General features: G+C 44.9%; 1 protein-coding gene, 1 long non-coding RNA gene and 1 pseudogene across 2 annotated transcripts; 2 read left to right on the top strand and 1 right to left on the bottom strand.

Annotated features, from left to right (window-relative positions):
- Positions 1–31,310: 31,310 nt before the first annotated feature.
- LOC123058435 (uncharacterized) lies at positions 31,311–33,346 on the bottom strand. The gene is made up of 3 exons (XR_006427199.1): positions 32,247–33,346; positions 31,971–32,055; positions 31,311–31,844 (listed from the first exon to the last, which is right to left on the bottom strand). It is a non-coding gene; the product is annotated as an uncharacterized lncRNA (long non-coding RNA).
- A 731-nt stretch (positions 33,347–34,077) lies between these two features.
- Positions 34,078–36,294, top strand: LOC123061687 (probable auxin efflux carrier component 8). Its single transcript, XM_044484885.1, has 6 exons — positions 34,078–34,678; positions 35,158–35,341; positions 35,431–35,516; positions 35,615–35,772; positions 35,888–35,964; positions 36,048–36,294. Exons 1-6 carry the CDS (start codon positions 34,171–34,173, stop codon positions 36,106–36,108), a joined length of 1,074 nt encoding a protein of 357 aa, XP_044340820.1. The 5' UTR covers positions 34,078–34,170; the 3' UTR covers positions 36,109–36,294.
- A 6,615-nt stretch (positions 36,295–42,909) lies between these two features.
- LOC123061685 (DEAD-box ATP-dependent RNA helicase 1-like) lies at positions 42,910–49,131 on the top strand (annotated as a pseudogene).
- Positions 49,132–72,089: the final 22,958 nt, after the last annotated feature.

Below are 72,089 nucleotides of genomic sequence, written 5' to 3'. Positions count from 1 at the left end.
GATTGTGCAGTGTGCTTTGAGATGCTGTACTACTTGTATTGGTACTGTTTTAAATAAATGATGAATTGAAGCTATTGTATTGCTGTCTTTTCCCATTAAGTAGTGAACAAAAATGGGACCAACCCAGACATGATGCTTGTTGCTTTGTTACAACACATTCAGCATCACCCCCTTTATAAGCCAGTAATTGATGCCACTCTCAGAATTAACTACTGAATCTTATTTCAAAACTGCAACACTTGTTAGGGATTGGCGGGATTACCATTTTTGTGGCCGCATGTTTCATCCTCCTTTATTAGCCAGTAATTGATTCCTTTTTTGCCTCTATTTATACAGGGATATCTATTCAACTTGTTGCTATTGTGACATTTTTCTTCGCTACGCGAAACACTTTGCTTGATTTCAGTGCAACTGCACAAAACGAGATTGGATTTCCTATTCGTGTTGGTAGATTCATACGTGATCTTGTGTGTGTCATGACAGGTTGGTACTTGCCTTCATCCACATGATCGTGCAGTGTGTTTTGAGATGTTGTGCTACTTGTATTGGTACAGTTTTAAATAAATGATGAATTGAAGCTATTGTATTGCTGTCTTTTCCCATTAAGAAGTGAACAAAAATGGGACCAACCCAGACATGATGCTTGTTGCTTTGTTACAACAAATTCAGCATCACCCCCTTTATAAGCTTTGTCGTTCTTTATACATGTTGAAACAAGGCATTGTTAATAATGTCTCAGTCAATATGAATGAATCACACTGGTGGAGAATTGCTACTCTCCTGCTTTGTTTCCCATTAAGATAAAGTAGATCAGTAGATGCTTTTCTTCTGGGAGTACAAGTCATCAACCGTTATTTCTTAGTAATTGTTTCCCTTATACCTATTGTTGCTTACAGGGGTATCAAAATTAAAGCTCGGTTTTATTCCGACTTCGATTTTAGTTGAACTGCACAAAAGGAGCCAATGTGTAAGGCAAACTGCTGCATTACTGGGTCTAGTTGGTCGTTCCACTTTGCAGAAAGAAGCAGTCACTGTTTGCGCTACATTACAGAAGGAATGACCGAGAAGCTTTACAGAATATTATTAGACACCGGTGACATGACTAGTCTGCAGAGACCATTGGCAATTTAACAATACATGGAGTGCCATGAGCAAAAGGTTCTCAAACAAGTATAAAAGCTACGACAGGACTCCACGATCATAGGCATTACATATTTTGAATGGGAAAAGCTTGTCAAAGTTTAATCATTGATGTTAGCAAGAAGACGTTAGTTTAATATATTGGAATTGGAAAACCTTGTCAAAATTTGCTCATGGATGTTAGCCAGAAGACATGCATTTGATATTTTTGAGTGGGACGCCCTTGCTGTGAGCAGCATCGATTGTTTTTTCCTATTCCTGTGTTCATTTTAGAAGTAAATAGTTACTCTGCTGAGATATTCTTGTGTGAAGAGTTTGTTCTGAATATTGTCTATGTAATGCCAGGCCTTGTGTTTGATTGCAAAGTTGAGCTTGGAATGTTGTGGCATGCGGCATCACGAGCTATTCACCGTGCCTCCTGAGAATAATGCTTCGTATTGTTTTGCATGTCGATCTAATGCCAGTGATTTGCTTGTTAAGAAGATCATCCTCTTCTGTTGTTTCCGTGCTTAAGAAGTTCATCGTCTGATGTTTCATTCATAGCCTATACGACAAGATTTTCATTTTTTTTCAAAACTAGTAATGGCGCACCAGTGGATAGTGCGTCATTACTAGTTAAACTAGTAATGGCGCACCACATCCATGGTGCACCACTAGTAAATTATTTTCAATTTATTTATTTATTTTTTCAAAACTAGTAATGGCGCACCAGTGGACAGTGCGCCATTACTAGTTAAAACTAGTAATGGTGCATTGTCAAATGGTGCGCCATTACTAAGTTTTTTTTTTTAAATTCAGAATTTGTTTTCTTTTTTTCAAAACTAGTAATGGCGCATCGTGGGTGTGGTGCGCCATTACTAGTTTAACTAACAGAAGACGTATGCTAGGTGCACCGTGGGTGTGGTGCACCATGGGAACCCCGTTAAATATTTTCAAAATCCCCAAAAACCTAACAGAAAAAAAATTACGGGGCTTTTAAGATCCGGAGGCAAAAAAATTCAAACTTACTAGTGACGCAACGTATGCTAGGTGCGCCACTAGTAACAGAAAAAAATTGGTTTAGAAAAAAAATTGAATTATTTTTCAAAATATGATACGTAATATGACCGGGAAGTTTGAAATATTTTTTTAAAATTTTATCATACTCATGAACATGAACAAAGTCCTAGACATCAGCAAGGTTTAATAGGATTGATATGATAGATATATCAACAAGGGCTTGTGAAGTGAGGTGGTGCTGGGGTTGGATAGAACTACAAAGTTAAGCGTGCTTGGGCTAGAGTAGTGTGAGGATGGGTGACCTTCTGGGAAGTTTGACCATAGAGTGCGATTTGATCGAAGATTAAGAAAAAAATAAAAAAATTGAATTTTTTAAAAAAAAAATTAACAACAACAAAGCCTTTAGTCCCAAACAAGTTGGAGTAGGCTAGAGGTGAAACCCATAAGATCTCGCAACCAACTCATGGCTCTGGCACATGGATAGCAAGCTTCCACGCATCCCTGTCCATAGCTAGCTCTTTGGTGATACTCCAATCCTTCAGGTCTCTCTTAACGGACTCCTCCCATGTCAAATCTGGTCTACCCCGCCCTCTCTTGACATTATGCGCACGCTTTATCCGTCCACTATGCACCGAAGCTTCTGGAGGCCTGCGCTGAATATGCCCAAACCATCTCAGACGATGTTGGACAAGCTTCTCTTCAATTGGTGCTACCCCAACTCTATCTCGTATATCATCATTCCGGACTCGATCCTTCCTCGTGTGGCCACACATCCATCTCAACATATGCATCTCCGCCACACTAACTGTTGAACATGTCGCCTTTTAGTCGGCCAACACTCAGCGCCATACAACATTGCGGGTCGAACATCGTCCTGTAGAACTTGCCTTTTAGCTTTTGTGGCACTCTCTTGTCACAGAGAATGCCAGAGCCATGAGTATGAAATTTTTTTATTACTAATGGCGCACTTCTATGTGGTGCGCCATTACTAAGTCAGATAGTAATGGCGCACCTCTATGCATACTAATGGCGCACTACTGGTGTGCCATTAGTATCTGGTATACTAATGGCGCACCAGTGGTGCGCCATTAGTAAAAAATTCTAGTGGCGTGATACTAATGGCGCACCAGTAGTGCGCCATTAGTAGGCAAAACTGATGCGCCATTAGTAGGCCTTTTCCTAGTAGTGAGGGTATTAACTGGGCAGGTTGTGGCCCGTCTAGCCCAGGGCAGATATCCAGCCCAGATACTATTTTTTTCAAGATGAAAATGGCTAGCCCAGCTATACGTCTTTTTGAGGAATACCTAGGCAAGGTCAACTTGTTATTCTCCACCCCACTGGGCTGCAAATCTTTCCCAGGAGGGATCCATTAGGCTTAACAGGAAAATGGGATTTAAAAAATAATAAATGGGATGTAATTATAAAAACTGGGCAGTAACTATAAAAAAATGCACCAAACACGAAATTAGTTTATAAAATATTATTTATGGATTTGAAAATCTTAAATTTTCATTATTGCGCGCGCAATGTTTCGTAGGATTTTTACGTAATACAAATTTATATTTAATCTGACTAGAAATTTCGGGATACAAATATTTCGGAGCCCATCAAAATGTGGGAAATTTTATTGAATTCTGTCTTCAATGGTTGGTTGAAATTATTAATCATTGTCCTAGCTAGAAAATGGGTTGTACTTTTAACAAACTGTAAATGGGTTGTTGTAAATTCCATTAGAATTCCAAAATGGGTTGTGCATTCTTACAAAACGCAAATGGGCTATAAGTTCTCTGCCACACACTTGTGGGCCTACTAAGTGACGCCTCCCCTAAAAAAATAAGTTGACGCGTATGCAAGGCTTTGCCAACTTATTATAGTCAACACACGGTTCTAGCAGCAGTGGCCGTTGGATGTCTATCCAAGGGATGTCGTGCTTCTTCTTCAATCTCGGATATTCTTAGCTTCGGCCGCCCAAAAAATGATTCCTCCCCCTGACATCTGGGGCGCACCGTTTCGGAGGCTGACCTGTGGGCCTACTAAGTTGGAGCATACCAAGGGCTTTGTCAACTTAGTCAATAATAAACATTTCTAGCTTCAGTGACCGTACGATGTCCATCCAATGGCCGTAGTGCTTCTTCAACCTCTGGTCTTCTTGGTCCAGCCACCCAAAGCAGTGCTGGTTGTGCCGCCTGCTCCTGCCTCCCGTGGCCGGCTGTGCTGCCGCGGAGGCCTCACCGCCCCCATACTACTCCCACCACTGGCCAGGCCATCCCTCCACTCACCCCCACTCCCTGTTATTCTGCGGCGACGGCAGCCTTACACCGCAGCCGAACCAATGAACCCTCGTACTCCTCTCCGCGCGGGCTTCCACTGCTGCGTCTTCCCTGGCTCCGTGTCGTCCCCTTCCTAGGCCTCGCCGTCGTCCAGACCACCGCCCTGGTGCTCTCGGCGCGGCGTGGTCAACGTGGTCAACGACCGACTTTCATCGGAAGAGTACTGTACCTGGAGAGGCTGATAGCTTGGTCCAGGCAGCCGCAAGGAAGTGCCTCCTTATTAGGCGCAAAATAATTATTCCTCCACCTTACAGCAGGGACCCACCAGACGGGCCACCTTATTTTGCGAAAAAACATTTCCCCCTGACTTCTCGGACCCACTGGACAAGCCAGCATATTTCGCAAAAAAAAACGTTCCCCCGCTGTCAGCTCGGACCCACCGGAAGTGCCTCCTTATTACGCACAAAAAAATGAATACTCCCCCTGCTAGCTGGGACCCACCATGGTGGGAGGCTAGCTTGTGGGCCTACTAAGTTGACTGGGATGGGGGCCTTTGTCAACTTTAGTCAATATGAATGATTCTAGCTCCAGTGACCGTACGATGTCCATCCAACGGTCGTAGTGCTTCTTCAACCTCTAGTCTTCTTGCTCCAGCCGCCCAAAGCAGCGCCGGTCGTGCCGCATGCTCCTGCCTCCCGTGGCCGGCTGTGCTGCCGCAGAGGCCTCACCGCCCCCTACTATTCCCACCGCTGGCCAGGCCCTGCGGCGACGGCAGCCTCACACCGCAGCCGAACCAGTGAACCCTCGTACTCCTCTCCGCGCGGGCTTCCACTGTCGCATCTTCCCTGGCTCCCTGTCGTCGCCTTCCTAGGCCTCGCCGTCGTCCACCGCCCTGGTGCTCTCGGCGCGGCATGGTCAACGTGGTCAAGGAACGACTTCCATTGGACGTGGACTATACGTGGAGAGGCTGACAGCTGAGTCCACGGCCGCAGCAAGGAAGTGCCTCCTTATTACATGCAAAATAATTATTCATCCACCTGACAGCGGGGACCCACCAGACGGGCCACCGTATTTCGTGAAAAAAATGTTTCCCCCCTGACTGCTGGGACCCACCAGCTACACCTTCGCATGCAAGGAAGTGCGTCCGGGCAAAAAAAACGATTCGCCCCCTGACTGCTGGGACCCACCAGCTACATCTTCACACGCAAGGAAGTGCCTGACAGTCGGGACCCACCTGGTCGAAGCGTACGTAGCGTTGTCATTCTGGTCGCGAACATGTACGTACATATATACTGGTCGATGTAGAGGCGCGCATGTGTCGTAGTAGAGGCGCGCACGTAGCATGTACACGTACGTACAGCGGTCAGGGTGCAAGAAAGAAAATACGGCCACGTATGTTTACATACGGGCGAGGTCTCGAACGCTTACTCGCGCATACGTACAGCGAGGGCTCGTGTACATGGCTGGGTCGGAACGGAGAAACAGCATCGTCGTCGTGTTCATGGGGAGGCAACAGAATGCGTCATGTTCATGGGGAGGCAACGGAATGCGTCATGTTCATCGGGAGGGCTTGGATGGAATAGGCGATGGAAACGAGGCCTGGCGTACCGCAGAACAGAGGAAACGGCCTTGTGTTCGACCGGCCACGTTCGAAACGGGATCCTGTTGATCGGGAGGGGTCTGGCGTACCGCAAAACGGAGGAAACGGACCTCCTACGGTCGAAACGGGGGTCCTGTTGATCGGGAGGGGTGTGGCGTACCACAAAACGGACGAAACAGACTTGTGTTGGAGCGCTACGGTCGAAACGGCGGTCGTGTTCATCGGGAGGGGTGTGGCATACCGCAAAATGGGACTCCACGGGATACTGTTCATCTCCACTGTCGACCCCCTCCAGCCTCCATGAGATATTGTTCATCCACCGTCGACCTCCTCTAGCCTCCACCTATGACTGTTCATCCACGGGCTCCTGTTCATCCAGCCTCCACTGCGCGCTACTCCACCGACTACTGTTCAACCAGCCCTCTCCACGGGCTCCTGTTCAACCACCCATCCACGAGCTACTGTTCATCCTGCCCTCCATTGTCTACTTTTTATCCTGCCCTCCATGGGGTGGTCCTGTTCATCCAGCCCTCCACGGGGTCCTGTTCATCCAGCCCCAACTGGCTCGATCGATCGGGGTCATGTTCATCCAGAGGCAACACCACGGGGTCCTATTCATCCACCCCCACCGGGAACTGTTCATCCACCCCCCCCCGTAATGCTCACTGTTCATCCAGAGGCAGCATCGATCGGCTTCAGTTAGCAGCAGTAGCGAAGGAATCGCTCGATCGGGTTCAGTTAACAGCCATCGATCGATCGCTCGGGTTCAGTAACGCGTAGCCTGCAGTGCAATCGCTCGGGTTCAGTTAGAGCCCAACGCCTCGCTCGGGTTCAGTTAGAGCCAACGCCTTGCACACACGCGCGTACGTGTACAAGAGAAACGCGCATCGCTCGGCCCCCGACCTCCCACCGTAACCGCGAACTCCCCGAAATTTTCCTCCCCCTCGCTTCTACCACGGTTTTTTCCGTCATGGACGGCCCAAAGAATGTCATGCAGCTGCGTCTCGGGCCCGCCCAGGACGAAAAGCCCATTTTCTGTCAGATGTGTCTTTTTTTGTAGTGTGTGCTGGAGAAATCAGACAGCACCCCACTTATATTGGCTGTACAACCAGTGACACAAAACGTAGGACCGACTCCAGCAGACTGTACCCATACTTCACTGGCCACACCACTAACCGCACCACACAGGACCTGCACTCCAACAAAAGGTATGCCGATTTCAGTTGCCATAGCACCAGCCGTACCATAGAAAAATCCCACTCCAGCAAAAAGTACAGCAAGTCCACCGGCCAAAGACATATCCCAACTGCAGAGATGGTCAATTCCTGCAGATTGGAACCCCATTCCATTTATTCCCAGTTTAAAAGACAATGATTTCAATGTTGTAAGGGACTACGTGCATATATTCCCATAATGGGAAGATTATAGTGAAGATAAACACCATTTTCACATCTTCCTGTCCCACTTACGTGTAAGTGCTATTATTCATGGTGATTATTTTCCTGTTTTCTGCTGATTGAACACATCAATGATTTACATTACATTGTTGTAAGTAGGCGAGGGTCAATCTGGATAGTCATGACGAGCAAAGCTTGCTTGCGCTTTTCAAGGAAGCATTGCAGCAGTATTGGTGTTACCTGAGGAAATCACACTTTGATGGCAAGTCTATAAATGAATTTCTGGTGAAGTCTCCTGTGCTAAATTTAGAAGACATTGAATGGAAAAACCTTGTTATGCACTGGTCTTGTTCCGAGGATGAGGTATTGTCTCTGATATCGCATGACAATTTGAACTTCTACTTTTCCGCATGTGCCTTACGGATCTTTTTGCAGGAAATCTGCTCGAAAAAGAATTCCGGTTTGAAAAGAACGACATGATATCACAAATATGCTGCCCGCTACTTTGCTCTTGTTAGTACCTGTTGTCCTATATCACTGTACTTGCATACATACCTGGTTCATTATGTGACAGCAGTATGCATGATAGCTTTCTTATAAATTGTTCGCTCCAAATTATCTGATCTGTATGAATGGTTACATTAGTGTAGAATATATCCAATGCCAATGAAAATTTTTAGCTCTGCATTGTTCTTGTAAGTACCTGTTGTCCTTTAGCAGTGTACTTATATTGACAGGTAGTTGTTCATGTACCATCACTCTGTAGCTTATTTTCCTTTTCCCTGCATTTTCTACACATAAGATCTATATTTACTCTTACCATAAGGTTGGATAACACCGATGGTACTGAAGAAGTTTAGCTCTGCATTGCTCTTGGCTGTACCTTTTGCTTGTATCGATGTACTTACATTTATAGCTACTTGGTTATGTAGCATCACTCTTCATCTTATCTTAAATATTCTCCATTTTTTCTTATATTGTCACATCTATATTTACTCTTAAAAAATGTACAATAAAGGCAATGCTTATGAAGAAGATTCTGTGGTAAACTTCTTGAATTGCCCCCCCCCCCATCAACATGGACAAGGGCTTTATAGAGCCTGCCTTCACCAATAATGTAAGTTTGTCCTTCTCAAGCCTTCAAACTTTGTTGTGTATATTTGGTTAGGCATGACTGCAACAGCTGTTTATTTTTGGTGTTTGCATTAAATTGCATGTTTAAAGTTTATTATGTAGTTCATAAACAAAAGTGGTTTCGACAGTGTGATCAATGACACCGATGAAGAGCTATATCATCTTCAGAAGTGCCAGGCAAGCAAAACCCCATTGGTCATTCCGATACAATACCACTCTCACGCTCCTGCTCTCTTTTACTGCATTAGGACAACAACAATTCAACTGTTACATGTTGCAGTAGTTGAACCACTTTTCCTCTGCATGACCTGTCATTGCAACAGTAAATAAATGAAACCCACTAGCATGAGTAGGAGTTGTTTGAGCCCTGATGTGCCTACTCATTCATGCTTGTTTGTCATGCCTGCTACTGCTTAAAGTTGATTCAGGTCTGATTCATCGGGGATGAATTGGAATGGTGATGAACATGTCCTACTGTGTGTGAGCTAACTGTGTGAACACGATTTGGTAAAGATAGCGGTGAGAGGTCATGTAGGAGTACATGGTGGGTTGTCTCATTGAAAACGTCCTCAGGAACTGAGTTCTGTGTTTGTGATCCATGAACAACTACTACCACACGTTGGGCCCTGAAATATGACCCCGCTCGACTTATTAACCGCCCATGTCCTCTGTCCAGGAGTTGCAACTAGTTTCTGGTGTTTGTAGGATATGTGTTGGAGGCCGTGCGTAGCGCTGACCCTAGGGGTGGGCTATGATGCGGTAGATACATCGTGGCACGGTGTACTGGGCGCCAGTTTGGTGTCTCGGGAACCCTGCACACATCGTTTGGGGCTGTGAGCGAAACCCCGGCCGGATCTCCTCGCGGATGGAACCTGAATAGGCGATAAACCTGGACTCGAGACTTGTGTGGTTAGTCAGGTCGTGGTCTACACCCACGTCGGCTTTTGCTTGAAGTCTGCCGAGCACATGTCATATGCAGACGCTAAGTGGTGGAAACATGTGTGTAGAAGTACACCCCTGCAGGGTTATAAATGATCTATTCGAATAGCCGTGTTCACGGTAAAGGATTTCTGGGTTGCCTATACAGTTCATAGATAACTTGAAGTGGATACTCTAAAACTCGCAAGATAAGCCTGAGTGCTACGGATGGCCTTCTCGTAGGGAGACGGGAGCGGGTCCATAGTGTTGTATTGTTATGGTGAATATGTGGACTCGTGTGCGCCACCTCAAAAGAGCTACTTGCAGTCATAGTTTAGGATAGCCACCGAGTCAAAGCTGGCTTGCTGCAGTTAAACTCCATCACCCCCTTTGTTGATACCGATGCATATGTAGCTAGTTCTGATGTAAGTCTTGTTGGGTACAATTGTACTCATGTTTGCTCAATTTATGTTTTGCAGAGAGACTTCAGTCTCGCTAGTAGTTCCGCATGGACTTCGACGTTTAGCTTGTTACCTCAGCTACGATCTTGTGCCCTTGGCAAGGTCTTGTAGATAGTCAGGCTTCTCAGCCTTTTTCATTTGTAGTTGTCTGTACTCATACAAGTTAAGCTTCCGCATGTGCTTGTTGCTTGTATGCTCTGTATGTTGGGTCATGAGACCCATGTTTGGAATATCTGGCTCTTCGGAGACTAATGAATAAATACTTTGAGTTGTAGAGTTTTGTTCTGATGCCATGTTGTATTTACACATATCGGGCATATTGTGTGTATGATTGAAATGCTTGGTATGTGTGGGATCCGACAACCTAGTTGTTTATCCTTGGTAGCCTCTCTTATGGGGAAATGTAGTCTAGTGCTTCCACTGAGCCATGGTAGTCTGCTATAGCCCGGTTTACCGGAGTCCTGCTAGCCCAGTTACTACTGCTCCGGAACACCTAGACTGGTCGGCATGTGTCCCACTTTGTTCCTGTGTCTGTCCCTTCGGGGAAATGTCACGCGGTGACTTCCGGAGTCCTGCTAGCCTGCTACAGCCCGGGTTCCTGGAGTCCTGTTAGCCCAGTTGCTACAGCCTGCATTCACACGCTGATGACCGACACGTTCGAGGCTGGGTCATGTATGCATGTCCCCGTAAGTTAGTGCCACTTTGGGTTCATGACTAGTCATGTCGGCCTAGGTTCTTTGTCATATGGATGCTAGCGACACTATCATATACGTGAGCCAAAAGGCGCAAATGGTCCTGGGCCAGGTAAGGTGGCACCCGTGGGAATACCGTGCGTGAGGCCGCAAAGTGATATGATGTGTTACATGCTAGATTGGTGTGACTTTGGATCGGGTCCTGACAACATGACCCGATAGCTTAACGGTGTTCCATTATGGTGGATGCCACGTGTCGGTCACCCTTGACGAAAGCACTTCTATGACGCGCAATTTATCATCAAGGAAGTGGACACTTCCGTGATGATAATTTTGGTAATGTCATGTAACACTTCTACGACAGCACAGGTATGACTATCTTGATTCTGTCATAAAATTATCATGGATGTACATGCATTACAGAAAATATGACCTACTGTGACAAACACGTATCATCACGAAAGTGTATTTTTTTGTAGTATATGGAGAAAAACAAGCTCCAGGATTCGAATGCCCAACTGGGCGAGGAACTGAAAGATGTATAGGCCCAGCCGGCGGACTCCGTAAAGGAGAATAAAAGGCTGCGAGGTGGCATATTCAGTATGTGGTCGAACTTACCTTCGAATAATTCGGAGATAGAAGGGGCTGATAGAGTTATGTCTTCAGGTATGCTGACCAGTCGTCCCGAAGAGGAGATGTCCGGATCTTTGAGCGATCTGCTACAAGAGTTGTCGCAAGTGCACGAGCAAGCTCGACAGGCGATGCGAAGTGTTGCCAAGGCCCTATGGCCATCCGCCTCCCCTCCGAGAAAGATGGAGGAGCTTATACAACTATTCAAGGGAGCGTGACAATGCTTTCGACTATGGAAGATATCGGCCTGTCGGGAAGGTGCACAGGAGGCCTGGGCCATGGTGAAAACACGGTATACCAAGCTTGATCCGAATCATATGGCTCGGGTCGGACCTCTAGGTTCAGATGGAAAAGAAGTTCCTGTTAATTTGGTATATGACCAAGTAGAAGTAGCCGCCAAGTATTCCCAGCAGGATTGTAAGTTAGATCGCATGCTGGATGGCATAGAGAAGGAAATTTTTGAGTCCTAGTGACTATGTACTTTCCTTGACATATGTGACTCTAGCTGAATTGTAAAAACGATTGTCATGGCAGGCCTTTTCGCTTCGACCTCTGGACCCGAAGGTGCGGAGTGTTTCCGAATACATGAGCGGTAAAATAGACTGGGGTATGCGTGGAAACCAGGCGTAGGGGTCATAGTTGCTTGAACAGACAATGTGTATCTGGCTAGTTATGTTATATTACATCATGATTGTAAGGAACATCTTCCAGAGAGAATAGTTCCGTTAGGGGTTCCTTTCCCTGGGTGTGCACGCGTTAAAATGCATGTCCAAACTGTGCTTATTAACATCACAGTATAGGTAATCATCTGGGGATTCATAATGGAAGGAATATAAAGCATCTTTAGTCCGCCGACCGAATATTCTCTTAAGAACGCTAGCTTTCGGCTTCACCCAGTCTGAGGTACACATCCGGATGACCCGGCAGTAACAATCACAGAGGTGCTTCCTTTATGCCCTAGTCGAACTAACAGGAATGTAGGGCATAAGCACAGGAGCCAGGCAACCTAGCTTGGCCAAAACTTAAGTCATATCGATGCATATAATGGTGAAGAAAAGGTACATATGGAAAAAACGCATATGTGATGAAATTGATGCTTGGAAAATAAAAATAAGCTTCTGTCCGGGAAGCCCCCAGGTATAGTGGATGTACATGCTCAAGGATGTGTACATCACAGGTGCACGGTTTAGCCGTGCGAAAGATTTTAAGTTTTAGAAAAAGGAAAAACGAAAGAGAGGAAAAATAAAGGAAACAACAGGGAGAAGGAGACGAACACATAACTCGGCGCTAGGCATAGAATCTTCGGAGTCTGCCGCGTTCCAGGGGTTCGGCTCTAGGCGATTGTCTGATGCAGCACACAGGTGATACGCTCCTCCCGTGAGAACCTCGTCAATTATGAAGGGACCCTCCCACTTGGGCTTGAGTTTTTCCTTTTTCTTCTCTGGCAAGCGTAGGACGAGTTCGCCAACATTATAAGTCTTGGCCCATACTTCTCTGCTTTGGTATCTGCAAGCCTGTTGTTGATAAAATGCGGAACGAGCTTTTGCAACATCGCGCTCCTCCTTTAGGGCATCTAGCATGTCCTTGCGATCAAGCTCGGCCTCTCTCTCTCTTCGTACATGCGCACTCGAGGTGAGTCATGGATAATACCGCAGGGCAACACCGCCTCCGCGCCGTACACCATGAAGAAAGGTGTATATCCAGTTGGGCATGGTCCGCAGCCCCCAGAGTACGGAGTCAAGCTCCTCCACCCAGTGCTTGTCTGATTCTTTCAAAGACCGCACGAGTCTAGGTTTGATGCCGCTCATAATAAGACCATTGGCCCGTTCGACTTGACCGTTCATTTGCGGGTGATAGACAGAGGCGTAATCAAGCTTAATGCTCAGATTAGCACACCAAGTTTTCACCTCATCGGCTATGAAATTGGAGTCGTTATCGATGATGATGATGTGTGGAACACCATAACGATGCACCATGCCGGATATGAAGTCTATCACTGGCCCCGCCTCGGCCATTTTGACTGGTTTGGCCTCTATCCACTTAGTGAATTTATCCACCATGACTAGCAGATACTTTCTCTTATGGCTTCCTCCTTTAAGGGGTCCGACCATATCGAGCCCCCAAACCATGAAAGGCCAAGTGATGGGGATTGTTTGTAGAGCGGTGGGGGCATATGGCTTTGGTTGGCGAATAGCTGGCATCCGATGCAGCGTTGGACAAGTTCATGTGCATCTGCTCGGGCCGTCGGCCAGTAAAAACCTATACGGAAGGCCTTGCTAACAAGGGCCCGAGTTGCAGCGTGGTGACCGCCGAGTCCAGCGTGAATTTCAGCCAAGAGCTGCCGCCCCTCTTCCTTGGAGATACATCTTTGAAGAACTCCGGTAGCACTTTTCTTGTAGATCTCTCCTTCGTGAACCTTGTAGGCCTTCGAGCACCGAACAATGCGGCGAGCCTCATTCTGATCCTCTGGGAGTTCTCTTCTATTAAGGTAGGCCAGGAAGGGTTCAGTCCATGGGGCAATGACTGCCATGATTAGATGGGCCGACGGTGTTGTTTCGGTGGCTGAGCCCCCGATGATATCGGTGTGTTCGGAGGCTGGGGTTGTGTTCGGATCCGGACTGGTGTTGCCGCTCTCCCCTTGCCACACCACGGACAGCTTAAAAATCCTTTCCAGAAAGATATTAGGTGCGACGGGGTCGCGCTTGGTGCCAATGCGAGTGAGGACGTCCGCTGCTTGATTACTTTCTCGAGCCACGTGATGAAACTCGAGCCCCTCGAATCGAGCCGACATTTTTAGGACGGTGTTGCGATAAGCCGCCATCTTCGGAGGCATCAAAGTCTCCATTTATTTGAGATAGTGCGAGGTTTGAGTCCCCGTGCACTTCCAGGCGTTGTATGCCCATAGAGACAGCCATCCGGATACCATGTATTAAGGCCTCGTATTCGGCTGCATTATTGGAGTCTGTGTATAATATTTGGAGCATGTACTGGACTACGTCTCCAGTGGGGGACGTTAAAACAACGCCCGCTCCTAATCCTGCCAGCATTTTGGAACCATCGAAATTCATAACCCAGTTGGAATATGTGCCGTACTCTTTAGGGAGTTCGGCCTCTGTCCATTCGGCGACGAAGTCCGCCAGTACTTGGGATTTGATTGCTCGGCGCGGTATGTATGTTATGTCGAATGGAAGGAGCTCGATGGCCCATTTGGCTATCCAGCCTATAGCATCACGGTTGTTTATTATATCATTGAGTGGTACTTCGGAAGCCATCATGATAGAACATTCTTGGAAGTAGTGTCGTAGCTTCCGGGATGCCATGAAGACCGCGTATGCTATCTTTTGATAATGAGGGTACCGGGATTTGCATGGTGTGAGGATGGTGGATATGTAATATACCGGCTTCTGAAGTGGGAATTTGTGTCCGTCCTGCTCTCGTTCCATGACGAGCACGGCGCTCACCACCTGGTGTGTTGCCGATATGTATAATAATATGGGTTCGCCGATGTTCGGTGCGGCCAGGATCGGGTTGCTCGCTAGAAGGGTTTTTATTTCTTCCAGTATGGCTGTTGCCGCGTCCGTCCACTCGAAGTGATCGGTGCACCGGAGGAGGCGATACAATGGCAATGCCTTTTCTCCCAATCTGGAGATAAAGCGGCTTAAAGTTGCCACGCATCCTGCGAGCTTTTGGACCTTTTTAAGGTCCTTTTGATGGACTTGGAATTTGACTATTTCTTATGCTGGTTTGAAGGAGGTAGATTTGGGTCGTTTGTCCAAGATTACATCATCCCTATCCACCGTGGAGCGTAATGCGGTTAATTCTTCGGCCACGAGGGCTTCGGATAATGCCTCAAGGGCCAGGGATGCGGTTCTGTTTTCAGCGCGGAGTGCTATGTCCGAATCACTAGCGAGGGTGATTATGTTGTTGGGCCCGGGCATCTTGAGCTTCATATACCCATAGTGAGGTATAGCCTGGAAGCGTGTAAATGCATCTCGCCCCAATAGGGTGTGATATCCGCTGTTGAAAGGGGCCACTTGGAAGGTTAGTTCTTCGGTCCGATAGTTCTCTGGTGTGCCGAATACCACGTCGAGTGTGATTTTTCCCGCGCATCGCGCCTCCCTACTAGGAATAATTCCTCAGAAGGTCATGCTACTTTGCTTGATGCGGCTCCTGTCTATTTCCATTTTACTGAGTGTATCCTCGTAAATGAGGTTTAGTCCGTTGTCGCCGTCCATGAGAACCTTGGTGAGCCGAAAGCCGTCCATGATCGGGCTGAGGACCAAGGCGGCTGGTGCCCAGATTGTCCTCAACTTTGGTTCGTCATCAGCATTGAAAGTTATGTCTGTGTCGTTCCAAGGGTTAGTTGCTACGATTTGGCAGACTTTGGCAACGCTACGGAGTGCCCTTTTACGCTTATTGTTTGAAGCGAAAGTCTCGAAGACCGTCAGTACTCTGGGGTCGTCGTCTTCTGGAGGATATTGCTCTGGATTATTTTTGGTGAGGATATCCTCGCCACTCTTGGCCACCTGCCGGAATATCCAACATGCTCTAAGGTTGTGAGTTGATATAGTATCCGGTGTTGTGTGTAACTTGCATGGTCCATAGAGCCATCCCTCTAGAATGGTTCCGCGTCCCGTAATGGGCTTATATTTTTTGATCATTGGGCCGGGCGTGCCACTAGGGTGCGTCCTTTTCACCTGAACGAGGGATTGTGTGGTAACCGGCGGTTCCCAGTAGGCTGCCTGAGTTTTCCAGGCGCTTCCATTGTGCAATACTTGTATACTATGGTTGCCAAGTCTGTGAAGCGTGATATGTGATGACGGTTGATGTCGTTGAGGATTCCTTCATCCATGCAATTGCTACGGAATGCTGAGATCGCGTCTTCGTCGTGGCAATCTTCAATCTTATCTTTGACGAGGAGGAATCTGGCCCAGAAGTGGTGGGCCGTTTCCTGATACTGCTGTCATATGCCCATGAGAGTGCTTATGTCTGGGTGGGTGGTTTGAAATACGAACCCTGGCCCAATTTAGGATCCGGAGTTTGAAGAACCTCCGGCCTTAGTAGTTCGGGCTCCGGGATGTCAGCTAATTTTTTGGGCTTGTCATCCGATTCTATGTTCGGAGGACAGGACATGTTTTTCTGCAGGTAGGTGGCCGGCTCTTCAAGTTCGGAGATCCGAACATAGTTCGTCCTCAATATAGAGGATGAGTTGTCGTCTTGCTCCTCTACTACCGCTATTTGATGGGTGATCGGCGGAGTTTTAATTTCTCTCTGGTCAGGTTTAAGCCCGATCCGATCATAGTCTGTAGCGACCCCCAGGGCGGCGATGCGATCTAGGAGCTCGCTTAAAGACGACAACTCTGCTGGATCCATCTGCTTGGAGTACTTGGAGTCAACATGGAGGGGATTTTTTGATGACCCGAGAAATCATCGTCGGCTTAACGGCCGAACGGGCGGTCATAATGAAGCTGCCCAGCCGGAGGGTTTGGCCTGGGGCCAGTGTTCCTCCGGAGGTGACGTTGTCCTTGAGAACAAGGCGGGCCATCGATCCTATATTTCGACGTCACAACGGAACTCTCAACGAAAGCACCAATGTCAGTGTCAAAACCGGCGGATCTCAGGTAGGGGGGTCCCGAACTGTGCGTCTAGGATCGGTGGTAACAGGAAACAGGGGACACAATTTTTATCCAGGTTCGGACCCTCTCTATGGAGTTAATACCCTACTTCCTGCTTGATTGATCTTGATGAATATGAGTATTACAAGAGTTGATCTACCACGAGATTGTAATGGCTAAACCCTAAAAGTCTAGCCTGACTATGATTATGAGGATATATGCATGTCTATGGACCTAGCCCTCCGGTTTATATAGACACCGGGGGGGTCTAGGGTTACATAAGGTCGGTTACAGAGAAAGGAATCTTCATATTTGATCGCCAAGCTTGCCTTCCACGCCAAGGAGAGTCCCATCCGGACACAGGTAGAGTCTTCGGTCTTCGTATCTTCACAGCCCATCAGTCCGGCCCATGTTCAATAGGTCGGACGCCCGAGGACCCCTTAGTCCAGGACTCCCTCACCCAAAGCCTCGCTCGGGTTCAGTTAGAGCCCAGTGCCTCGCACCCACGCGCGTACGTGTACGAGAGAAACGCGCATCGCTCGGCCCTTGACCACCCATCGTAACCGGGAACTCCCCGATATTTTCCTCGCCCTCGCTTCTACCACAGTTTTTTTCCGTCATGGAAGGCCCAAAGAATGTCATGCAGCTGTGTCTCCGGCCCGCCCAGGACGAAAAGCCCATTTTCTGTCATGATTTTTTGTCATAGAAGAAGGACCCCACCACATCTATGATGATACCGGGTTTTGTCACAATTATCATCATAGAAGTGTCATAAGTATGACAAAAAAATTCGTTCGGCCCAAAATGTCACGGATGTGTCTTTTTTTGTAGTGCTTAGAGGCAACAATAAATTGTATTATTTATTGTTTTCCTCAATCATTGCTTCCACACACCACACACATCGCACAGTCCGCTTCCGCACACGATGAAACAGACATCGCTATGCACCTTCCAGGCCGCCCCGCCCGCACCCAGCCGCGCGGCTGAGAATTTACCAGAGCCACGACTGCTCGTGCAGTGCCACCACCTCGTCAGCTATTAGAGTTGTGTCGAATATTATTGCACAAGGTAGGTTACAATTGGACTTGTTTTGGACTGTGTGTAGATAAGGTAGGAGTTGTGTCCTAATAGGACACTTGTATCCTAGGCCTCTTATATAAAGAGAGGGTAGACACACGATGTAACCTATGTCAACATAATAGCACAGGAGCGCAAGGTAAGATAGCGGCATGTGCCGGCGTCCAGGGCGATCGGGTGCGGTATTGTAGCGGTATTATGAGAAGGAGCGCCCATAGTCAGGCCCCGGGGATGTAGCCATATTAGTGAACCTCGTTAACAAATCTCGGTGTCGTGCTTGTGTGATTGCTTGGTCCTCGGATGATCGACAATGGCCTCAGATTAATTTTAACGAGTGATAGCAATCGGAAGAACGGACAACGACAGCGGTCCATGCAGATGCAGGCATCGGGAGGAGCAAGATGTGCGTCTCAGAATTGGTGCGCAAGTTGCAAGGGTGGCAGATCAGATCGGGTCTGAAGCAGGGAAGCTAGCAATGACGTGTTCTTGGCAAGATTGGATTGTGTTCAGCAGGTTTTTTTAGACAAACTGCAAAGCTTTATTATGCCGTCACAATGTTTACAGGGACGAAATCAAGTCCGTTGGGCTGGCCGAACCAAACATGGTGGCCAACCCCGAGGGATAAAGCGTACTTTACAAGTTTGTGAGCCTTGAAATTTGAGCTCCTAAGTTCATGGCTAATATTAAAAATTTCAAAAGTGGATTGTGTTGTATGATTTCATGCACAATTGCCCCGTAGATCCCCTTGTTCTACTTCTGGATATCATCGACGACCACCTTACAATCCAAAGCAACATGAATCCTCCTGATGTAGAGATCATTAGCTAACACCAGTGCCTCCCTGATGGCTAGTGTCTCCAGAGTGCCTGGGTCTGATATGTTGGGGAAAACCACCTCGATGCTCCTAGAAAAGTTCCATCTCAATCTCTGCATACTGCCCCAACTACACCATGCGATTGTCCCATAGTAGCATCTGCATTGAGTTTTACCAGTCTAGCAGGCGGTGCTATCCAGTGGCTCGGACGTCTTTGCGGCGCCCTAATTCCAGATGCATCGGACACCTGCAAGGCTTTAAGCTCTCCTATGTATGAGTGTATGAAGTCGTTGATGGCAAAAGGGGTTTGGAAGATGCCCTCATACATGACCTTTCTACGTGCACCCCACAGTGCACATAAAGTGACAACAAAAACAAGGAAATCATCTTGGTTCAGAGCTTCATGCATCGCAAATAGCCATCTCTTTGCATTTTATTTTTTGCAAGTACTCAGTTTGTCCAACATTGCTTCCTTTGAAAGTGCCCAAGTACTCCTGGAGACCGAGCAGTCCAGCAAAGCATGGCGCCATGTATCCACATCCCCACACAGACAGCAAGCTCTGGAAGTGGACATGTTCCGGTGATTCAGGAGTGCGGCTGTAGGAATAGAATGTCTGGCGAGCCTCCATAAAAAGAATTTCAGCTTGGAAGGGACCTTAATCTACCACAACTCAGACCAACCTTGGTTGGTACCCAGGGAGTCAGAAGATGCCCCTTGTTCGTACAACCATGCCTCCCGGCTTAGCTTTGTTCGCTGAATCATCCGATACGCTGAATGCACAGAGAACATACCTTTCCGCTCCTCCGACCAGGCCCAAAAATTGTTTGACAGGTACGGAGAGGTACCTGTAAAATGGCTATTGCATCTATCGGTATGAAGACCGACCGGACCAAATTATCGTTCCAAGAGGATGATGTGTGGTCGATCAGCTCTGACACCCTGCTCGGTGGTTGTGGAACTAGGGAGGTGATTGACCTTTTCAGATTTTTTTTTCTCGGCAGCCAATTATCTTCCCAGATTTTGTTGTTTCACCATCTCCTATCCTACGGACGAGTCCCTGCACCATGATGTCTCGCCCGTCTAAAATAGCTCTTCATATCTGCGAGGGGTGTGACCCTAAGGATGCACCAAAAATGTCAGTGTTTGGATGATAGACTGATTTCAAGATCCTCGCGCTCAAGGACAAGGGGTTTTGCAACATGCACCATGACTGCCTGGCTAGAAGGGCCAAGTTAAAAACCTCCATAACTCGAAAGTCGAGACCTCCGAGATGCTTTGGTAAAGTCATAACATCCCAAGACACCCAACTGGGCTTCCGTCTTCCTTGTTTGCTTCCTCACTAGAATTGTCTGATAAGAGAGGTAACACTTTCACATAATCCCCGGGGAAGGCGGAAGCATGCCATCGAATACACTGGAATTGCTTGAGCCACTGCCTTGATCAGCACCTCTTTGCCTGTAGAAGATAAGAGTTTTTCCATCCATCCTCTCACCTTTTCCCAGACTCGGTCCCTCAAGTATTTGAAAGTCCCGTTCTTAGAGTGTCCAACATTGGTTGGCATTCCTAAGTACCTGTCACTGAGATATTCGTTATGGACATTCAAAACATTCTTTACCGCATCTCTTACCGCTTGCGGGCATCCTTTGCTGAAAAAAAAGATGACTTCTCATGATTTGTCCTTTGTCCCGATGCCAAGCAGTACGTGTCCAGTAGGTTTGATACTACTACTGCCCCCTCATTTCCTGACGTAAAAAGCAGCAGGCTGTCATCTGTGAAAAGAAGGTGGTTCACGGCTAGAGCCGTAGGTGCCACCTTTAGTCCAACAATGTTTGATGACGAAGAACTGGTTTTTAGGAGGCATGAAAGGTCCTTCGCTGCAATTAAGAAAAGATAAGGGGATACCGGATCTACCTGCCTAATACCACTGCTTGGCATAAACTGATCTAGACTTTCACCATTAAACATCACCGAAAAAGAAACATACCGCACCATGCTCACGATAGTCTTTATCCATGGAATGGCAAAGCCAAGTTTTCCCATTATGGCTTCCAAGTAATCCCATTCCAGCCTATTGTAAGCTTTCATCATATCAAGCTTTAGTGCATAATAACTGTTAGCTTTCGCGTTACTGCGCTTCATAATATGTAGGCACTCATACGCACTTATGATATTATCAGTTATGAGCCTCCCTGGGACGAAAGTAGATTGCTCCTTGGATATGATGTCTGGCAGAATTTGCTTGAGCCTATTTGCAATGACTTTGGATGCTATTTTGTATAGAATATTGCATAAACTGATAGGCCGGAATTGTGACAGTATGGAGGGGCTTGTTACCTTGGGAATTAGCACAAGAATAGTGTCATTTATGCTCTCCGGGCCTTCCTCCCCTCTTACAATCCGCAACACTGCCTCTGTCACCTCTACGCCACATAGCTCCTAGTGCCTCTAGTAAAAATGCGCCAGAAAACCATCAGGACCGGGCACCTTGGTTGGGAACATCTGAAATAGGGCTGCCTTGACCTCCTCATTTGAGTAAGGGGCACACAACAGCTCGTTCATCTCAGCCGTCACTTTAGCTGGGACACAATTGAGGACCGCTTCCATATTACTCACCCCCTCTGTAGTATATAGTGTCTTATAGAACTCGTGTACCATGGCCTTCAGCTCCTCCAGATCATCTGTTAGTACCCCCAAAGAATTCTGCAAAGCTCTGATCGTATTCTTCTTGCGACGTATGCTTGCCCTTAGGTGGAAAATTTTGGTGTTCCTGTCTCCCGAAGTGAGCCATTCCACCCTCGATCTCTGTTGCCACATAATTTCCTCCCTATGATTTAGATCCACGAGCTTTTCATTAATCTTGAGTTCAACATGTGTGGGTGCAGTTCGGCTTACATCCGACCTGAGCTTCTCCAATTCCCTCTTCGACTTTTTAATTTCTTTGTGTATGCTCACAAAGGTGTCTTTGTTCCAACGCCCCAAATCTTGTGACAAAGCTGTGAGTCTGGCTTGGAGTTCTTCTACCCTGTTGGTGGCTCCATGGGTTGTCCATGCCTCAGCGATCTTACTACTCCAGGAGTTATGGCCCTCCCACATTACCTCGTACTTGAAGGAGCTGGGCCTTTGATTATGTCTCTGCTCTTTATTCGTTCTTGCCAAAATAGGGATGTGGTCTGACGTAGCTACCACAAGGTGGGTGAGGTCAGCTAGAGGAAAATAGGCGTGTCACTCAGCCGAGACCAAGGCTCTATCGAGACGCACCCGAGTGAACGTATCGCCAGTAACCTTCTTTTCAAATGTCCATGGAATACCCGCGTAACCGATGTCCAACAACATGCAAATATCGACAGCATCTCTAAAGGCGTGGATTTGTGCATTACTCTGCTGTCCAACTCCCACATGCTCTTCTGGACGTAACACTTCATTGAAATCACCAACGCAGAGCCAGGGGAGATGGCTCGTAGTGTTGTAGTTTTTTAAAGTGTCCCAAGTCTGGTGTCTCAGGTGGGTTTGAGCTTCGCCATATACTACGGTTAACCTCCATGGATCGTCACCCGGTTCGAGAACAGAGCAGTCAAGGTGATACTCAGAATAACCCAAAATCTCAATATTTATTTCATTGTTCCAAACATACCAATTCCCCCACTTCTACCCCGACTACTAACTGCATAAACCATTTTCATAGCCAAGTGTTCCTGCTAGAGCTTCTACCCTCGAGCCTTCGAGCTGGGTTTCTACGATACACAAAAGGGTAGGGGCAAATTTCTTTGCGAAATCGCGAAATTCACGGACTATCGCAGCTTTGCTCATGCCGCGACAGTTCCAGCACAGCACACTCATTGGGCTCGGCGGTGCCCGTCATTCGGGCCCGCCAACTTTGGGTCGATCTTGCTTAGTAATCCAGTCTTCACCGCTGAACTCTTCTTTGTCTCATTCCCAACCTTTGCTCTCTTTGTTTCCTGTATGGCACTTGGGCTCAGGGGCACTGCTGGGGGAGGTAGTGCGAGCACCTTTCCCTGTGTCTCAGCCGATGAATGAACTGAGTTGCTTGGCAGCACAACTGGGCCATGGGGCGCCGCTGGTTCTGACCCTCTTTTCATGATTCTCTCTGCATCTAACATCTCCAGGTCAGGTTTGGTATGCACTTCTTCGGACCCATTGTACTGGGAGCTTGAGTCCTCGCCTCTTCTAGTGCGACCTCCTCTACGACCCCCCTTGCGTCCGCATCCGCCACTAGGGCCTTTGACGCTCTGCATGAACCAAGACGCCCTAAGCTCCTTAAAGGTCAGAGCCGAGGGAGGATGGATGCCTGTTCCGTGTTCCTTGAAAAGATGGCCCAGCATATCGCACACCGCACACCAATCCGGGAGCTTCTCGTATTTGACCTTGTAGATCTGCCGCTTGCCACCCCGTATCATGGAGACTGCGTTCTTGAGGGGTTTGGTGACGTTGATCCTAATCCAGACACGGCAGAAGTTTCCCGTGAAATCATGTGATTGGGATTCGGTGAATAGAACCTCTCCCACTTTAGCAGCAAGGGATGGAACCAGATGAGCGTAGAGGTCAGGTACATCATGAATCTAGATCCAGATCTCAATTGTGTCCAGCCTGACAGTTGATGGATTCGTCACCCCATCATATTCCTTGAGAATGACTGCACCTCCGCAGAAGTGCCACGACCCCTCCTGCATGACCCTCTCCCAATCCCCTAGACAATAGAATTGGATAGTATAGAGATTATCCTCTAAAGGCTTGAACTTAGCTTCTTGCGCGAGGTCCCAAGACGATCTCATGTTCTTAAAGAACCAAAACTGACTATAAGGTTTATCAGAATTAACCCTAGCCAAAGCGATCAACCGGGTTGCCGCCGACAGAGCGTCCTTCTCATTGTGTTCAGCAGGTGTAGCGTGCAGCAACGGGCGGCCGATGCATAGCAGCAGGCTAGAGGTAGCGGCCCAAGGGAGCCCAAGAAGGAGGTGGCCCAGACAGGCGCACTTTCAAGGCCCATGGCGGTCAGCCATGGAGTTGGCGTTGGGCAAGAGCTGGAGAGGACAAGTTGGGAGGCACGAGCAGGGCTGACACAAATTAGGGCTAAAGTTCAGGAGCATTGCGTACTAGATGCTACGGGAGATTTGTTAAAGGAAAAGAGGAGCCTCGTTAGGTACGTGAGGAAGCTACCAACATAGCAAAGAAAAATTGTGTACAAGAGGGATCCATCAAAGGTCAAGTTCTGCACGAATAAGTTGTTTCTTTGGGTCAAGTTTGCTGACAGCTTGGTGTGCGTACAACAAGGACTGACACATAAGGCTCGGACAAGTCTCAAGTGTATCATGGCAGGATCATGCATACACAGGGCGTCAAAGCAATGCATGGAGATGTGTGGGGCGGATACGGCGCAGGGTGGAGCACGGTTGCAGTCGGATAATTTTGGCTGGATCGGACTAGACAGTCTGATGGATTGACGTGGATGTTGGTCAAAGCAGAAGATGGCGGTGATTTCAGTGACTACGACATAGGAGTGTGATGCTGATGGTGGTGAACTTCTGGGGCGTGGAAACACATGGTGTTGGTCTGAGGGCTTGTGCGGCTTCGACAATACTGTGGCGCGGGTTGATTCAAGGCAGTGCACACATGAGTGCTTGAAGTCGACGGGGCGCGGGGGTAGCATGGCCAGCTACATGGAGTCATGTTGAAGGTGGAGCTGGATTCTGATGCATGACTTCACTCTGAGCTGATGGAGGGGCTACAACGTAAATGCATGGAGAGTCAGAGCCTATTTCAGCGGGATAGCGAGAGACACGTGGATTGGACAGGGGCCCAATGGTCTGATGGAGACATGATACTCGGCATCGGTCGGTAATGATCTGTGGTTCTCCGCAATGGGGGTTCAGGCAGTGTGGGCTAGCTACCCAGGAGACTCGACCTGGACATCAGAGGCTCGATGCGGTGATAGCAGCGAGGCGTGCGGTAAGCATGGGACACAGCGACAGGCCAAGGCACTGGTGACCAGACATGTGGTCAGGCAAAGTGTGCAGGGGTGCTGAAATAGTGTTGACAAGTATCATATTCAAGTTGGTGACTAGGTCTATCGGTGCTAGTTGATGGAAAGGAGTTGACCGTGGAGAATCAGAGAAAGTGACGGAAAGTCTAAAATTGTCAAAAGCTGAGAGAGTACACGTCCATATATTCTGTGATGTTCAGTGCACATAGCAAAGTGCGGATGACAAGTATAGAAGTAGGCAGAGTGCTATAGCTATGGGACATGCCAGAGACTATCCGGGAAAAGGGTGAGACAACTGTGAAATTGACTCAAGGTGACACAGGGCGACGGTGAAATTCCTTCAAGTTTCACACAAGCACTCAAGAAAGAGCGGCGATGTTGAGTTCAGGTAACTCTTATATGTGAAGGAAATATGCCCTAGAGGCAATAATAAAGTTGTTATTTATATTTCCTTATATAATGATAATTTTTTATTATTCATGCTAGAATTGTATTAACCGGAAACTTATTACATGTGTGAATACATAGACAAACAGACTGTCCGTAGTATGCCTCTACTTGACTAGCTCATTAATCAAACATGGTTAAGTTTCTTGACCATAGACATGTGTCGTCATTTGATGAACGGGATCACATAATTAGATAATGATGTGATGGACAAGACCCATCCGTTAGCTTAGCATTATGATCGTTTAGTTTTACTGCTATTACTTTCTTCATGCCTTATACATATTCCTCTGACTATGAGATTATGCAACTCCCGAATACCGAAGGAACACCTTGTGTGCTATCAAACGTCACAACGTAACTGGGTGATTATAAAGATGCTCTACAGGTGTCTCCGAAGGTGTTTGTTGAGTTGGCATAGATCGAGATTAGGATTTGTCACTCCGAGTATCGGAGAGGTATCTCTAGGCCCTCTCGGTAATGCACATCACTATAAGCCTTGCAAGCAATGTAATTAATGAGTTAGTTGCGGGATGATGCATTACGGAACGAGTAAGGAGACTTGCCGGTAACGAGATTGAACTAGGTATGATGATACCGAAGATCGAATCTCGGGCAGGTAACATACCGATGACAAAGGGAATAACGTATGTTGTTATGCTGTTTGACCAATAAAGATCTTCATAGAATATGTAGGATCCAATATAAGAATCAAGGTTTCGCTATTGGTTATTGACCGGAGATGTGTCTCGGTCATGTCTACATAGTTCTCGAACCCGTAGAGTCCGCACGCTTAACGTTCGATGATGATTTGTATTATGAGTTATGTGTTTTGGTGACCGAAGTTTGTTCGGAGTCCCGGATGAGATCAGGACATGATGAGGTGTCTCGGAATGGTTGAGAGGTGAAGATCCATATATTGGAAGGTTGTATTCGGACATCGAAATGGTTCCGACTGATTCGGGTATTTTTCCAGAGTACCGAGGGGTTACCGGAACCCCCCGGGGGAATATTGGGCCTACATGGGCCATAGGGGAGAGGGGAGGCAGCCCACAAGGGGTAGTCGCGCCCCCTCCCTATGGGGAGTCCGAATTGGACTAGGGAGGGGGTGCCCCCTTTCCTTCTCCTCTTCCTCTCCCTTCCCTCTTTCCCCCTCTCCGGAAAAGGAAAGGGTGTCCAACTAGGATTGGGAGTCCTAGCTGGACTCCCCCCTTTGGCGCGCCCCCTAGGCCGGCCGCCTCCTCCCCTCCTCCTTTATATACGGGGGCGGGGGGCACCCCAAAGACACATCAATTGTTCCTCAGCCGTGTGCGGTGCCCCCCTCCACAATTTACCACCTCAGTCATATTGTCGTAGTGCTTAGGCGAAGCCCTGCGCGAATGATACGTCTCGAACGTATCTACTTTTTCTCACATTTTTCCTCTTGTTTTGGACTCTAATTTGCATGATTTGAATGAAACTAACCCTGGACTGACGCTATTTTCAGCAGAACTACCATGGTGTTGTTTTTGTGTAGAAATAAAAGTTCTCGAAATGGAACAAAACTTTTTGAGGATTTTTTATATCAATAAATAGAATTTTTGGAGCCAAGACCTGCCGGAGAGGGGCACCTGGGTGGGAACAACCCACCAGGGCGCGCCCCCCTCTCCTGGCGCGCCCAGGTGGGTTGTACCCACCTGGTGGCTCCGCTAACGACCCCCCCTGATACTATAAATTCACATATTTCCAGAAAAAAAATCAGGGAGAAAGAATTATCGCGATCCACGCGACGGAGCCACCGCCAGGACCTGTTCTTCCTCAGGAGGGTAGATCTGGAGTCCGTTTGGGGCTACAGAGAGGGGGATCTTCGATCTTCGTCATCACCAACCTATCTCCATCGCCAATTCCATGATGCTCCCCACCAGGAGTGAGTAATTCCTTCATAGACTCATTGGTCGGTGAGGAGTTGGATGAGATTCATCATGTAATTGAGTTAGTTTTGTTAGGGCCTGATCCCTAGTATCCACTATGTTCTTAGATTGATGTTGCTATGACTTTGCCATGCTTAATGCTTGTCACTTTGGGCCCCGGGTGCCATGATTTCAGATCTGAACCGTTTATGAATTCATCATTATATCCATGTTTTAGATCCGATCTTGCAAGTTATAGTCACCTACTACGGTTATGATCTGGCAACCCCGGAGTGACAACAACTGGGCCCACTCCCGGTGACGACCGTAGTTTGAGGAGTTCATGTATTCACTATGTGTTAATGCTTTGTTACAATTCTCTATTAAAAGGAGGCCTTAATATCCCTTAGTTTCCAATATGGACCCCGCTGCCACGGGAGGGTAGGACAAAATATGTCATGCAAGTTCTTTTAATAAAGCACGTATGACTATTTACGGAATACGTGCCTATATTATATCGATGAACTGGAGCTAGTGTCGTATCGCACTAGGTTATAACTGTCTCATGATGAATATCATCCAACAAGTTACCGATCCAATGCCTACGAATTTATCCTTATTGATCTTGCTAAGTTACTACTGCTATCATCACTGTTACACTTGCTACAAATTACTGCTATCACTGTCATTGTTACTGTTGCTACTGTCACTACTATCAAAACTATCAGCGGATCACATCACCAACACCGTCGCCACACCGTCGTGCTGATGAAACTCTCCCTCGACCCTCTACTGAATCAAGAGCTCGAGGGACGTCATCATGCTGAACGTATGCTGAACATGGGGGTGCCGTACGTTTGGCATTTGGATTGGTTGGATCGTGAAGACGTTCGACTACATCAACCGTGTTACTAAATGCTTTCTCTTTCGGTCTACGAGGGTACGTGGACACACTCTCCCGTCTTGTTGCTATGCATCTCCTAGATAGATCTTGCGTGATCGTAGGAAATTTTTGAATTACTATGCTCCCCAACAATATGCCGCGTTCAATATGTGAGTTGTTCACTTTCACGCAAACAGTGGTCGGTGTGTGATGGCGTTGAACGGATTCTCCAGAAGTTGGGAGCACAAAGTAGAGTAAAGAGGAACTTAATTTTTCTCGAGTGTTGATTATGAAGATGAGAAGGGACTACCGTTGCAGGTGGAGTCACATGGAGTCTGTGAGTAGCAACGGTGCTCATGGCGTATCTCAATTCCAATGTATATGGAGGTTCGACGCATGGATGAATTCAAGGTGGTGAAGAATATTCGTCAAGGTGGAGTTTGTTAGAGTTGTGTCGAATATTATTGTATAAGGTATGTTACAATTGGACTTGGTTTTGAACTGTGTGTAGACAGGGTAGGAGTTGTGTCCTAATAGGACACTTGTATCCTAGGCCTTTTATATAACGAGAAGGTAGACACATAATGTAACCTATGCCAACATAATAGCACAAGAGCGCAAGGGAAGTTGGCGGCATGTGCCGGCGTCTAGGGCGACCAGGTGCGGTATTGTAGCGGTGTCATGGGGAGGAGTGCCCATAGTCAGGCCCCGGAGATGTAGCCATATTGGTGAACCTCGTTAACAAATCTAGGTGTCGTGCTCGCGTCATTGCTTGGTCCTCGGATGATCGACGATGGCCTCGGAATTATTCTAACATCGGCGATGCCGACATACCTCCCATTAATGAATAGCCGCGACAGCAATGGCATGTCGCCGTCCCTCCCAATGAGGAACCCGCGAAAATCAACTAGAATCGCTCCTAATTGGGCCTGTGCGCCAAAAAAATGGCTGGAATCGAGACCAACACGATGGATCTTGGTCGGAACGGAGACTATTCGGGGGGTTGGACTTGAAATTTCCCTCCCGCCAACCGTCTTTTTTAAAGGTGAGCTGTAAAATTGCCCCGAATCCTGAACATTTGAGGTTTGGAGACTCTTTTAAGGTTTCCCTAAAAATACGGGTAAGCCGATTTTGAGGGATCTGGTTGCGTTAGTTTTTCCGCTCAAAATAGTAAAACAATGGTTATTTTATAGTTTTGGCTTTTTTAAGGGATCTGCTAGAGATGCTCTAGCAGATCCAGCAAATCCCCCCGTATGCTATAATAATAGTCGTTTAGGGACCGGCGAGAAAAATCGTCCCTCCGACCCATCCCAGATTTTTTGAGGGGGGGGTGCATATTTCGGCCCTCCGGCCGCATATGTCCGATTTCCCCCTTCCGTTTTCCTTCCTATATATCTCGTGCGGATTGGCGGGTGGGACTTTCAACTCATTCCGTTGCCCCCGCCTCTCGCTGTCGTTTCTTGCTGCCCTGGCTACCCTGCGTCGTTGAAAAAAATCCGCCGCCCTCCGCCGCATCTTTTCCACCAATTTTGGAGCTTGGGGGTTGTCAATCTTTTCCCGCGGGTGCGTGACCGCTGCCGCCTTGGATCCACACTGGAGCTTTGCGCAGGGTCTTGTTGTGGGCGGATCCGGTACTCCGACCATGATTGAGTGGTAGAATCATCCTCGCAGCCACCGCGCGTTCCGACGTGACGGGTTTGGGGCCATGGGAAAGTATGTGCGACTGATTTGCTTCCGGCTGGCTTTGGTGAAGAGAGCTTGTTTACGCGGATTTGCTACCGGCCAAAGGTAATCTCTCTAACCGTTTCTGAGTGTTCTAATTGTAGGTGACGGGTGATATGATTATGCTACCAAACAAAATTTGTAGATGGATGATTGGAGTTCATCGTCGTCGTTTTCAAAGTCGGATGATTCCAACGTAGAAGAGATACTTTTTGACAATGATGTCAATCACCTCGTCTTGCTGCTTCTCATCAAAAAAATTGAGGCCGGCAAGAAGAGAAAGCGACGAGGATCGACGGTTGGCCGTCTTTGCATTTCGCGCAACCAAGCTCTCAGCCATTCCATGCTCATGAAGGATTACTTTGTCGATGTACCGACCTATCTGGCTCACCTCTTCTGTAGGCGTTATCGAATGCGTAGACCTCTTTTTGTTGGCATTGTAGAAGTTTGCAAGGAAAACTCTCGTTTTTTCACTCGTCGGAGGAATGCCGCCGGTTTGCTTGGGTTCAGTTCATAACAAAAGAGATCGGCTACAATGAGAGTGATAGATGGCATTCTGACTGACTAAACCGATGAGTATCTTCACGTTGGAGAGATACCGCGCTCAAATGTGTGCGGGTGTTTGCCAAAGTTTTGATCTAGGTTTTTGGTCCTGAGTATCTTAGAGCTCCCAATGAGGACACAAAGAAGTTGGTGGCGATGAACGAAGCAAGAGGATGCCCGGACATGCCTGGGAGTGTGGATTGCATGCATTGGAGGTGGGAAAACTGCCCTACAGCTTGGGCCGGCCAATACACCGACCATAAACGTAATCCCATGATTGTGCTCGAGGCCGTGGCTTCGCATGACTTGTGGTTTTGGCATTGCTTCTTTGAATTGCCGGGTTCTCTCAATAATATCAATGTACTGCAGAGATCGCATATTTTTTTCTCGGCTTTCTAGTGGAGAAGCTTGGGCTTGCAACTACACAGTCAATGGACATGACTATACCATGGGGTATTATCTTGCCGATGGTATTTATTCTTCATGGTCAACATTTGTGAAGACCATCACTGAGCCAAAAAGCAAGAAGCACAAAAAAAATCCCAAGCACAAGAAGCATGCCCAAAGTATATTGAGAGGGCATTTGATTTGTTGCAAGCTTTGTTTGCCATTGTTGGAGCTTGCTACTAGGATAAGAAATCCGTCTCAATTATCATGATTGCATGTGTAATTCTACACATCATTATCGAGGATGAGAGGAATTAAACTTAGAGTTTTTCTATAATAATATTGGTAGCCGTGTCAAGCCTGACAGGAACCAGATCAGATCATTGCATTTCTAGAGGCCTACCAGCAAATTGAGGATAATACCACACACACCCAGCTCCGTGATGATCTCATTAAGCATAGTGATCTCATTGAGCATAGTGACAACTGTATGGGGAGGTAGACTCCCATTTTATTTATTTGATCCTATTTGTATTCATGTGTGATTGAACAATTATTTTCATCCTGAACCATTCATTATTGTTTTAATTAGTCGGATTTGAACATTTATTGTAACTGAAATGATTATTGCATTGTATGATACTAAAGCATTAATAAGTTTGATTTATGTTGCTGTTGTATCAAGATTATATGTTCAAAATCATGAATTTGCCTAAAATCCCGAAAACGGTTTTGTGGTACCACAAGGAGTCCATCGGAACAGATCCCATAAACTAGTGGTCGGAGCCCTCGCGGTACCGTTTTCAGGGAGACCTTAAAACGGTTTTGCAGGACACCGATTTGCGGGATCCAGAGATGCTCTTAGAGCTCCAAACTGCTGCTGCCTCCTCGATACGTCTGTGTCGGTTGGATGCTGCAGCTGCTACTCCATGCTGTGATCAACGCAAGCTCCCAGCCAGACGATGCAGCCATGTCAACAGCTGCAGCTGCAGATGCCATCGAGCGCCTTAAGATGTAACGTGTGATTTCAGACAACCTCGGAGCAACGCATGTGTCTTCACGACACGATCATCAGTCTATCACTGTTTGTTTTCTTGGCGGGAGAACCGCGGAATCCGATGCATTATCAGACAAGACTCCGGGGAGCCTGTGCGTCTCACGTTACAAACAGCGTCCGGCTGCATGCGCCTGCCTCTGCTTTAGACTGTACGCCCTGGAAGAGACCGACTTCACAGACATGCAAAGAAGGTAAAAGATCAGAGGGTGTGTACAAAGCCAAAGGAGATAGATACTCTAGCTCCGGGAGGGACCCTGCAGCAAAGATCAGGCGCAGGATGCACACGGCTACCTTACCTGCAGGCTTGCAACGGCTGTCGAGCACTGCCACTGCCAGCGCTACACTGTCCTGCAAAGATGTTTTCGTCCTCACCGGGTTAATCTACAGGTACATGGGCAGTTCAGCAAAGAAGGGCTGAGCGGGGTCTCCGGTTCGAACAATACAGTTAGAATAAGCAATTGTAATCCGGCATTGGGCGTAAATTTACGGGCAAAGATGTAGCGTTGCATAATATAAGCAGCTCAGTTCTTGGCCTTTTCCAAATGATGTAAACAATGACATACTGTACATACCTTTTCTCAAGGATCTTCTCTTCTTTTCTTGTTCAGAGAGAACTCCTCCTACAAGAATCATTTTTCCTTTCGACACGGAGAGAAAGCATCTTAGCTGAAGAGTAGAGTGTGATCGATGCAAAGAGAGAAAACGATCGATCGGTGGTAAAGATAAAAAGGGGGAACAGGAAACTAGCCTGAGTCCTGCAAGATCAACATCAGATCGCCCACCTGCTAGGCTGCTAGCTTGCGAGGGTTGCCAACCGCAACAGAGTACAGCTGATGAAAGAGCATAAAGAGAAGGCGGTAAATGAGAAAAGCCCTCACTTGAGCAAAAGAAGATACACTGTTGCTGCTTATGGGAGAAATGCCATGGTCTCAAAGCAAGTTTCACCCGAGCACTCATTCCGGCCTTTTGCTACAATTGGACAAGCATGGCAAATCTTGTGAACTGGACATGTACTTCTTCCCTTCGTTGCTTCTCCCTCAATTAACTTCTTTATTCTTGCCTTCTACCTATCAGCTTTCTAAGAATAATACGTCACGCCAAGATGGAGCAAAAGAAGAAGAAGAAATCCTGGGGAAATGACACCGCAAAACCTGGAAGGACAAAAAGAAAACATGTTCATCTTTTAAGCAACATGCTTTCAGTAAGTAAGCATCGTTGCGCCCGGCATAGTATTTTGAACAGTAGGATGCTGGCGTAGCATCCGTGCAATTAAAACGTAGGTACAAGTAACAGGATTATCACCATTTTTTTAGCCGAACCATACAGCCCCAAAAGAAATGAGCATATAACTAAACAAAAATTCAAGTTAGTTCAATAGTTCTTTTCGTAGCAAAGTGTGGACCACCATGCTGCTGGATGAACTGAACACTGATGAAGTGATGATCAATTAAACACCAGACCGACAAGCTATGCCAAAGCTTCTGTATCATTTGCTGGAGTTGTCACACCATTTCTTTTTCCAAAGTCTTGTTCTGCTGACCAGAAAACAAAAGGACAAGGAAAAAAAATGCTATTCTGCCTTTAAACTGTTGGCGCACATGCCTCGGTCATTTTACTGCTTACCATGTTCGTGTAATGTGTCTCATGCTAACGAGCCACAGTTAACAGGCTGTACGCCCCCCCCCCCCCCCCCCCCCCCCCCCCAAAAAAAAAAAACTTAACTGGCTGTAGAAGAGGAACACAACCCATCAAACATGCCTTGATTCCGCACTTCATCTATGACATATTTAAGTGTGGTACCTAAGTTCAGGCTGGCAAAAAAACAGCTAACTTACGGAAAAGTTAGTTTCTTTGCTGTAAAAACCTTAACAAGATTTTCCACAAGAAAAGGCTGAAGGAAAGCATCAAAACATCTCTGGGTTAGACGATTAGACCCCTTAATAAAATTTATGGTCCCTCAACAAGAACCAAGGCCACTAGAAATGTTAGAAGGTGCATCCAGTTATTAACATGACCAAATCTAGAGGCCCACTTGGTCAACAAGATAAAGGGAAGAATATCAAAAGGCCATACTTCTCAAATATCCTAGATTGCCCTTTCACCATTATTATAGTTAAGCAGATAAAGAAAACAATAAGGCACTTTTAGCAGGTTAAAAGACATGAATCAGGATGGAGGCAGCATTTAGTCTACGTAATCATATCACTTCTTTACAATGCTATACTAACATGGTCAATTGTTATCATGCTTCACAAAGAGGGGTCCTACATAAGTTTTGATTCAGATGTTAAGTAACAAAGGTGCAAGTGGGACTTTACCAGCATGGGTAATTTGGACAATTTCAAAGGCTCTACTAAAGCTATGCATGGAAAAGTTTGCACAAAACCTGGCTTCTGGCTTCTGTCTGTGGTCTATATAAGGCAGCTACAGTACGCCCAAAAACTCTAGATCTCAGCCCAGCAAGACATTTGGAGCGTTCTTGCTCCTCCATCCATTATGATCTCTTGGGTAGCCATCTACCATGTTCTTGAAGCGACAACACCATTGTATGTAGCCATGATACTAGCCTACCTATCCATAAAATGGTGGAAGTTGTTCACTCCAGAGCAGTGCTCTGGGATCAACAAGTTCGTGGCCAACTTCTCCATCCCTCTTCTCTCTTTCCAGGTCATCTCCACAAACAATCCTTACGACATGAACCTCAAGCTCATATTCGCAGACATCCTACAGAAGTCGATCGCCTTGCTGGGGTTTGCAGCCATATCTAGAGCATGTTGTGCGGAGAAGTTTGATTGGCTCATTACAGGTTTCTCTTTGTCGACACTGCCCAATACGCTGATTGTCGGTATCCCATTGCTGAAAGGAATGTATGGTGATGAAGCTGTCAAGCTGATAAGTCAGATAGTTGTCCTACAGAGCCTAATTTGGTACACACTTCTTCTCTTTCTGCTTGAATTCCGAGCCACCAAAGGAATAGCTGCCGCACCATCATCTGAAATTGTAGGTAAGAACCTGAAATCTGTTAAGGATTAGTACATGAAATCGTTTCATCTGTACACAATCAAATTAGTCATGTTTTTCTTCGAGATAAAGAATGCAAGCTGTTCTTTCGGCATTCATTTCCTTGTTTTCCTTCTTGAAAAGTGCATTCTTAATGTTGCTGTTATTTTCTGGGGACCTCCAGTGATCCTAAACATTTCAGAAAGATAAAGAGTAATTTAAGTACTACAGCTCATTAGAAAAAACGACTGTCCACTGTCTGGTGGTTTACAGTGGCCTTTACTTTAGAACTTGTCTATAATGCGATTGATCTGCTATGATATACATTTGCCTGAAACAGTGAGATGATTTTTTTCTGAATTATCCCATGGGCCATTGTCAAAGGTTTCAAACCTATCATGTGTCATTTATAGAAAGTAACTTCAACTTCTTCATGAGTTTTTAACTTATTTTATGAGTTTTTAACTAGTTGGTTTTTTAAAGATGAGGAAGAAGCAGGTACTCTAGGAGCTACACAACAGACATACCAAGAGGGCCAGTCAAAAGGTGTATCAGCAAGATGTTCTAGGGCCTTCCGCTTTTTGTTGGTGATTGGGATGAAGTTAGTGATGAATCCGAACATTTACGCATGCCTGATCGGTCTAATTTGGGCACTGATTAGCTTCAGGTATTAACATGGGTTTACATGAATCGAATTTACATTCTCAAACTGGAATGCAGCAATTATCATATGTAGCTAAATAACATCTCTTGTAGGTGGCAAATACAGTTACCCTTGATCATCAGTAACTCCATAAGGATACTCTCAGATGGAGGGCTGGGAATGGCAATGTTCAGCCTAGGTGTGAATTACACCGGCAAAATTAAAATTAGCATATATGAAGATAAACTCTGTAAAGCCCAGTTACATAATCATAACTTCTAATTGCTTCTGTTACAGGTCTTTTCACAGCTCTACAGACAAAAATTATAGCCTGCGGAACTAAGAAGATGCTACTGTCACTAGGCATCAGGTTCTTTCTAGGACCAGCCCTGATGATGATCTCTTCCTATGCTGTTGGGATGCGTGGAATCTTGCTCAAGGTGGCCATTGTGCAGGTAAGGTTTTCTCCAATGTTTCCCTTGAGCCATGTGTCTGTGTGTGTGAAAATTCATAAATGCGTGAAAAATTCAAAGACAAAAAGTGTGCCTAACCTCTAAAGCTTCCACGCAGGCGGCATTACCTCAAGGAGTAGTGCCATTTGTATTTGCGAAGGAGTATAATGTGCATGCAGATATTCTAAGCACTGCGTAAGTTAATCTCCCACCATCCTAATGCAAACAAGAAGCAGATTAGAATGGGACAACAAACTGAATACCCTCTTTTCCTGCAGGATAATTGTTGGTATGATGGTTGCAGTTCCTGCCACCCTAGCTTACTACTTTGTTATCTAACCTATGAAAACTTAAATCTTAGTCACTCAAATATGTTTATTCGGCCAAACAATAGCAGGGCAGTGTAGTGTAAAGGGCAAATTCAGCCATGGGTGTGAATATTTTGCCAGGCTGTAAATATTTGTGTTGTGGACTTGGATCGTGTGGTGTGGTGACCCAACATAAAGATAAGATATGTTTGTACTCGACGACCGCATATTTTAGTTCCCAGTCATTTCCATTATCTGCGAACAGCGCTAACTTGTGCCCGCAGCCCAGCTTGCTCACCCGGGCGACGCAGCGTGCTTTGTTTCTCACGAGCATTCTGTCGAACAGCCGGTGCGCCTGTTCTTGAACTTTAAAAATTGCTTTTAGCCTTACGAGCATTCTGCCGAACACATTGCCGGCGGACCTGAGCTGATATGCTGAGACGAACAGAGAAGATGATCAGCTCATCCGAATCCGATCGGGCAGCAGCACTATGTTACCGGTGGCGTTCAGTGAAAGTAGGGTCGAGCAAGGCGTACCATTTCCTGCTTCTTTGGCGCGGAGGCGAGTGGCAAAAGATTGAAAACTCGCCGGGCGGTCGACCCGGGCGCTGACATATGCAGCGACCGCCTACAGCCCCCCGCTCCATTGCTTACAGAGCCTCGCTGGCTCGCTCGCTAGCTGCTGCGGACTGCGGTCGCTCACCTGCTCATTCACGTTGACGTTTTGTTTCTTTTTTCCTTAAAAAACGTTTGGTTTGTTTTCTGTTTTTTCCCACGAATTTGAAAATTGTTCACGAAAATAAAAAAAATCGTGAATTCAGAAAAATCATGAATTCGGAAAAATTATGAATTTAAAAATGTTCATGACTAAAAAATCACGAATTAAAATAAAGTTGAATTTTATTAATTATTCACAAATTCAAAAAACAACTATCCTGCCTCGCTGCTTACCTGGGCCTTGACCCATGTTGGACTTCGTGTTGGTGATCGCTATCGTATCGCTTTCAATTCTCAAAGAGCGATACACGAGAGCAACTAGTTGAGAAGCTCTTCTTTGAAAGCCTTGCAACAATCACTTGTTGGTGGGCTCAGAACAGCCACTGTTACGTGTCGCGCTTTAAACGCTTCCTCTAATTTTTTTTTTATTTTTAGCATGCATTTTCGGCTTTTTAACTTTTTTCTTCGACTTTTTGGTTTTTTACCGTTCTTCCTTAGCTTTTTGGACCAATTTTTTCTTAAAAAGCAAATTTTCGCATGAAAAATATGTGTTTTTTTACGAGAGGCACGGTTTTATTTTCATGAGAGACACGGCCGTGTCTTTCGGAAACAGAAAAAAACATGTTTTCTGTTTTCTTTTACTTTCGCGAGAGGCATGGTTATGATTCCGTGAGAGGCACGATCGTGCCTCTTGGAAACGAAAAAAATGTGTTTTATGTTTTTTTTCTTCTGCGAGATGCACGGTTTTGCTTCTGTGAGAGGCACGGTTGTGCTTTCATGAGGAAACGAAAAAAAGTGTTTTATGTGTTTTCCTTCCGCGAGAGGCATGGTCGTGCCTTTTTCGAAAAGGGAAAAAGGCCATGCTCCCGATTTGGTTTTTTCGTCTGGTTTTTTTTCGTGAAAAAAAATCATCAAAACCTATCAACATGGGATCTAGTTTTTAAGATCTCGACACGAGGAATCCAACAGTGAAAACGGTTCGAGATTTGGACGCACGGTTTAAGATATAAAACATTTTGAATAAACAGATCTAAAAAAGAGGAAACACCACTTGTCACAGCCTGAGGGAGGTGAGAGTGATCTTTTTAAGGAGTGCTAGTGATTTCAGCGATACACAACTAAGGATGGCAATTTTACTCACTGGGTACGGGTTCTCGCGGATACCGTACCCGCATGGCAGGGTATGGACACAATTTTATACCCACAAGTAGTATCCATACCCTACCCGTTAAGTCATGGATAGGGCACACGTATAGCCTTTTGCCCATGAATATACCCATACCCTACCCGTTTATAATGACATGTGAACCTTACCCGTGATCCATAAGTGTACCTACGTTAAAGTTGTATCATGAGCTTGTGAATCTTTGTTAAAGTTGCCACAAATTGTCAATTTTAATTGACATAATTGTCATGTACTCATCTACCTGTTATTGAGTTAGATCAATGCTTTTTGCCCAAATGTGCTATAGATAAATGAAATATTGCAAATAATTTGTGTACTATTTGATCTACTCATTGGGTACCCGCCGTATGGTATGGGTAAAATTTTCCTACCCATGGGTACAAGTATAGGTAGAATTTTGTACCCATTAACTATAGGGGTATGGGTTTGGTATTGCTCTACTCGCTTCATACCCTGCTCATTGTCATCCTTATACACAACATTGGAGGCCTCGCTGTTCGCTCCTCTCCATAGTTCTACCCCTCCTTGCCGGCGTTGACTCCTCGGAAGCAACGAGTTAACGGCGACTTCTTTGGGGGCTCCCGTAGAAGTCATTTTTTTCGCCTGTTCGCTCCTCTCCATAGTTCTGCCCCTCCTTGCCGGCGTCGACTCCTCGGGAGCAACTAGTTAATGGGACTTCTTTCGGGGCTCCGGTAGAAGTCACTTTTTCTGCTTGCGAGCGCATCAAATGGTGTGTCCAGCCGTTGCCACATGTCGTGCTCTAGGCGTACCCTCGGGATTTCGGCATTTTTATTTTTCTATACGCGTTTTCTGGTTTTAGATTTTTTTTGGCTTTTCAGATTTTCGGTTTTTGATTCTTTTTTTATTTGTTTTGGCAGAAATTGCTTTTTTTAGGAAGCAGAATTACAACAATGCTTTCCAAAAAGGGAAAATTATAGCACGTGCTTCCATGAAAAGCACAAGTATGTTTCTCAAAAAGAAAGAAAAAAAGCACCTTATGCTCCTATGTTGTGCTTCACGAAATGGAAAAGCACAATCTATAATTTCACGAGAAGCATAATTATGTCTCTGAAAAAAGAAACGCACATGTGGGCTTACATTTTTTTTTTGAAAAAACACACATGTGCTTCCGGGTTCTTTATTTCCGGTTGCGTTCTTTTCCCAGATTTCGGAGGTTTTTTTATTGTTTTTTGTCTTTTTATTCTTGGTTTTCCTGATTTTGTCGTGGAAAAGAGTTTGTCGAAATCTATTAACATGGTATCTACCGGTTTTCATTAACAATAAATAATAATACTGCAATTCCGAAACTAGTAATGATAAATTAGAATTTTGAAAAATAGGAAGGACGCCATCAATAGTAACGTTCAGGCCTGGTCGCTGTTACGAACCACGTCCACACCTGGACGCTATTCTTAGTAGCGTCCGATGTTTGGTTCAACCTGGCCCAGGAAATTCCTCGCGTTCATCCGATCTAAGGGCAACTCCGACGCGGCGATCCAAACTGACACATATTTTATTCATTCTTTGTTCATTTGAATCGGTTAGGCAGATGTCAATGTTCGTTTTTGTCTGCCGGTCCGAAAATGCGAGCAACACGGATGAACACATTTCACACTTTCACTGGATTTTAGAATTTTTTTAAAAATAAATCAGCCAACAGAAATCCTCGCCCTTGACCATGACCGGTGGTGATGGTGGAGCGGTGAACGCGCGTGCTGCATGGGGCGCACCCTTGAAGCACGACCGTCACCGCTGGTCGTGCTTGGTGGCGAACCACGCGTCCTAGTTCGACGAATCCACCGTGTACGCTGGATCACAACGGAGGTCGTCCGGGAGTAGATCACGAAGGTGGTGGATCTTCATCAGCTCCGTGCGGCCTGAGTCCGGCACGGTCGGCACCCGGAACCCTATCGAGGTTGAGGTGCCACCGGTGCGGCAGGTTCACGTCGGCTACGACACCAGCACACCATGCTTCCAAAAGTGATGGCGGTGGTGCACTGACACGTAGGGGCAAAAGCGTGACCGCTGACTCAAGATCGACTTATTTGTTATCATAAACTAGTCAGTTACCAATTGTATTGCCCAAAAATAACAACCTAGTCACCTATATAACGTATGCTTATAACCACTGAATAAATTGTACAAAAGACCAAACAAAGAAGATTCAATGAGGCCATGGAACAACTCACATGCTCCAACCATAGGTCGAGTGGATGATCCTAATGATGAGTGAATGATCCTAATGACAAGCGACTAGTGAGACGATGTTGCTCTTGTGATGATTGGTGATGTTCGTGCTAGAGCTTGCTTACCACCCAGCAAGGTAAGAAGTGATGGCTGGAGACGTATTAGAGTATATCGGTCATGAAACCTCTATCTATTAGAGGAAAACGACTCGGTTGAGCCCAATCAGAGCACCGATCGAGGGGCATGACTGGACGCCATCTGTATTAGCGTTTAGACCTGGACGCAGTTAGCAATAGAGTCCATCTTGAACGTTGTTATTCTTGGCTTCCTTCCTATTTTTACAATTTCCACCGGCCCTTTACCAGTTTCGAAATTACAGAATTATCATTTACTATTAATAAAAAATCAGGATATCTAGTTTCAAAGATCTTTTTTTAACGAAAGGGGTTGTCCCCCTGCCCCAATTTTATAGATTGAAGCAGAACGAAAGCCAGGTCACACAATAGTCTTGCACTGAACTGGGAAATAAAAGCTACTCTAACAGGGGACTACTTCACCCAGAGCTTGAGAGCAGAAGTTCTCTCCGCATCACACTAAATAAATTCTCTAACTTTTTATTATAGGACCCATGAGCGAAAGAAAGCAAAGATAGTGAAGCCAAAGTAAAATCTTCAGTTGTGAGCATCAGCTTCAGCCTCTCCCCTTTCCAGCTCACGTGCCCCCTCCATGTCTCACTTCCATGTGATTCGCATCAGTTCTCCACGTCGCTTGTCCAACAGAAGAATGCATCGTTGAAGCAGGGTTGCTTGAGCATCATCGCAAAGAACCTTTCACTGGTGTAAATAACAGCTTAGCTTTGCAAGAATGCAGTTCACGTTTTTCCATTTCTGCCCGTGAAAACAAATTTTGTTTCTTAGTCTCCACAAGCTCCACAAGGTAGTAGCAATCACCATATTAAATACAGGTTTTTTCTTATGTACATGCCAGAAGGCAAAAATATTTTCAAAGTTAGCTATTCTATCAATCCCAAAAAAGTCAGAGACAAAGCCCCAAACATGTTGGGCAACCACACAGTCGAGCAGCAAATGTTGAACCGTTTCAAATTCAGCACAGAAAAGACAGGAAGGATCTTCCACATCCCTCCTTTTAGCAAGATTATCTCTAGTTAGGATTTTGTTGTGAGCACACAACCACAAAAACACATGAATTTTTTGAGGGCAAAGAATTGATAGCAGAAGCTATCCCTCCAAAATTAATGTGTTTATAGAAAGATTTTACTAAATATACACCATTAGGTTCCAGAGACCAAATTGGCATATCAGGGTCAGTTGTCAGAGTGCACTGCTGAACAATATCCAGCAGCTAATTCCATCTATCTAAGCCACCTTGATCAACACATCTCCTAAAAGTTAGTTTAAGGTCGTATCCATCCCACACCTGGGCCACAATGCATTCAGTTTGTTACAAATGCAAAAAAGGTCCCAAAATTGTACCTTTAGGGAGCACTCCCCTATCCAAATATCATGCCAGAAATTTATTAGCTCACCATTGCCCAACTTCCATCTGTAAATTTTTTTGGCAGCAGCCAAAGCCCAGGTGATGCTCTTCCAGAAGGTAGAGCCCCCATCACCTTTTGCCCAAGAAGATTGGGAGAGTTCACTCTATATTTATGAATAATGATCTTTTTTCCAATCTGAGTCAGAATCATCAAAAAACCTTTTTCCCCATGAAGCCAATAAAGCCATATTAAACTCTTTGATGTTGGGTATCCCCAAACCCCCATACTCTTTCTTCCTAGTAACGAGCCCCCAATTAGCTAGATGGTATTTGTGTTGCCCCCCCCCCCCCCAACATTTTCCCAAAAGAAGTGTGCCATCTGAAAATTGATGGCGTTGATTGCCCATTTAGAGAATTTAATAACAGATATAAGATAAGCAGAAATACTGATCAAACAAGCACATAGCAAAATAATCCCCCCCTATAGGTGAGATATCTCCCAAGCCAACCAGATATGCCTTGTATAATCCTATCAATAATGGGCTGGAGATCTTCCCTCTTCAATTTGTCATAATGCAAAGGCACTCCTAAATATTTAATAGGAAAAGATCCTTTTTTACAACAGAAAATCTGAGCAATTTCATTAGCTACTACATCTTCCACATTAATCGTCATCAAATCACTTTTATGAAAGTTAATTTTCATCCTGGAGAGGGTTTCAAAGCAAGATAAGAACCACTTAAAGTTTCTAGCTTTATGAACAGAATTTTCCAAGAAAAGGATAGTATCGTCTGCATATTGCAGACTTACTACCCCCCTCCCCCCGGAATTACATTGGGCAGAAGCCCAGAAATTAAGTCTTGAGTTTCAAAGATCTTAACATGAGAAATCCAATGATGAAACAATTCATGATTTGACCACACGATTTAAGAGATAAAACATTAAAAAAATGAATCTCCGGGAAAAAACAATCCCAGGTTGCGACAAATGCTACACGTACGACACGCCACTCGTGCGCATAGAAAGATGGGAAACGTTTACGATCGGTGTGCCGGCGGAACTTTTGGCCGGTCCGTGCTCGCTCTGTTTCCTTCACACTTGCCCATGCGTCCCGGTCCCGCGTCCACCGCTCGTCCTTACCCATAGGCAACAACACTGCTCGTCCACACAATCTCCATCTCCATAGCTTTTTCTTTATCTCCCTTCTCTTTTCCCCTCCAGAGCTCGTATGTCTGCCCTCGCCTCTCACCCGCGCCGCCGCATCTTTAGCTCCGGCGAGCCTCGTCACCGTCGGACTCCCCTAAACTACTTTTTTCCCCTCCCCTTCCTACTCCCCAACACCCCTCTCGTCGATGGAGGTACTACCAGTCATCACCAGGTGTTACCACGGTGACTAGATACAACACACTTACGGCGGAGCTGCAACCGGCGCCCCGTTTTATTGAGAGCGTGCTGCAATTAGCGCTCGCCGCCATGGCCGCCATGGGAACAACTGGTTGCGCTCCTCTCCATGACCGCCGCAACAAGATTTTTGCTACAACCATGTTTTTTTGCTGGAACCAACCCATGTTTTTGCTACCACACACTCACCTCAAATCTGCTACTATGGTGATTTTTTGCTGGAACCAGTGAACCATTTTGCTACGACCGTTTTGGGTTTTGTTACTACTGGTGTTCTGTGAATTTTTGCTACATTCATCTCCATGACATCACCTATTTTTTCTAGTCGATTTTTGCTACAACCATGCTTTGATTTTGCTGGAAACGAAGACATGTTTTGCTCCAATCATATTTTGATTTTGCTGGAACCGAAGATAATTTTTGCTACATCCACCAATAGCGGTGTTGGTCGACGGCGGTGATGGCTTTCTTTTTTGCTGCAACCGTCCCGGATTTTTGCTACTACAGGAGTTGCCATTTTGCTACTACAAGAGTCTTGCTCGAAGCATCATGAGTTTTTGCTACCACCCCTTTGTTTTTGTTTTGATTTTGCTGGAACCAGCCTAAAAATTGCTTCAGTCGTCTTTTGATTTCGCTGGAACCGATATTTTTTGCTTCGCCGTGGCGGTGAAGGCGAGTGGTGTTTTGCTTCGCCGGTGGCGGTGAAGACGAGTGGTGTTTTGCTTCGCCAGCAGCGCCTAGGCTGCGAGCGCCAGCGCCAAGCAGAAGCAGCGAGGGTCCAAAGAAGGGCAGCGGGGGCTAGCGTGCGGGATCCCGCGAGCGGCGGCAGCGCTTGCTTTCTTCTCCCCCTTTTTCCCTGTGCGAAGGATAACGAAAGGAGATGCGGGACAGATCAGACGGTCCCGCGCGTCCAGATCGAACGGCTCAGGTTGGACCGGCTGAAACTCGCGCCGGTGCGCCGGCGCTGAGTACTAGCCTAGAAAGATACTTCACGACTCTTCACTGTCTCTCTCTTTTTTGGGTTTTTTCTTAGATAAGACTCTTCACTATCTTTTGCCAGCCAGGGGCGGAGCTGGACAGCGGCCCACCCTGCGATTTGGCCCCGGCCTATATGCATATGCACTTGGACATGGGCCAGGGAAAAATAAAAGCCCAATAACACTTTACCTAGTCGCTCTCCCTTTCCCGCCGCCCCGCGACCCCGCCTGCCTCGCCGGACGCCCAGCCGCCCAGGAGCCTTCTCCCTCCCGCCTCTCCATCCAGCCCTCCCGGCGCTCGGCGCCAGCCGCGCCCACCACACGTTCCCGCCCCCTGCGGCCCTGCCCCGGCCGCCTGGCGCCCCTGGAAGCTGCAAGCCGGCGCCCGCCGCCCAGTCCGCACTCCAACACTCCCGTTGCTCAGCAGTTAGCTCGATTTAAGGTACCAGCTCGTCCACTGTCCATTTCCTAATTTTGATTTACGGTTTGCTCTTTGATGTGCTATCCACTGTCTAGTGCACGAACCAACAAACACATACAAATATTATTGCACATCATTCGTGTTCAGTTATGTCATTATGATTGATAGAAAGAAAATTATGATGCGAATCAACCTGTGGTTGAGTTGGTTAGGTGGACAGTGGTATCCCCAACCCATCAGGATTCAAATCCTGGTGCTCGCATTATTCCTGGATTTATTTCAGGATTTCCGGCGATACGCTTTGACGAAAAAGGGTTTCCCCCCGCTTTGTATTACAAAGCAACCAACCGATACAACCGACGATAGGGGCTGGGACGGAAGCAACACAAACACGTCCAAAAGAAAGAAAAGAGAAAAAAGAAAAGAAACAAATGCCGATAACGGCGGATCGACAAAAACGACGAAGCCACCGTCCACGACGGTAGCCTACCGGGCCCGTGGCCCCACAGGCCCGGCCGGGCCCTCAAAGGCCCGGACAGCTCCCGCCTCCGCGCAGCAGCTGGAACGCCGCCGGCGTCGCTGTCCCAGTCCAAACCTCTCCCCAGCCTCCCCATACAGAGAGCGTTGCGGTCGCGCCGGAGCCGATCCGCAAGGACCTAGAGGGAACCCTACGGGCCCAGATCTGGGCCGGGGACGCGCCCCCGGCCGGCCAGCACCACCGGACCACCCCGCCGCCAAGAGGCGGCACCACCAAGGCGAGCACCGTCGGCCTCCACACCAGGACGCCGGACCACCACCGGCCGAAGCGCACCGCCGTCGGCCATCACCGCCCGAGCAGGGGAGGACCGCGCGCGGGGAAGGGCAAGCCCACCGCCGCCAGCATCACGCGGCCGAGGGCCGGCGGCGCAGGCTGACGGCGGCGGGAGGAGGGATGCGCGCGGGGAGGAGCCGGAGGCGCGCGGAGGCAGGCCCCCCGGCCGCCTCGCTCGGGGAGGCGGCGCGGGGGTACGGGGGCGAGGAGGAGGGGTGGGGGCAGGAGAAGGGGAACGGGGGGAGGAGGGGGCTGGCGGCTCCGGCGGGCTCCGGCCGCCGCGGCGGCGGCGGCGGGGAAACCCTAGGGAGCGGGGGGCCTCGAGGGGAAAAGAGGAGCGGTTCCCCCCGCACGATCGGCGATACGCTTTCAGTGGGAGGAGACGTTCCCATCGACGACGAGGCGCCTACGGTGACTTCGTAAATCTCAAGATGATATGCCGGCTCAGTCTCTCGGAGGTGCTCATAGGGGTAGGGTGTGCGTGTGTGCGTTCATAGGGGTGAGTGTATGCGCGTGTATATGAGCGCTTGTGTCTGTACTGATGCTCAAAAAAAAAGAAAGAAAATTATGATTGCATAACTATTGAAGAATGAAGAGGACCGGGGACATTGCTTCTCCTTTTCTTTTTCTCGGAGACATGCTATGAAGATAGAGAAGAAGGCTAATTAGTTACTACAACGTTCACACTTCATATTTGTTGTAATATCTTTTAGGAGGACCACCCTGTTTTCAAATCCTAGATCTGCCACTGTTGGCGGCTGATGGTGACCATGAAGATGAAGGAGCTAGAGGACGGGGTGCCCGAGGAGTGCGTGCCGCACCTGCCATGGATGCGGCACCCGGTCGACATCGACTCCTTCTCGGGCTGCCCTGTGACGAGCCTCCCCCGCCTAGACCCCAGGTACCATACCATACTCATACTCCCTGTCTGTGATGTGCAGTATCTTTGTTCTGTTATTATGGCCTGCTGAATCTGTGATGCTTGATCCTGCAATTTTAGAACAAGGGCGCTGTTGCGCTTCACTGAATAGGTTCTTGTGCTCCTAGCATTTAGGCAGGTTCTAACCATACCTACTAGAAGTTCTGTTGCCATTGGCTCCATCAATTTTGTTCAGTCTCATATGAACTAGTAATTTCACTTGTTTTACTGTTAGATTTGGTCTATTCTGTAGAGGTACATGTTAACTTTGTTCCCTTCAACTCTGCAAACATCTTAAATAGCATGTAACAGCGGGCTATGTTTACTGTTACAGATTGGCAGAAGCATTGCAGCGAATGGGAATTGAATCATTTTTCCTAGTTCAGGTATCAACATGGCTGGAGACAATTGGTCCTGGTGCTTTTCAGAGGGATATCTGTATTAATTCCCCAACTGGATCCGGCAAAACTCTTGCCTATGCTTTGCCTATTGTGCAAGCGCTTTCCACTCGGAAAGTAAGGTGCTTGCGTGCTTTGGTTGTGCTACCTACACGGGATTTAGCATTGCAGGTTTGTGAGCTTTCTTTTTACCTTCTAGAAACTTATATACGCCAGTCTGTATTTCAATAGCCATTCCAGCAATATATCCCTTAAATATTCTCCAGTTCATCATAACAAGTGGGAGCGCTTCTGTTTATTTATATGCGATTTCAGGTCAAAGAGGTTTTTGATGCTATTGCTCCTGTGATGGGCTTGACAGTAGCATCAGCAATTGGTCGATCGTCCATCGCGGACGAAATATCAGATCTGATCAAGAAGTCCAAACAGGAGCTTTATCCATCTCTTGATGATGAATATGTTGAAATGGAACCACAGACTAAAGTTGATATATTGGTGGCAACTCCTGGAAGATTGATGGATCATATCAACATGACAAAAGGTTTTAGTCTGGAGCATCTTCAATACTTGGTAGGCTTATTGGCAACAATTTCTGTCTCCTATTTGTACGCACCATTCTCCATACAATGGACGGCCAAGTTCATATGTGATGCGTTGATAGATCCTGTTATACATATTTTAGGTATTATTGTTTGTATGTGCATAGTACCATAGTACCATAGTACCATATACTGTCAAACGTAATGCTGGCACTGGGTTTGGAGCAAGTGTATATGATTTACTTTAGCTGGTTTGTATCCAAATAGCAGCAATACATGATTATTTTGGGGCATTTTGGGACGACTAACACAATTTTCTAGATTCACCTCTTCATTTACACACTTTCCATGGATGACATTCAAAACCTTACAAGTGTAGCCTCTGGACAAGTTTGGCATGCCCTGCTTGTGCTCTTTCCAAAGAATTATTCTGTCAACAGGGCCTGCTGCTTGTACAATTTTTCTAGCATATGATGATATGGAACTTAGTCATAGCACTATAGTTTTGCATCTTATTAGTGTTGCATACTTGTTTTTTTTTAATTTGCGGTTTCAGGTTGTTGATGAGACAGATAGGATGTAAAGAGAGGCATACCAGTCCTAGTTACCAACAGTTATCCAGTTTACTAGCCCAACTAATCAAGATCATTTCTGGGATGGCACTGCTGGACAAACTCTACTGCATTCATTGACTACCATTAGAAGATCGTAAGCCTTGCCCTACTAATTCAATTTCTCGTATTATTCTTGCCCTCTTTTATCACTTTATATTTCAGTTGTGGACTTTTTTTTTTGATAAAAGAGAGCTTGCCTCTCCGATTTCATATAAAGAAATCAACCGTTCACAGCACAAGTAACATCAAATCCCGACAATGATATGTTGAAGAGGGAGCCATCCCTCCCACCCTCCCACACATCATCTCTTTGTCAGGATAATTGGTAGACCCTTTCAGTTGTGGACTTAAATTTACGCTATGGCATTTAGGGGTGTCAAGCGAGGGTAAATGCTGTCCAAGACTGGCAAAGATAGTCTGTTCTGCTACACTGACCCAGCAAACTTTCTCAACTTGAGCTGCATCATCCTTTGCTGTTGAATAGTGGGAAGAAGCGTTACAGAATTCCTAAGAATATGGAGTCTTACAAGCTGGTTTGTCTCCACCACTGTGGGCAAATTTACTGGTTGTTACTTTTAGCAATGTTGAGGCCTGAAACACCCAAGGGGTGTAAAAGGCTATTGTGAACTATGCCGTGTGTTCTCATTATCCTTGCTGTTACTTCAGATCTGTACATCAAACATAAAGCCGCTATGTCTCATTGTTGTTCTCCAAGAGCTGTGTGGGGAGAAGTGCTTGTTTTTTTACCAAATCTGTAGATGATAGTCACAGACTAAGCACTTTACTGGGATTTTTTGAAGACTTGCCCTTTAAGTTTGAATCTACTCGAAGGTAATTTACTCATGTTTGTTTCGTGTTGTAAGCCTGAGTTCATTTTCTTTAGTTGGTTGCAGACAGCCACAAAAATAAGTAACTACAAATAATCAACTCTGACTGAATATACCTTATACAAGTTCCATGGATCATCTTTGTTTAGTGCATTTGGGTGCAAACTTAAGAAAGCGGCTTGTTAAGTTTGTTTATGTTCATGGTGGAATAAGATGCTGATATGTTGAACTTAATCTCACCTTGTCATATTGATCAAACTCTGCTGCAGGAAGACATTAGCAGCCTTCAAGGAAGGGAAAATAGATGTTCTAATTGGCTCAGATATAATGGCTCGAGGAATACATATTGATGGTTTAAAATGTTATCAACTACGAGATGCTGCAGTATGTGAAAACATACATCCACCAAGCAGGCCGGACAGCCAGGGCAGGCGAATCTGGTTCTTGCTTCATGTTTTTGAGGAAAAATGAGACAATGCTCTGTTTAACGATAATAATAGTTAGCATTTTGGTACAGTGCTTGCTTTGGTTGATTGATTAATACACCATGATAATGTACATTGCATGACTATATGTGTAAAGAATATGCAGAACAACAACTGATCCCATCCTTGTATTGCAAAAGGAAAACGTTTATTTTAGGCAAACAGAAGGAAGGCGTAAAAAAATGCATTGAAACCTGCTAGAAACCCCTATTGGGCCGACTCATCTTGGGCTCGCCGCAGTAGGCTATACATAGCTCTTGTTGGTTAGCAGACCCATAACCCATCGTTTGCCTGGGAGCCCGCCTCAGGGGTTGGTTTTGCGAAGTTCAATTTTAAGAAACGATGGAAGGAGCTGTTGCGGCTATTTGCCGAGACCAAAGCGGCCTGTATCTTGGCTCGTCTTCAGTTGTATTTTGTGGCATAATTGATGTATGACTCTAGAAGACCTAGCGTGCCGGGAAGGCCAAGAGCCAAGACCTTGCCAATGACCTAATAGCTTTGGATTGTGCCACAGTTGTAAAAGATATCTCCGATAAAGTAGGTTGGCATCATGGAGCGATAGTCAATCAATGCTTGTGTAATTTCGAGAAATGCAACTTCACCTATAACAGTCGAGGTAGAGTTGATGTTTAGGTAAGTACTCTATAGATTTTAATTTTGGACGTCATATGTCGCGCTTGCTGCCCCACATGATCGTGTAACAATTCCTCTGAACGTCGTTGATCAATAAAATGCAGCGAAGTTCTCTAAAAAAACACTAGTACTTTTCGTAGCCAACTTTTTTTTAAAAATATTTTCTGTGTTTTTCCATTAAAAATGTTCACCAATTTTAATAGATTGACTTAAATTTTATAAAAAAATATTCATGAGTTATTTTAAATGGTCACGAGTTTTAAATAAAAAATTCATGTATTCTGGAAAATGAAACTGGAGAAACAAAAACAAAAATGTTCATGAATTTTAAAGATGTATATGATACTATTTACAATCGATCATGTACTTTCATATATCCAATCATGTTCAGCACACATACAATTTGCAAAAGAGAGCTACAAGTTTTCTCTGAGGCATCAAGCCATCAGCAATTACATCACGATCTAATCTCCCCTTCCTCTAGGTCTTCTTCGAAGATTTGATGATGATGATGATGCTTCCGGTCGTCGTCAAGCTTGAGGTAGAGTCCAATCTGCCGCAACAAGTTGTTGGGCCTCGCCGTGTTGTACTCATCAATGCCCAGCGTCTTGAGGTCCTCTGGGTGTAGGGTATCATCGGGCATTGCCATCCTCTCCGTCTGGAGCACCTCCTGACGGGCCTTCTCCCTCGCCCGGGACGTGGCCTCCTTTCGCTGCCTTTCCAGAGCACGGGCGAGCTGCTCGCATGTTGGAGGCGCGATGGCCGGAGCTGGACCGTCGACGATCTCGTCTGAATCAGAATCCGAGCCACTGCTGCTACCGGAGTGCTCTGAACCCGAGTCACTGCTGTCGGAATCAGTATCTGAATCGCTGTCGCTGGAATCGGTGCTGCTTGAGCTAGGGCTGCCGCTGGCTGTTTCATCTTCGACGAGCAGCAGAGGTGCCGGCACGATCGGTAAGGGGGAGACGCCACCACAGATGTCAACATCTTCCTCCTCCTCCTCCTCTTCGGCCATGGCCTTACGGCCGTCTTGGTGCCGTTCTTGCAGCAGAGGTTGCGGCACGATCGCTAACGGAGAGACGCCGCCACAGATGTCAACGTATTCCTCCTCCTCTTCGGCCATCACCTTCGGGCCGTCCTGGTGCCGTTCTTGCGGCAACGGATTCGACCTCCTCTCTCGAGCGAACTTGTCAACCCGCTCTTGCAACTCGACGACGGCGGCGTCGTCCAACGCGTGGATATCGATCTCGATTTCGTCGGGGCGGGTGGCGCAGCTCTGCTTCTTGCCTTCTTCAAGAGCTCGACGACGTGATCGGGGATTTCCGCAACGAACAGCTCCAGTTCTTCCGCGAGCATCTCCCTCTCAGAGGCCGTCATCTTCGTCTTCGTTGCCGCCTTCTTGCGGTTGATCACGGGAATGGAAGGGGGCGCCTTCCTCTTCTTGGCCAGCGGCTCCTCGGCCAAGAACCTTGGACGACTGCGCACGCGGGGAGCCGACGGGGACGAGGCGGGAACTAGCACGGCGGCCGCCTTGTGGAGGAGGCCACGGACGGCGACGAGCTCGGATTGAAAGCGCCGCCGAAGGATCTCCATCTCCGGCGCGCGCTTCGGGCCGGGCATGATGCCGGTCTTGGCGTCAAACGGCTCGGCTGTCATGAAGCCGTGCTTCCTCGTGAGCTCCCCGTAGGGGTAGGCAATCTCCATGGGAACAGGGGACGCCGGTCGCTGGGTTAGGGCTGGTGATTGGTGAAGGAGAAGATGGAGGAGATTGGAAGTGCGAGAAGAGAAGAGAAGTCAGAGCGAGGTTCAGGGCAAAGGCAGCTGGTTGGCTGCCTTTTATTGATGAGCTCAGCTCAGGTGTGATGCCGATACGTGAGGGGATTCCAAACCGTGCATGCGTATGTGATGTGATCCGTCAGGAAATCGGATTTGCTTGCATGCATTTCAAGCTTAGTGCCAAGTTTAATTAAGCGTGAATTGAGAGTTTGAGACCATCTCGGAAGCCCTCGCAAACTCCATTCTTTCCCGGTTCCTAGCCCAACTCGAAGTCTTTTTTACTATAGCTGCTACTCCCTCCATTTTTGAATATAAGTCTTTTTAGAAATTTCAATACAAACTATATACGGATGTATATAGGCATATTTTAAGGTATAGATTCACTCATTTTGCTCCGTACGTAGTCCCTTATTGAAATCTCTAAAATGACTTATACTATATAGAAATGAAGAGAGTACTTACGTGGCTGCCATGAAAAATCTGCTACACAAAACCAATATATTAGCAGCTAATTTCAAAAGCTGCCACATTACAGTACTACCACACACCGACTGTAGATCCTGCTGCTGGCTAATTAGATTGCCAAGGAACAGAAAAATTGAGTACTTTGGTGATATAGAATTTGGTGTAGAGAACTGTCACTATTGGCACTTTCTGATTTGGGTCAGGGACCTTGATATTTGTTTTGGAGTTAAAAAAGATGCTCTACTACCAGATGTAAAAATTAATCTCAGTGTGATACTTCTCTTGTTATTTGGGTTGCTGAGTCAAATCTTGCGTAGGTTAATTTTTTTGACAAGATGCTGAAGAAGGCATATGGTTCTAGCTGCATCCTACGCTCCCTGCCCGAGGAATCAATTGAAAGCCTTCGCCCACTTTAGACTGGTGAGTTAACTGTCCTGTTTTAATCAGATTATGCTGGTGTGGCATCATTTGATGTTTTTTATTCATTCTAATATTGTTTGTGCCACTTTTTTCCTCGCTGGGCTGTTAAGTTTAAGCTTTAGAGAAACTGAAAGGGTCCGTGGAACCAGAATCATCAAAGAAGTCTAATAAGTCGGGAGATTTTTTTTCTTTTTCTTTTTTGAAGGGGGAGGGGGGGGGGGGGGGATGATCCCGGCCTCTGCATCAGAACGATGTATACGGTCATACTTATTAATAAGCAAAAAGGTTCAACACAAGTCATCATGTCTCAAACAAAAGAACGAAAAATGCTCACGAAGAGCAGAAAAGTAAAAGAAAAGCCACAACCGGCTGGCATAAAAAAGATAGGAACACTAATTGCCTATCCTATTACATGGCCGCCATCTAAACTGGTTGAAAATAGCCAGTGCTACCATCTTCCATCGGATAGATCTAGTAACCATATGCTCCCTGGCCTTCGTCGGAGTGAATAGCGACCACATACGGATCAATGCAATGGCTCGGAAAATAACCTGCAAAAAATGAATATTTATTGTTTTGTTAAAGACCAAATCATTTCTGTAGTTTCAGACTGCCCATAATAAAGCACATACTCTTACACGAATGTGTCTCGCTGTTTCGGAATCTATCCCGTCAAGCCACGTCCCAAAAAAATGTGTTGATAGTATTCAGAGGAGTAATATTAAAGGCTATGTGAACGGTCCGCCACAAATTTTTTGCCAAAGGGCAGTCAAGAAAGAGGTGTTTGATGGGTTCATCATGATCACAAAAACTACATCTTGTAGATCCTGTCCAGTTGCGTTTTGCCAAGTTGTCCTTAGTTAAAATGACTTGTTTATGTACAAACCACATAAACACTTTAACTTTCAAAGGTACTCTGACTTTCCAAACATGTTTAGAACTAGGAATAGAGCTAGAGTTGATAACGTCCAGATACATGGATTTAACCAAAAACTCTCCATTCTTAGTTAGCTTCCAGCACAACTGATCGAACCGTTGAAAAAGCTGAACATCCATCAACCTTCTCACGAGATGGAGCCAGGATTCCCAACGGTTTCCCGCTAGCGCCCTCCTGAAGTGAATATTGAGAGGAGTGGATTGTAGTACTGTTGCAACGTAAGCGTCTCTTCGTTGAACAATGCTATAAAGGGAAGGATATTGAAGCGCGAGTGGTCTTTCCCCTAGCCATGTATCGTCCCATAATCTCGTAGTGGTACTGTTTCCAACTATAAACTTTGTCCTATTGAAAAAGACTGATTTAACTCTCATCAGTCATTTCCAAAAAGGTGAGTCCGTCGGCCTTACTGTCACCTGGGACAAAGTTTTGGAGTGAAGGTACTTATTACGCAGAATATGCGCCTATGTGGCCTCCGTCTTTCCAGATGGGATCGCGAAAGAACAGAAGCTTGCGATGGCGGAAAAAGTGTTTCGGGTGGCTCTCTGGTATATATGGAATATTTGGGAATTTATAGAGGTGGAATTAGGGCAAGAGGTTCCACGAGGGGCCCACAAGCCTGGGGGCGGCCCCTTGGGCGCGCCTAGCGAGCTTGTCGCTCCCTCGTGGCTCTTCTAGTCTTCTCTTAAACCTTCGTGGGTCCTTTCTAGTCTAGAAAAAATTAATCCAAAGTTTTTTCTCCGTTCGATATTAATTTTCTGAAAAGCTGAAAACAAGAAAAAAAAAACAACTAGCACTGGGCACAAGGTTAATAGATCGGTTCAAAAAAGGATATAAATTGCATATAAACATCCAAGATTGATACTATAATAACATAGAACAATCAAAATTATAGATATGTTGCAAATGTATCAAGCATCCACAAGCTTAATTCATGCTCGTCCTCGAATAGGTAAATGATAAAAAGTGAATTTTTGATGTGGAATACTACCTAACACGTCTATCATGTAATAGTTCTTTTATGATATGAATATTTATATCCGAATGATTCAAAGCAATAGTCTATAATTTGATATAAAGACATCAATACGCAGGCATACCAACAAACAATCATGCATTTTAAAATAAAAATGCCAACGAACGATATCCCTACAAAATCATATAGTCTTGTCATGCTCCATCTTCTTAACACAAAATATAAATCATGTACAACCCCGATGTCAGCCAAGCAATTGGTTCATACTTTTTAACGCACTTTAGCTTTTTTTCAAACCCCACGCAATACTTGAGCACAAGGCACGAATATAGAACTATGGGTGGAATATAGTGCGGTGGTAGAGATTAATATGGAGAATACAAAAAGGAAAGAAAGTCTCTCATCGACGCGGTTAATCAACATGCTATGAAGATGCCCATCAATTGATGTCAATGAGAGGAGTAGGGATTGACATGCAATGGATGCACTAAGAGCTATAAGTGTATGAAAGCTCAAAATAGAAACTAAGTGGGTGTGCATCCAACTTGTTTGTCTATGAAGACCTCGGTATTTGAGGAGGCCCATCATCGAAATATACAAGCCAAGTTCTATAATGAAAAACTCTTACTAATATATGAAAGTGACAACATAGGAGACTCTCTATATGAAAAACATGGTGCTATATTGTCCCTTCTCCCTTTTCCACACTTGTGCTTCAGAGTAGCACCATGTTTCCACACTTGCTCTTTAGAGTAGCACCATGTTCTTCATACAGAGAGTCTCCTATGTTATCACTTTCATATACTAGTGGGACTTTAACGTTATAGAACTTGGCTTGCATATTCCGATGATGGGCTTCCTCAAATGCCCGAGGTCTTCATGAGCAAGCAAGTTGGATGCACACCCACTTAGTTTTTAGTTTGAGCTTTCATACACTTATAGCTCTTAGTGCATCTGTTGCATGACAATCCCTACTCCTCGCGTTGACATCAATTGATGGGCATCTCCATAGCCAGTTTATTAGCCGCGTCGATGTGATACTATCTTCTTTTTTTGACTTCCTCTTATTGATATCTATCACCACATTCTATTCCACTCATAGTGTTACGTCCATGGCTCACACTCATGTATTGCATGGGGTTGAAAAGTTGAAGCCTGTTAAAATGTATGAATCAATTGCTCGGCTTGTCATCGGGGTAGCTCATGATTAATACTTTGTGTTAGGAAGGCCAAGCAAGACAAGATTATATGATTCCGTAGGGATAGCGTTCTTTAGCATTTTTATTTTGAAAGGCATGATTGTTTGTTGGTATGCCTGAGTATTGATGTCTTTATATCAAATTATAGACCATTGCTTTGAATCATTCGGATCTTAATATTCATACCCTAAAAAGAAAGATTACATGATAAACATGTTAGGTAGCATTCCACATCAAAAATTATGTTTTTATTATTTACCTACTCGAGCACGAGCAGGAATTAAGCTTGGGGATGCTTGATACGTCTCGAACGTATCTACAATATTTTATTGTTCCATGATATTATCGTATCAATCTTACATGTTTTATACGCATTTATATGCTATTTTGTATCATTTTTTGGACTAACCCATTAACCTAGTGCCCAGTTCCAGTTGTTGTTTTTTGCTTGTTTTTGGCTTTTCAGAAAATCATAATCAAACGAAGTCCAAACAGAGAAAAATATTTGGATTAATTTTTTCTAACCCTAGAAGGTTTGGGAGAAGACCAGAAGAGCCGCGGGTGAGCGACAAGCTCATAGGGCGCACCCCGGGGGGCGCCCTCAAGCTTCTTGGCCCCCCGTGGCACCTCTTGACCTAATTCCGCCTCTATAAATTTCCAAATATTTTCAATATACCAGAGAGCCACCCGAAACACTTTTTTTGCTGTCGCAAGCTTCTATTCTTCCGTGATCCCATCTGGAGGCCTTTTCCGGTACTCTGCCGGAGGGGAATCGATCACCTTGTACATCATCCTTGTTGCCTTCCGATGATGCGTGAGTAGTTCACCACGGACCTACGGGTCTATAGCTAGTACCTAGATGGCTTCTTCTCTCTCTTTGATCTTCAATACCATGTTCTCCTTGATGTTCTACGAGTTCTATCCGATGCAATCTTCTTTTGCGGTGTGTTTGTTGGGATCTGATGAATTGTGGGTTTAGGATCTAAATATTTATGAGGAGTAATGGAGCCTTTTCTGAACTTTATCATGCATGATTGTTATAGCTTTATATTTCTCTTCGATCTATCCATTTGGTTTGGACAACTAGGTTGATTTATGTTCAGTGGGAGAGGTGCTTTGTGTTGGGTTCAATCTTGCGGTGCTCTATCCCAGTGACAGAAAGGGGCAAGACACGTATTTGTATTGTTGTCATTAAGGATAAAACGATGGGTTTTATTCATATTTATGAGTTTAATTTGTCTACATCATGTCATCTTGCTTAAGACGTTACTTTATTTCATACTTAATACCATAGATGCATGCTAGATAGCGGTCGATTGGTGGAGTAATAGTAGTATATGCAGGCAAGAGTCGGTCTACTAGTCTTCGACGTGATGCCTATATACATGATCATTGCCTTGAATATCATTATAACTATATGCTTTTTTATCAATTAACCAACAATTATTTGTTCACCCACCGTATGCTATGTGTTTGAGAGAGAAGTCTCTAGTGAAAACTATGGCCCCGGGTCTACCTTTATCATATTACAAAAACCGAATTACCTTTTTTTGTGGGAGAAAAAACTTGTATTGCTCAATCACAAGGTCTTTACAATCATCATGGACAATCTCCAAGGTCTCCACAGGACCAGACCCTAGCCAAGTTATAGTCCGACCTTCAACTGTAGCAAACTTTGCTAAACTATCACTCGCTTTATTCTGAGAACGGGAGACATGAGTAATGCAAGTTTGTCTAAGGTGCATTAAGAATCTAATCTCGTTAACCAACAAAGCGTACACTGAACGGTTCACCTTGTCGCATAAAATCATGGACACAGCCATGCTCGAGTCCATCTCGACGACGATCGGCGAATCAGTCCGCTGAATTGCAAATGATAAGCCTTCCATACATACGCCCAGCTCCGCCTCTAATGCATCTTTGCAAGAGAATAACGCCCTATAGGCTGAAAACACAATCGTTCCCCTGTTATTGTGTAGTATCATTCCGGCGCCTACGGATTCACTCGACACATATGAACTGAATTACCTTTGCTGCAACCTTATTCTTTTATTTTGTTTTACAATTTACCTATCTACCACGACAAGATTTGATCCTTGCAAGTAACGATTTCAAGGGGATTGACGACCCTCTTGCTCATGTTGGGTGCAAGTATTTGCTTTTGTGTGTGCAGATGTTGTGCATGAGGCTTTGCATGATTGTCCTATTGGTTCGATAAATCTTGGTTCTCACTGAGGGAAATACTTATCTCTATTGTACTGCATCTCCCATCCTCTTCGGAGAAAAAACCACACGGCTCACAAGTAGCACGCGACATCAATGTTGGGCGCTGCGTGCTTTGGGACGAGATTGATGTGTCATGGGAAGCGGCGCGTGCATCGGATGGAAAGCGTGAGAGAGGCGGGTGGTTTTTTTTGGGGTGGGCCAAGGTAGTTAAGAGCGAACATGGCAGCAGTCCGGGCGTTGGCAAAGCACCCCCCTCCCCTGCGCGCGTGCTCGCAGTTTGTCTCCAGTTTATGGGAAAAAGCACATCCGGACCATCGAGCGGATCGACAAAACACGTTTGGAATGACAATTGCGGGCGGTTTGAGGGTCGGTCCCGGAGATGCCCTTAGGATGCATTGTGCATTCCCGGAGAAATGTGGCATCACACTTGATACGTGGAAGTATGTTACGATTATTATTTTTATGTAAAAGAATCTTTGGTGAGTAGGCTTCATCATCCAGGAAGTCAGTAGCTGAAAGTTTTCGAGAGCGATAGCGAGAGAGAGCGCGCCGGCCCCCACCGTCGTGCGCTACTCCGGCACCGGCGTCCATCATGCTTTGCGCCCACGCCACGGGTCACTCCGGCCGCGGCGGCCACTTCAACTCTCCATCCCCCACCACCCACCCCGGCCACCCCCTTTCCCCTCTGCTCCGTGCGAAATGGCGGCAAGCCCGAGATCGGTGACCTCCATGTTCTAGCCGTCGGGAGAGCGTCTAGTGGTCTCGGGGCTGGGAATCTCCTCGGGATCCGATGGCTCGGAGGTACGGGGGGCGGGTGTGGCTCTCGCTGTGCTGCCGGAGCCGGTGCCAGGGACAACGGAGGCCGCGACGGGGGAGGCCCGTGCTACCTCTTGAGCACTGCGTTGGTTTTCCCTTGAAGAGGAAAGGGTGATGCAGTAAAATAGCGTAAGTATTTTCCCTAGTTTTTGAGAACCAAGGTATCAATCCAGTAGGAGATCACGCTCGAGTCCCACGCACCTACACAAACAAATAAGAACCTCGCAACCAACACAATAAAGGGGTTGTCAATCCCTTCAAGGTCACTTACGAGAGTGAGATATGATAAGATAATATTTTTGGTATTTTTATGATAAAGAGAAATAAAGATGCAAAGTAAAATAAGCGGCAATAGAAATAGCTAAGTGTTGGAAGATTAATATGATGGAAGATAGACCCAGGGGCCATAGGTTTCACTAGTGGCTTCTCTCAAGAGCATAAGTATTACGGTGGGTAAACGAGTTACTGTCAAGCAATTGATAGAATTGAGCATAGTTATGAGAATATCTAGGCATGATCATGTATATAGGCATCACGTCCGCGACAAGTAGACCGAAACGATTCTGTATCTACTACTATTACTCCACACATCAATCGCTATCCAGCATGCATCTAGAGTATTAAGTTCATAAGAACAGAGTAATGCTTTAAGTAAGATGACATGATGTAGAGGGATAAACTCATGCAATATGATATAAACCCCATCTTTTCATCCTCGATGGCAACAATACAATATGTGTCGTTTCCCTTTCTGTCACTGGGATCGAGCACCGCAAGATTGAACCCAAAGACCATCGCTCGTCCCCGACCGCCACTCATAAGGAAGACAATCAATAAATAAATCATGCTTCAACTTCATCACATAACGGTTCACCATATGTGCATGCTACGGGAATCACAAACTTCAACACAAGTATTTCTTAAATTCATAACCGCTCAACTAGCATGACTCTAATATCACCATTTTCATATCTCAAAACAATTATCAAGCATCAAACTTCTCATAGTATTAAACGCACTTCTATAAAAGTTTTTATATTATTCCTAAAAGCAAATTTCCATGTTGTTCTAAAGGACTCTCAAAATAATATAAGTGAAGAATGAGAGATCAATTATTTCTATAAAATAAAACCACCGCCGTGCTCTAAAAGATATAAGTGAAGCACTAGAGCAAAAACTATATAGCTCAAAAGATATAAGTGAAGCACATAGAGTATTCTAATAAATTTCAAATCATGTGAGTCTATCTCAAAAGGTGTGTACAGCAAGGATGATTGTGGTAAACTAAAAGGCAAAGACTCAAATCATACAAGACGCTCCAAGCAAGACACATATCATGTGGCGAATAAAAATATAGCTCCAAGTAAAATTACCGATGAATGAAGACGAAAGAGGGGATGCCTTCCGGGGCATCCCCAAGCTTAGGCTTTTGGTTGTCCTTGAATATTACCTTGGGGTGCCTTGGGCATCCCCAAGATTAGGCTCTTGCTACTTCTTATTCCATAGTCCATTGAATCTTTACCCAAAACTTGAAAACTTCACAACACAAAACTTAACAGAAAACTCGTAAGCTCCGTTAGCGAAAGAAAACAAAACACCACTTCAAGGTACTGTAATGAACTCATTATTTATTTATATTAGTGTTAAACCTACTGTATTCCAACTTATCTATGGTTTATAAACTCTTTTACTAGTCATAGATTCATCAAAATAAGCAAACAACACACGAAAAACAGAATCTGTCAAAACAGAACAGTCTGTAGTAATCTATAACTAACGCAAACTTCTGGAACCCCAAAAATTCTAAAATAAATTGCTGGACCTGAGTAATTTGTCTATTAATCATCTAAAAATAATAATTAACTAAATATCACTCTCCAAATAAAAATGGCAGCAATTCTCGTGAGCGCTAAAGTTTCTGTTTTTTACAGCATGATCATAAAGACTTCCCCCAAGTCTTCCCAACGGTTCTACTTGGCACAAACACTAATTAAAACCTAAAAACGCATCTAAACAGAGGCTAGATGAATTATTTATTACTAAACAGGAGCAAAAAGCAAGGAACAAAAATAAAATTGGGTTGCCTCCCAACAAGCGCTATCGTTTAACGCCCCTATCTAGGCATGATGATTTCAATGATGCTCACATAAAAGATAAGAATTGTAACATAAAGAGAGCATCATGAAGAATATGACTAACACATTTAAGTCTAACCCACTTCCTATGCATAGGGATTTTGTGAGCAAACAATTTATGGGAACAATAATCAACTAGTATAGGAAGGCAAAACAAGCATAACTTCAAAACTTTAAGTTCATGGAGAGGAAACTTGACACTATTGCAATTTCTACAAGCATATATTCCTCCCTCATAATAATTTTCAGTATCATCATGAATGAATTCAACAATATAACCAGCACCTAAAGCATTCTTTTCATGATCTACACGCATATAAAATTTACTACTCTCCACATAAGCAAAATTCTTCTCAATCGGAATAGTGGGAGCAAACTCAACAGAGTAACTATCATGGGATTGAAAATTGAAATCAAGATGACAAGTTTCATTGTTATTATTATTCTTTAAACCATATGTGTCATCACAATAATCATCATAGATAGGAGGCATGCTTTCATCATAATAAATTTGCTCATCAAAACTTGGGAGACTAAAAATATCATCTTCATTAAACGTAGCTTCCCCAAGCTTGTGGCTTTGCATATCATTAGCATCATGGATATTCAAGGAATTCATACTAACAACATTGCAATCATGCTCATTATTCAAATATTTAGTGCCAAACATTTTATAGATTTATTCTTCTAGCACTTGGGCACAATTATCCTTTCCATCATACTCACGAAAGATATTAAAAAGATGAAGTGTATGAGGCAAACTTAATTCCATTTTTTATAGTTCTCTTTTATAAACTAAACTAGTGATAAAACAAGAAACTAAAAGACTCGATTGCAAGATCTAAAGATATACCTTCAAGCGCTAACCTCCCCGGCAACGGCGCCAGAAAAGAGCTTGATGTCTACTACACAACCTTCTTCTTGTAGACGCTGTTGGGCCTCCAAGTGCAGAGGTTTGTAGGACAGTAGCAATTTTCTCTCAAGTGGATGACCTAAGGTTTATCAATCCATAGGAGGCATAGGATGAAGATGGTCTCTCTCAAGCAACCCTGCAACCAAATAACAAAGAGTCTCTTGTGTTCCCAACACACCTAATACAATGGTAAATTGTATAGGTGCACTAGTTCGGCGAAGAGATGGTGAAACAAGTGGTATATGGATAGTAGATAAAGGTATTTGTAATCTGAAATAATAAAAACAGCAAGGTAGCAAGTGATAAAAGTGAGCGTAAACGGTATTGCAATGATAGGAAATAAGGCCTAGGGTTCATACTTTCGCTAGTGTAAGTTCTCTCAACAATAATAACATAATTGGATCACATAACCATCCCTCAACATGCAACAAAGAGTCACTCCAAAGCCACTAATAGCGGATAACGAACGAAGAGATTATGGTAGGGTACGAAACCACCTCAAAGTTATTCTTTCCAATCAATCCGTTGGGCTATTCCTATAAGTGTCACAAGCAGCCCTAGAGTTCGTACTAGAATAACACCTTAAGACACAAATCAACCAAAACCCTAATGTCACCTAGATACTCCAATGTCACCTCAAGTATCTATGGGTATGATTATACGATATGCGTCACACAATCTCAGATTCATCTATTCAACCAACACATAGAACCTCAAAGAGTGCCCCAAAGTTCCTACCGGAGAATCACGACAAAAACGTGTGCCAACCCCTATGCATAGGTTCATGGGCGGAACCCGCAAGTTGATCACCAAAACATACATCAAGTGAATCACGTGGTATCCCATTGTCACCACAAATACGCATGGCAAGACATACATCAAGTGTTCTCAAATATTTAAAGACTCAATCCGATAAGATAACTCCAAAGGGGAAACTCAATTCATTACAAGAGAGTAGAGGGGAAGGAGAAACATAAGATCCAACTATAATAGCAAAGCTCGCGATACATCAAGATCGTGCCAAATCGAGAACACGAGAGAGAGAGATCAAACACATAGCTACTGGTACATACCCTCAGCCCCGAGGGAGAACTACTCCCTCCTCGTCATGGAGAGCACCGGGATGATGAAGATGGCCACCGGAGAGGGATTCCCCCTCCGGCAGGGTGCCAGAACGGGTCTAGATTGGCTTTTGGTGGCTACGGAGGCTTCTGGCGGCGGAACTCCCGATCTATTGTGCTCTCGGATGTTTTTAGGGTATATGGAGATATATAGGCGGAAGAAGTACGTCAGGGGGGCCACGAGGGGCCCATGAGGGGCCCACGAGGGTGGAGGGCGCGCCCCCCTACCTCGTGACCTCCTCGCAGATCCCCCGACGTGCACTCCAAGTCTTCTGGGCTTATTTCCTTCCAAAAATGAGTTCCATGAAGTTTCAGGTCAATTGGACTCCGTTTGATTTTCCTTTTCTTCGAAACCCTAAAACAGGGTAAAAAACAGAAACTGGCACTGGGCTTTGGGTTAATAGGTTAGTCCCAAAAATGATATAAAAGTGTATAATAAATCCCATAAACATTCAAAACAGTGGAGCAATCAAAAATTATAGATACGTTGGAGACGTATCGGTGATATGTCTCATGAGTTCAACTTTTCTAAATTTCATAGACAACACCGTGAAGAAGAATTGCCTAGTAAAGATGAAATTATTGGTCTTGATTCTATTGTCGTACCTCCTAGTGGTCCTTTAGAACAATATTTGCTAGACCATGAAAATGATATGTATATGAATGAAAGAAGGGAAATAGATGAAGTGTTCTTTAAACAGGGACCTATTCTGAAACACAACTTGCCTGTTGAAATCTTAGGGGGTCCTCCTCCACCCAAGAGTGATCCCGTGTTTGAGCTTAAACCATTGCTTGATACTCTTAAATATGTTTATCTCGATGAAAAGAAGATATACCCTGTTATTATTAGTGCTAACCTTTCAGAGAAGGAGGAAGAAAAATTATTGAAAACTCTGAAGAAGCACCGTGCTGATATTGGATATACTCTTGATGATCTTAAGGGCATTAGTCACACTCTATGTCAACACAAAATAAATTTGGAGAAAGATGCCAAACCAGTTATTGATCACCAACAACGGCTGAATTCTAAGATGAAAGAAGTGGTAAGAAAAGAAATACTAAAGCTCCTTGAGGCAGGTATAATTTATCTCATTGCTGATAGTCAGTGGGTAAGTCCTGTCCATTGTGTTCCTAAGAAGGGAGGTATTACTGTCATTCCTAATGATAAAGATGAATTTATTCCGCAAAGAATTATTACAGGTTATAGGATGGTAATTGATTTCCGCAAATTAAATAAGGCTACTAAAAGGATCATTACCCCTTACCTTTCATTGATCAAATGCTAGAAAGATTATCCAAACATACACATTTTTGCTTTCTAGATGGTTATTCTGGCTTCTCTCTAATACCTGTATCAGCTGATGATCAATCTAAGACCACTTTTACTTGTTCTTTCGGTACTTTTGCTTATAGACATATGCATTTTGGTTTATGTAATGCACCTGCTACCTTTCAAAGATGCATGATGGCTATATTTTCTGATTTTTGTGAAAAGATATGTGAGGTATTCATGGATAATTTCTCCGTTTATGGATCCTCTTTTGATGATTGCTTAAGCAACCTTGATCGAGTTTTGCAGAGATGTTAAGAAACTAACCTTGTCTTAAATTGGGAGAAATGCCACTTTATGGTTAATGAAGGTATTGTCTTGGGGCACAAAATTTCTGAAAGAGGCATTGAAGTTGATAAAGCTAAAGTTGATGCTATTGAAAAGATGTCGTGTCCCAAGGACATCAAAGGTATAAGAAGTTTCCTTGGTCATGCCGGTTTTTGTAGGAGGTTCATTAAGGACTTCTCAAAAAATTCTCGGCCTCTGACTAATTTATTACAAAAAGATATAACATTCGTCTTTGATGATGATTGTGTAGAAGCCTTTGAAATACTTAAGAAAGCATTAATCTCTGCACCTATTGTTCAGCCACCTGATTGGAATTTACCTTTTGAAATTATGTGTGATGCTAGTGATTATGCTGTAGGTGTTGTTCTAGGGCAAAGAGTTGATAAGAAATTAAATGTTATTCAATATGCTAGTAAAACTCTAGACAATGCCCAGAGAAATTATGCTACTACGGAAAAAGAATTCTTAGTAGTTGTATTTGTTTGTGATAAGTTCAAACCTTATATTGTTGATTCTAAAGTAACTATTCACACTGATCATGCTGCAATTAAATATCTTATGGAAAAGAAAGATGCTAAACCTAGACTTATTAGTTGGGTTCTCTTGCTAGAAGAATTTGATTTGCATATTATTGACAGAAAGGGAGCTGAGAACCCCGTTGCAGACAACTTGTCTAGGTTCTATTGATGATAGCTTTCCTGATGAACAACTAAATGTCATAAATGCTTCTCACACTGCTCCATGGTATGCTGATTATGCTAATTACATTGTTGCTAAGTTTATACCACCTAGTTTCACATACCAGCAAAAGAAAAAAGTTTTTCTATGATTTAAGACATTACTTCTGGGATGATCCACATCTTTATAAAGAAGTAGTAGATGGTGCTATTAGACGTTGTGTACCTGAGCATGAACATGAACAGATCCTACGCAAGTTTCACTCCAAGGCTTATGGAGGACACCATACTGGAGATAGAACTGCACATAAGGTATTGCAATCTGGTTTTTATTGGTCTACTCTCTTCAAGGATGCCCGTAAGTTTGTCTTATCTTGTGATGAATGTCGAAGAATTGGTAATATTAGTAGACATCAAGAAATGCCTATGAATTATTCACTTGTTATTGAACCATTTAATGTTTGGGGCTTTGATTATATGGGGTTGTTTCCTTCCTCTAATGGATATACACATATTTTAGTTGCTGTTGATTACGTTACTAAGTGGGTAGAAGCTATTCCAACTAGTAGTGCTGATCATAACACCTCTATTAAGATGCTTAAAGTTATTTTTCCGAGGTTTGGAGTCCCTAGTATCTAATGACTGATGGTGGTTCACATTTTATTCACGGTGCTTTTCGTAAAATGCTTGCTAAGTATGACATTAATCATAGGATTGCATCTCCTTATCACCCACAGTCTAGTGGTCAAGTAAAATTAAGTAATAGATAACTCAAATTAATTTTGCAAAAGACTGTTAATAGATCTAGAAAGAATTGGTCCAAGAAACTTGATGATGCATTATGGGCCTATAGAACTACATATAAAAATCATATGGGTATGTCTCCGTATAAAATGGTTTATGGAAAAGCATGTCACTTACCTCTCGAACTAGAACATACGGCATATTGGGATATTAAAGAGCTCAACTATGATTTCAAACTTGCCGGTGAGAAGAGGTTATTTGACATTAGCTCACTTGATGAACGGAGAACCCAAGCCTATGAGAATGCCAAATTGTTTAAAGAAAAGGTTAAAAGACGGCATGACAAAAGGATAGAAAAGCGTGAGTTTAATGTAGGTGATTATGTATTGCTATACAACTCTCGTTTAAGATTTTTTGCAGTAAAGCTTCTCTCTAAATGGGAAGGTCCTTACGTTATCGAGGAGGTCTATCGTTCCGGTGCCATAAAAATCAACAACTTCGAAGGCACAAATCCGAAGGTGGTGAACGGTCAAAGAATCAAACATTATATCTCAGGTAATCCTATAAATGTTGAAACCAATGTTATTGAAATCGTAACCCCGGAGGAATACATAAGGAACACTTTTCGGAACGTTTTAGACTCCGAAAAGGAATAGGTATGTGGTACGGTAAGTAAACCGACTCCAAAACAGTTCTAATGGCAATTTTTCTCCGTTTTGGAATGTTTAGAAAAATAAAAAAAATAAGAAGCAGTCCGGGAAGGACACGAGGGCTCCACGAGTGTGGAGGGCGCGCCCCCTACCTCGTGGGCACCTCGTGCACTCTTCGGACTCCGTTTTCTTGCATGTTACATATTTTGGTCGATAAAAATTCATTATATAATCTCCCGAAGGTTTTGACCACCGTATCACGTGAATATCCTCTCTTCTTGTTTCGAGTTGTTTTTCTGACAGATCTAGATCATCATGACGTCTCCAAGTGCCCCCAAGGACAAGTTCTTCGATAAGGTCATCAACCCCTACCTCGCGGAAGTGCTGCAACACCCTCAAACCATTGAGATGCATTAGTGGGTGCTGCACATCCGTGATGTTGAGGGACCAAGGAGGACCGGAAGCGTGGAGACAAGGCTCGAGGCAATGGAGCAACAAGTTTTCAGGTGCCAGGAGTTGGTGGAGCGTGGACTTCACTCCTATCACATTATGATCACGAAGTTAACCAACAACCACAAGCTGGACGCCAAGGACATTGGGGAGGCCATCTTCAAGCTTCAAGAGAAAATCGAGCACCTCCAAGCCTAGATTTATGACCTGCAAAATCAAAACTGGGAGTATGAGTATAGATTCAAGAGGATGAGTTTGGTTGCAGATTTGAGGATTCAGGAGACTCGGTCATCCTTCTATGATGGCGAGCCTATGCCTTGGAAGAGGGATAACAAGCCTACATCATCAACAACTCCACCCTCTCCACCAACAAAGAAGAATTGAATATCTGGTATGGGCACTCCCCTTGGCAACTGCCAAGCTTGGGGGAGTGCCCCGGTATCGTATCACCATCACTTCTATCATTACCGTTTTTCTTAGTTCGATCCTTTTGGTAATATCTTGATCTAGTAGCATAAAAGTTTTAGTATGATCTAGTTGTGAGTTTTGCTTTATGATCCTTCTGTGTAATCGAGTCTGTGAGCTATATATAATAAAGATTAGTGTTGAGTCAAGGGCATGATTATTTTGCCATGATCTTGAGTGAATAAAAGAAAAGAGAAAGAAATAAAAAAGAAACAAAGAGATCATATGGATCTTATGGAGAGTAATGAGCTCACATAGAAAGAGTATGATGAATAAAAATTGTTGAGAGTTGACAAACATAGTTTTGGTCATCATTGCAATTAATAGGAAGTAATAAAGAAAGAGAGGACTTCACATATAAATGCACTATCTTGGACATCTTTTATGATTGTGAGCACTCATTAAAATATGACATGCTAAAGAGTTGATGTTGGACAAGGAAAACAATGTAATGGGTTATGTTTTCTTACATCTGAGATAAATTATATTGTCATGGATCATCCAACATGATTGAGCTTGCCTGTCCTCCTCATGCTAGCCAAATTCTTTGCACCAAGTAGAGATACTACTTGTGCTTCCAAACACCCTTAAACCAGTTTTGCCATGAGAGTCCACCATACCTACCTATGGATTGAGTAAGATCCCTCAAGTAAGTTGTCATCGGTGCAAGCAATAAAAATTGCCCTCTAAATATGTATGACTTATTAGTGTGGGAGAAAATAAGCTTTATACGATCGTGTGATACGGAAGAAATAAAAGCGACGGACTGCATAATAAAGGTCCATATCACAAGTGGCAGTATAAAGTGGTGTTCTTTCGCATTAAGATTTTGTGCATCCAACCATAAAAGCGCATGACAACCTCTGCTTCCCTCTGCGAAGGGCCTATCTTTTACTTTTATCTCCTACCTTGCATAAGAGTCATGGTGATCTTCACCCTTCCTTTTTACATTTTATCTTTTGGCAAGCACAACATGTTGGAAAGATCCTGGTATATATGGCTAATTGGATGTGAGTTTTCATGAACTATTATTGTTGACATTACCCTTGAGGTAAAACATTGGGAGGCAAAACTATAAGCCCCTATCTTTCTCTGTGTCCGATTAAAACTCCATACCCATAAGTATTGCATGAGTGTTAGAAATTGTGAAAGACTATATGATAGTTGAGTATGTGGACTTGCTGAAAAGCTCTTATATTGACTCTTTCCTATGTTATGATAAATTGCAATTGCTCCAATGACTGATATTATAGTTTGTTAGTTTTCAATGAAGTTTATGATTCATACTTGAAATTGTGATTGAATTGTTACTCTAGCATAAGAGATCATATGACAAGAATTATATAAGTTGTTGTTCTAAGAATGATCATGATTCCCTCATGTCCGTGTTTTATTTTTATCGACACCTCTATCTCTAAACATGTGGACATATTTTTCGATTTCGGCTTTCCCTTGAGGACAAGCGAGGTCTAAGCTTGGGGGAGTTGATACGTCCATTTTGCATTATGCTTTTATATCGATATTTATTGCATTATGGGCTGTTATTACACATTATGTCACAATACTTATGCCTATTCTATCTTATTTTACAAGGTTTACATAAAGAGGGAGAATGCCGGCAGCTGGGATTCTGGGCTGGAAAAGGAGCAAATATTAGAGACCTATTCTGCACAACTCCAAAAGTCCTGAAACTTCATGGAAGTCATTTTCAGAATATATAAAAAATACCGAGCGCAAGAAGTTCCAGAGGGGGGCCACACCCTGGCTACGAGGGTGGGGGCGCGCCCTACCCCCCTGGCGCGCCCCCTGCCTCGTGGGCCCCTGGTGGCCCTTTGATGCCCATCTTCTGCTATATGGAGTCTTTTGTGGAGGAAAAAATCATAAGCAAGCTTTCGGGACGAGACTCCGCCGCCACGAGGTGGAACCTTGGCGGAACCAATCTAGGGCTCCGGCGGAGCTATTCTGCCGTGGAAACTTCCCTCCGGGAGGGGGAAATCATCGCCATCGTCATCACCAACGATCCTCTCATCGGGAGGGGGTCAATCTCCATCAACATCTTCACCAGCACCATCTCCTCTCAAACCCTAGTTCATCTCTTGTATCCAATTCTTGTCTCCAAGTCTGGGATTGGTACCTGTGGGTTGCTAGTAGTGTTAATTACTCCTTGTAGTTGATGCTAGTTGGTTTATTTGGTGGAAGATCATATGTTCAGATCCTATATGCATATTAATACCCCTCTGATTATGAACATGAATATGCTTTGTGAGTAGTTACATTTGTTCCTGAGGACATGGGAGAAGTCTTGCTATTAGTAGTCATGTGAATTTGGTATTCGTTCGATATTTTGATGAGATGTATGTTGTCTCTCCTCTAGTGGTGTTATGTGAACGTCGACTACATGACACTTCACCATTATTTGGGCCTAGAGGAAGGCATTGGGAAGTAATAAGTAGATGATGGGTTGCTAGAGTGACAGAAGCTTAAACCCTAGTTTATGTGTTGCTTCGTAAGGGGCTGATTTGGATCCACATGTTTCATGCTATGGTTAGGTTTACCTTAATACTTTTGTTGTAGTTGCGGATGCTTGCAATAGAGGTTAATCATAAGTGGGATGCTTGTCCAAGTAAGGACAACACCCAAGCACCGGTCCACCCACATATCAGATTATCAAAGTACCGAACGCGAATCATATGATCGTGATGAAACCTAGCTTGACGATAATTCCCATGTGTCCTCGGGAGCGCTTTTCTCTATATAAGAATTTGTCCAGGCTTGTCCTTTGCTACAAAAAGGATTGGGCCACCTTGCTGCACTTTATTTACTTTTTTTACTTGTTGCTCGTTACAAATTATCTTATCACAAAACTATCTGTTACCTATAATTTCAGTGCTTGCAGAGAATACCTTGCTGAAAACCGCTTATCATTTCCTTCTGCTCCTCGTTGGGTTCTACACTCTTACTTATCGAAAGGACTACGATAGATCCCCTATACTTGTGGGTCATCAGGGCACCAGCCCACCAGGGGCTGGTTCCCTCCCTTGTTCAGCCCACTTGGCCCACCGGGGTAGGTGGACCCCCGGACACCTTTCGGTGGTCCCGGTACAATACCAATAACCCTCGAAACCATTTCGACGACTGAAACTGGACTTCCCATATATAAATCTTCACCTCCGGACCATTCCGGAACTCCTCGTGACGTCCGGGATCTCATCCGGGACTCTGAACAATCTTTGGTAACCACATATACTATTTTCTGTAACAACTCTAGCGTCACTGAACCTTAAGTGTGTAGACCCTACGGGTTTGGGAACCATGCAGACATGACCGAGACATCTCTCTGGCCAATAACCAATAGCGGGATCTGGATACCCATGTTGTCTCCCACATGTTCCATGATGATCTCATCGATGAACCATGATGTCAAGGATTCAATCAATCCCGTATACAATTGCCTTTGTCTATCGGATGTTACTTGCCCGAGATTCGATCGTCGGTATCTTTATACCTCATTCAATCTCGTTACCGACAAGTCTCTTTACTCATTCTGTAACGCATGATCCCGTGGCTAACCCCTTAGTTACATTGAGCTTTTTATGATGATGCATTACCGAGTGGGCCCAGAGATACCTCTCTGTCATACGGAGTGACAAATCCCAGTCTCGATTCGTACCAACCCAACATATACTTTTGGAGATACCTGTAGTGCACCTTTATAGCCACCCAGTTACGTTGTGACATTTGGTACACCCAAAGCATTCCTACGGCATCCGGGAGTTGCACAATCTCATGGTCTAAGGAAATGATACTTGACATTAGAAAATCTTTAGCAAACGAACTACACGATCTTGTGCTACGCTTAGGATTGGGTCTTGTCCATCACATCATTCTCCTAATGATGTGATCCTGTTATCAATGGCATCCAATGTCCATGGTCAGGAAACCATGACCATCTATTGATCAACGAGCTAGTCAACTAGAGGCTTACTAGGGACATATTACGACCTATGTATTCACACATGTATTATGATTTCTGGTTAATACAATTATAGCATGAACAATAGACAATTATCATGAACACGGAAACATAATAATAACCACTTTATTATTGCCTCTAGGGCATATTTCCAATAGTCTCCCACTTGCACTAGAGTCAATAATCTAGTTACATTGTGATGAATCGAACACCCATAGAGTTCTGTTGTTGATCACATTTTGCTCACGGAAGAGGCTTAGTCAATGGATCTATGACATTCAGATCCGTATGCACTTTACAAATATCTATGTCTCCATCCTAAATATATTCACGAATGGAGTTGAAGTGACGCTTGATATGCGTGGTCTTCTTGTGAAACCTGGGCTCCTTGGCAAGGGCAATAGCTCCAGTGTTGTCACAAAGTGATGAACTCCTTCATCCAGACTGCTTCATGTGCTACCTCTGAGGCTGCTATGTACTCCGCTTCACATGTAGATCCCGCCACGACGCTTAGCTTGCAACTGCACCAGCTGACTGCCCCACCATTCAAAATGTACACGTATCTGGTTTGTGACTTGGAGTCATCCAGATCTGTGTCGAAGCTAGCATCGACGTAACCCTTTTTGATGAGCTCTTCGTCACCTCCATAAACGAGAAACATATCCTTAGTCCTTTTCAGGTACTTTAGGATATTCTTGACCGCTGTCCAGTGTTCTATACCGGGATTACTTTGGTACCTCCCTACGAAACTTACCGCAAGGTTCACATCAAGTCTGGTACACAACATGGCATACATAATAGATCCTATGGATGAGGCATAGGGGATGACACTCATCTTTTCT

Source organism: Triticum aestivum, chromosome 3A (assembly GCF_018294505.1).
Source record: "Triticum aestivum cultivar Chinese Spring chromosome 3A, IWGSC CS RefSeq v2.1, whole genome shotgun sequence".
NCBI lineage: Eukaryota > Viridiplantae > Streptophyta > Magnoliopsida > Poales > Poaceae > Triticum > Triticum aestivum.
This window is presented reverse-complemented; position numbering and strand designations above follow the sequence as displayed.

Excerpts from the sequence above, each read along its gene's own strand:
- LOC123061687 (XM_044484885.1), top strand. The coding sequence starts at position 34,171 with ATGATCTCTTGGGTAGCCATCTACCATGTTCTTGAAGCGACAACACCA. Across the intron at positions 35,342-35,430 it reads TGGGCACTGATTAGCTTCAG|GTGGCAAATACAGTTACCCT; the intron begins GTATTAACATGG and ends CATCTCTTGTAG. Across the intron at positions 35,517-35,614 it reads AATGGCAATGTTCAGCCTAG|GTCTTTTCACAGCTCTACAG; the intron begins GTGTGAATTACA and ends CTTCTGTTACAG.